At 36.8% G+C, this 72,089-nt stretch overlaps 4 protein-coding genes and 3 pseudogenes across 5 annotated transcripts in view; 3 read left to right on the forward strand and 4 right to left on the reverse strand.

The window, feature by feature from the left end:
* Positions 1 to 4,196, forward strand: part of LOC143577939 (E3 ubiquitin-protein ligase makorin-like) — an 8,869-nt gene extending 4,673 nt beyond the window's left edge. Inside the window, exons 4-8 of the mRNA XM_077061649.1 lie at positions 3,353 to 3,422; positions 3,518 to 3,606; positions 3,700 to 3,756; positions 3,831 to 3,902; positions 3,988 to 4,196. Coding sequence (XP_076917764.1) covers positions 3,353 to 3,422; positions 3,518 to 3,606; positions 3,700 to 3,736 — 196 coding nt within the window. The 3' untranslated portion in view covers positions 3,737 to 3,756; positions 3,831 to 3,902; positions 3,988 to 4,196. The remainder of the gene's footprint in view (positions 1 to 3,352; positions 3,423 to 3,517; positions 3,607 to 3,699; positions 3,757 to 3,830; positions 3,903 to 3,987) is intronic.
* Positions 4,197 to 9,349: 5,153 nt separating this feature from the next.
* LOC143577951 (coumaroyl-CoA:anthocyanidin 3-O-glucoside-6''-O-coumaroyltransferase 2-like) lies at positions 9,350 to 10,921 on the reverse strand (annotated as a pseudogene).
* Positions 10,922 to 19,373: 8,452 nt separating this feature from the next.
* Positions 19,374 to 22,233, reverse strand: LOC143577952 (myosin-2-like). The gene is made up of 6 exons (XM_077061660.1): positions 21,653 to 22,233; positions 21,276 to 21,405; positions 20,298 to 20,429; positions 20,105 to 20,211; positions 19,818 to 20,018; positions 19,374 to 19,709 (listed from the first exon to the last, which is right to left on the reverse strand). The coding sequence occupies exons 1-6, from the start codon at positions 21,914 to 21,916 to the stop codon at positions 19,386 to 19,388; spliced, it is 1,158 nt and encodes a 385-aa protein (XP_076917775.1). The 5' UTR covers positions 21,917 to 22,233; the 3' UTR covers positions 19,374 to 19,385.
* A 13,410-nt stretch (positions 22,234 to 35,643) lies between these two features.
* On the forward strand, positions 35,644 to 37,553 carry LOC143577946 (protein neprosin-like). The gene is made up of 7 exons (XM_077061655.1): positions 35,644 to 35,885; positions 35,980 to 36,066; positions 36,240 to 36,404; positions 36,483 to 36,656; positions 36,790 to 36,843; positions 36,942 to 37,091; positions 37,182 to 37,553. The coding sequence occupies exons 1-7, from the start codon at positions 35,727 to 35,729 to the stop codon at positions 37,551 to 37,553; spliced, it is 1,161 nt and encodes a 386-aa protein (XP_076917770.1). The 5' UTR covers positions 35,644 to 35,726.
* A 422-nt stretch (positions 37,554 to 37,975) lies between these two features.
* Positions 37,976 to 43,553, reverse strand: LOC143577940 (uncharacterized). Of its 2 annotated transcripts, XM_077061650.1 has the most exons (10): positions 43,446 to 43,553; positions 43,095 to 43,263; positions 41,564 to 41,664; positions 41,144 to 41,477; positions 39,871 to 40,437; positions 39,732 to 39,789; positions 39,584 to 39,645; positions 39,390 to 39,496; positions 38,612 to 38,699; positions 37,976 to 38,500 (listed from the first exon to the last, which is right to left on the reverse strand). In XM_077061650.1, the coding sequence occupies exons 2-10, from the start codon at positions 43,221 to 43,223 to the stop codon at positions 38,195 to 38,197; spliced, it is 1,752 nt and encodes a 583-aa protein (XP_076917765.1). In that variant the 5' UTR covers positions 43,224 to 43,263; positions 43,446 to 43,553; the 3' UTR covers positions 37,976 to 38,194. The 2 variants fall into 2 exon arrangements, with proteins under 2 accessions (XP_076917765.1, XP_076917766.1); XM_077061651.1 differs by lacking the exon at positions 43,446 to 43,553 and having other exon boundaries at positions 43,095 to 43,418.
* An 8,494-nt stretch (positions 43,554 to 52,047) lies between these two features.
* On the forward strand, positions 52,048 to 52,504 carry LOC143577954 (zinc finger A20 and AN1 domain-containing stress-associated protein 5 pseudogene; annotated as a pseudogene).
* Positions 52,505 to 68,476: 15,972 nt separating this feature from the next.
* LOC143577941 (uncharacterized) lies at positions 68,477 to 70,021 on the reverse strand (annotated as a pseudogene).
* Positions 70,022 to 72,089: the final 2,068 nt, after the last annotated feature.

Below are 72,089 nucleotides of genomic sequence, written 5' to 3' on the forward strand. Positions count from 1 at the left end.
GGTGGAGGTGATAAGACATAATGACAGGATTATGGTGTTGAAATTAGTACTAGGAGAGGAAGTAGTGGCAGTAGTCTCCGCCTACGCGCCTCATGTAGGCCTAGGGGATCAGGAAAAGAGAGAATTTTGGGATTGCCTAGACGCAGTGGTAGGGGGCATACCTAGGGGGGAGAGGATTTGCATAGGAGGTGATTTTAAAGGACACATTGGTAAGGCTAACGATAGTTTTCAAGCCGTACATTGGGGTTTCGGTTTTGGTGATAGGAATGAGACCGGAACAGATCTTCTAGAGTTTGCGGTGGCACATGACCTAGGTATTATAAATTCTTATTTTAGGAAACAAGATTCTCATTTAATCACTTTTAGCAGTGGCAGACGCGACACGCAAATTGACTACCTTTTGATGAGGCAAGGAGACCGACGTTGGTGGAAGGACTGCAAAGTCATACCTGGGGAGGCAGTTGTGACTCAACATCGACTACTAGTGACAGATATAGCCTTCAGAAATAAGCTGACTGTTCGAGAGAAGAAAGGTGCACCGAGAATTCGATGTGGAAATTTGAAGGACGAAAATCTCCTACTGTTCAAGGAAAAACTCATACTGCATACGCGGGCTCGACTAAATGGGGACTCAACTCATATATGGGAAGCTATGGAGACAAAGATCATCCAAGTAGTAAAGGAGACTCTCGGGGTCACAACAGGAAAGACAAGTGGGCATAAGGAGTCTTGGTGGTGGAATGACGCAGTGCAAGACAAGATAAGGGACAAACAAGGATGTTTTAGGGAGCTAATGAGGTGCACGAATGAGGAGGAGCAAGTGGAATTGAGGGACAACTACAAAACGGCCAAGATAGAGGTGAAGAAGGCAGTGGCGGAAGCAAAGAAGGCGGCCTTTAAACGGATGTATGAAAGTCTAGAAACAAAAGAGGGGGAACATGCTATGTTTAAGATTGCCAAAGCCAGGGAGCGTAGAAGGCAAGATCTAGGACCGGTGAGGTTCATAAAGGATACAGATGGGCATGTACTGGTCAAGGAGCAGGACATCAAGCTAAGATGGCAAACCTACTTCCACAATCTTTTTAACAACGGGAGAGCTTACCAAGAAGAACATGACAACACAAACTTTCAACGACAACAATCGAATAACTGCTACTGCCGACGGATCACACGAGAAGAGGTGAAGGATGCACTTAGGAGGATGGGAAGGTCTAAGGCGGTTGGCCCAGACAATATACCAATCGAGGTGTGGAAGTGTCTGGGGGAGGAAGGAGTCATGTGGTTAACTACTCTGTTCTATAGTATTCTCAAATCAGGTAAGATGCCAGACCAGTGGAGGAGCAGCGTTGTAGTCCCTATCTATAAGAACAAAGGAGACGCCCAATGTTGTGGTAACTACCGAGGAATCAAACTACTAAGTCATACTATGAAGCTATGGGAAAGAGTGATTGAGGTTAGACTTAGACGAGAAACTCAGGTTACGGTAAACCAATTTGGCTTCATGCCGGGGCGTTCCACCACAGAGGCAATACACCTTATAAGAAGATTGATAGAAAAGTATAGGGAGAAGAAGCGTGATCTACATATGGTGTTTATTGACCTAGAAAAGGCATACGACAGTGTGCCACGACAGGTGCTCTGGGAGTGCTTGGAGGGTAGAAGAGTGCCCAGGAAATACATAGAGATAATTATGGATATGTATACCAGGAGTGAAACAAGTGTCCGTGCGCCAGTGGGGGATACTGATTTCTTTCCTGTAGAGGTAGGTCTTCACCAGGGGTCAGCGTTGAGCCCGTTTCTTTTTGCAGTAGTCTTGGATGAGTTGTCAAAGTCGATTCAGGGGACTCTCCCGTGGTGCATGATGTTCGCAGACGATATTGTGTTGCTGAGAAAAAACAAGATCTAAACATGAGGCTTGAGGAGTGACGAACAACCTTAGAGACAAAAGGTTTAAAGATTAGCCGATCTAAGACGGAGTACCTCCACTGTGATTTTGGTGGGATAAACGACAATGAAGACGCACAAATCACAATTGAAGGGCAGGTGGTCCCGCAGGTAACGAAGTTCAAGTATTTAGGATCATTTGTACAGAGCGATGGGGAATTAGACAGTGATGTGACCCACCGAGTTCAGGTAGGATAGTGTAGATGGAAAGCAGCCACAGGTATATTGTGCGACAAGAGTTTCTCGACTAAACTAAAGGGAAAATTCTATAGGGTGGCAGTTAGACCTGCAATGCTATATGGAACAGATTGTTGGGCCATCAAGAAGGCACAAGTACGGAAGATGGAGGTAGCAAAAATGAGAATGCTCGTTGGATGTGTGGGCACACAAGGCTAGACCGAATAAGAAACGTTGTGTTTCGCGAGGGATTAGGGGTGGCGAACATAGCAGACAAGATAAGAGAGTGGAGATTGAGATGGTTTGGACATGTAAAGAGAAGACAGACGACGAATCCTGTTAGATCCGTAGAAAACATTACTATAGAGGGGAGGAGGGGTAGAGGACGACCGAAATTGACTTGGGATGAGAGGATTAAGCATGATTTGATAGACCTAAACCTCTCCGAGGACATGGTTGAGGATAGGAATTCGTGGAGAAGTAGAATTAAAGTTAAGGATTTTTAGAGAGATTTGAATACCTTAGGGCTTAGACTTATTTTATTTAGGTCACATACCATAATGGTATTTCCCTTACGTATATTATTATTATTATTATTATAAGTATTATTAGTTTTTATATAGCTGTTAAACTGTGATCTTATTATTAATATTATTATAATTAGTAGTAGTTTTTATATAACTGTTAAACTTTGATTTCCTTTATTTTGCTTCATACACATGTACTTAGAGCCGAGGGTCTCTCTGGAAGCCACCTCTTTATTCCTTTGGATAGAGGTACGGGGTGCCTACATCCCACCCTCCCCAGACCCTACTTATAGCTTTGCTGTCGGTGGGATTGTACTGGGCATGATTGATTGATTGATTTCTTTCATCTATGCTTGTTTGTTTACGTTCATGAACCGTTTGGTTATACAGTTAACAGGCATAAACGAACACGAAGATGTTCATTTTCTTAGTGAACACGAACAAGAAAACCCAGTTTGTTTAATTATTTGTGTTCGATTATTTGTTTGGTTAAAGTTTCAATTGTGTTCATTCGGTTAAAGTTTCGTTCGTGTTCGGTTAATGTTTTGCCTGTGTTGGTTAGGTTAAAGTTACGTTTGTGTTCATAAGGTTCATTTACAAGACTATTTGGAACTAATTTTGGATAACACTCTTGTACTTATTATTGTTGTCATTATCACTATTATGATTTACCAATTACCACTTAATAACGGCTCTTTTTTCAGGTCCATTGACTGCAGGCACTTTGACTTTGGAAACAGGACATGCCCATTTGGAACCAGTTGTTTTTACAAGGTAATTATAACTACTAAATGCTGATATACATATCATGTATTATGATAATTATTGGGAACATGCTATAAAGTGGTTTTGCATATTATTATTAACAGCATGCGTACCGTGACGGTCGTTTAGAAGAAGTTGTTTTGCGTCATCTCGGTGCTGAAGATGGACAGACCGTTGTCGCTAAAGATATTAGGTTTCACTAAACTCATTTTTACACAACTTTATATCTTATAATCTTATTTTCTGTTCAGCCTTATAAATAATATAATATTAATACCGTTTGCAGGCTGTCTGACTTCCTCAGCCGCATGCGCATAAGGTGAACAATACTGCATAACATCAGGTTAGCTCTCGTTTGACTCATATTGATCATTTTGACTTTGTGGTTTCCGAAAAGTGAAATTTAATTGTGTGCAGGATATATGGTGTGCCCCATTATAAAGCACTTTCTTCTTTAGATGTTAGTGTGGCTCTACAGAAATTTTCAAGGTGCTAAATTTAGTTTCCATTTTTTAAATCTATTTTCGTCTTTGAAGTTTATTTAATCATCTGTTTTCTTGTGATGGTGTCATAGATGGATGTAGAGCCGGAAATGGGGCATGCTTGAAAATGATATCTAAGAATAACTTGCACCTTATATATTTTTTGTGGATAAAGAAAAAGTGTATGTTGATTGAATTGAAACAATCTCAGTGATAAGTTATAAAAACTGTATGAAACATCAAGTGAAGGGAACGGGTTGGAAGTTGGTCTTGTGTTCCCGGGCGCCCTGCCCATTTTGTACCTTTTGGGGACTGTACATGGTTTTGGTTCTGGTTCTGATTCTGTTTTGTTTTGTTTTTAAGGTTATGTTAATAATGATGTTTTTGGGGTAACCTCACATACAAAAGTAACAGTTTTAATAGGGGTGAGCAGAAAACCGAATTAAACGAGAAAATCGCACAAAAAAAAATTGAACCGACTCATTAACCGACAGTTAACTTTTTGCTTTTTGAAAAACTGAATTTTCGGTTTTGATTCAGTTATCCATTTTTAAAAAATAGAACTGAACCGATTGATGATGATAAAGATTATCAAGATGATGAGGAATTGATTAAACTTTGAAGATAAATAAGATGATGAATAAAGATTATGGCTAAACTTTTAAGACCATGTGTAGTAGAGCTGCACAAATCGGGTACACCTTGAAAACCCGAACCGGTTCGGAACCGGTTTTTTTCAACCCGGGTAGAGAATGACACCGGTTCCAGTCAGGAACCGGTTCGGTTCCCGACCCGAACCGGTGCCCAGATATGCGAACTTTTAAGAACCGGGTAGGATATGAACCGGAACCGGTTTTTACGTAAAAACCGGTTCCACCGGTTTTTTTTGAAATTTAAAAATTAGAGCCGTTAGGAACCGGTTCCAACGGCTATATAGCCGTTTTTGACCGTTGGAACCGGTTTTTTAACTATAAATAGGGTATTTTCTTACTAAGAATAGCAAGTTTCAAAACTATCAAACACACTCCAATTCCAAAACCATAAAACACACTACAAACCACAATTAACCTTAAACCGACCACAAATGGCATCCAATGATGACGTTGTTATGGTGATCGAAACAACAAGATGCCCCGATGTTTGGGTCCATTACGATTTGTGTCTCATGACCGACTCACATGAGTTGGCACGTTGCAAATATTGCTCGAAGTTTCTTAAAGCAGGGTCCAACTCGACATTACGAAAACATACGAATAAGTATTGTCGAGAGAAAAGAAGATTGGAAGATAAAAAAAAGGAAGTGGGAGAGTCGTCCGGCTCTACAACCCAAAAATAAGTATTCCCGGATTAAAACGACGGACTTTGTTTTTTATGTTTTAGTTGTTATGTTTAGTATCGTTTATGTTTTAATAATGTTTGTAATAGTTAGTTTTTAAATAAATAAAATGTTCGTCGTTATTAAAAAAGTAACAAAAATTAATCGAACAAATTATAATAAAACATATAGTACAATTCTTCTTCGTCGAAACAAATAATTTTACCAAAACAAATAATTAGTCGAACAAGTTACAAATAATTTTACCAAAACAAATAATTACAACTCTTCTTCGTCTTCATTCTCTTCACCCTCGTCTTCGTTATCGGAAGAAACCCCGTCCTCCGCCTCCTCATCATGAATAGGACGCTCTATTGGTATTTCGTCTTCAAAGTTCGCCTTGTGTTGTACACGATCCACCGCATCCAAATGGTCCTTTAGGCAAATGCAAACCTCTAGAGACTCGGGAGTTAGTTTTGTTCTTCGCATAGATAACACCCTCCCACTAAGAGAAAAAACCGATTCGGAAGCAACCGTTGAGGCTTGTACGGCAAGCAAATCACGAGCCATGGCGGATAGAATGGGAAATTCGTTTTGTTTACCTTTCCACCAAGCCAATAAATCAATATTGCGAATTTCGTCTATCGTTGCGCCCTCAACATAGTTTGCTCCACTATATCGACCAAGTTCGCTACTTGGTGTGTTTCCTCTTTGCCTCTTAGATGCGGATTCACGAATCCCATTCATCAAGTTTATAAGTGGGTCATTGCACGGCCTACCACTTGTTGTTTTTTTCACAAAAGACGATCTCGTGCTTGGACCGTACATTTGAAAATAGTGGTCATAAAGGTCTTGAAGATTTTTGTTGAACTTGTCCTTCGCTTCCGTCGACAACTTCGGGTCAATCTCGTGCATACCTAAGTTGTCGAATATTTCCTCAATCGTTGTTTCAACCCCATTAACATTCCAATAGGGGTTTAATGCGGCGGCACAAGTAAAGACCGGCTGTATGATTTCAAAATATTTTATGAACTTTTCTTTCATCACCGCAACAATATTTTCGAAGAGTTTGTTCTTCTCCGCAAAGCTTTTAAAAACACAAGACATATAGTACAATTCTTGCAAAACCCAACAACTAGTAGGGTAATAGACTCCCGATAATTTTGTTGTTGACTTTTTGAACACGTCAAGATACTCCAACATATAACCGACTTGGACCCAAACACTTTCCGGAAACATATCGGCATCGCGTTGTTCAACAAGATTATTATGAAAAGCTTGTAAAGTTTGGCGTTGGGCAAAAGCACACTTTAACATATGACAAGTTGAGTTCCAACGGGTTGGAACGTCCCAATTCGGCCCCAAATACTTTCTTTCCACCGACTTGCAATAGTTCTTATATTCAAGATGTCTTCTTTTACCACTTTTGAAGACATCTTGTAACATAAGTCTAAAGTATTTTAAATCATCACAAATGTGTTCATTGTCAAGACCTACTTGAACAACCAAGTTGATGATATGTGCAACACATCGGACATGAAAAAAATCCCCGAAACAAGGTGGTGAATATTTAATGATAAATTTTTCAGCCGCCTTAGTATTGTTTGAAGCGTTGTCAAACGAAATCGAAAATATTTTATTTCTCAAGTTGTAAGTCGTTATAACTTCATCAAGTAATTCAAACAATTTTTCGGCGGTATGTGGGAACGGGAAGTTTTCAAAAGCGATGGTGCGTTTCATCAATTGCCATGTCACCGGATCAACCCAATGAGCGGTGACACATATGTATGATTCGGGCAACCCGTGTGGTGCCGACCAAACATCGGTAGTTAAACTAACCATGGCTTCTAAAGAATGAAAAGACTCGATTAACTCTTTTTTAGCACACTCCCACAACTTGACACAATGACGTCTTAAGGTAGTACGACTTACATGTGTGTATCTCGGTTGTAGAGTTTCGCGAATCAACGACGTCAACTCCGGGTCATCAAAGTGGTTAAACGGCAAACCTCGTTGAATAACGAACTTTGCCATTCTATCTTGAACTTGAGTCGTGTTGTAACGAAATAGTGTACCATCTTTACCCAAGTCAATTTGATCGGTCGTGCCAATCCCTTTCAACGCCTTGCACTATGGCTTCTCGATGTGCTTTCTCAAAGTAGAGTTGGAATCGTGCTTTAATATTGAACCACATAGTTTGCAACGAGCCTTTTGATAACCTTCGTCATCCACAATCAAATCCCAATTCTTCCATATGTCTTGGTTGCGGTTATGGTTGACTACCGTAACAACCCATGGGTCCTCCGTAACAGGAACGGGGGCAACAAAAACACCCTTCTTAGCCTTGTTGTTAGTTTTTTTGATGGGTGCCATAATAATATTTTGTTGGATGGTCGGGTAAAGGAACGGGTTTGCTAAAGGAGTAGTATTTTAGTTTGTTTTTGAGTTTGGTGGTGAAACAAGTAATGGAAACAAGTTATATATAGGTTTGGCCCAAAAACCGGTTCCAACGGCTATATTACCGTTGGAACCGGTTCCAACGGATATATTGCCTCAAAAACCGGTTCCAACGGCTATATTACCGTTGGAACCGGTTCCAACGGCTACTTGGTGTCTAAAAAACCGGTTCCAACGGCTATATTACCGTTGGAATCGGTTCCAACGGCTAGTTTGACTTTTTGTTTGACCCTTGAAAAAAAACCCGTCGGAACCGGTTTTTCCGGGTACGACACGAACCGGTTCCAAATAAGAACCGGGTAGGAACCGGGTTGGAACCGGTACTGAAATATATATAGTAGAACCGGTCCCGATTTTCGGGTACAAAAATACCCAAACCGGGTATTGTTCCAACCGGGTTGGAACTGGAACCGGTTCCGGTTCGGTTCCACCGGTTAGGTTCCGGAACCGGTTTTTTTGTGCACGTCTAATGTGTAGTCATAATGCCCCACCTCTGGGCTTTATGCGTCATGTAGCGTTCAGTCAGAGTTATGGTTTTTTACAAAAAGATGGTGTAGTAATAACTCTTCACCCCTGGGCGTTATGCGTCACGTGGCGCCAGTCACTTACATTTTTTTTTATTAAAAATGATCAAATAAAATTAATATTTTATTAATTAAATATTACTTTAAATAAACCAACAACAAGCATCATTTTTTTTTTATTAAAATGATCGAATAATAATATAAGATGGGTAATTCTATATTGTTTATAGAATTTTAAAAGCTATTGAATATAAAATAATAAATTGAAGATTAGTTGTGAAGCTTGCTTATTGAAAACTAAATTAAAAGAATTTATTTAGTGGAGCAATAAAATAAATTTTCTAAACCATGTGAAAAGCACTGTATCTACAAAATATTAGATTTTCTTATATACGAATCAAATTAAAAATATTAATTTAAGTAGATATGAAAATCAAAATTGTCAAACCACATGAAAACCGCTATACCTATTCACGTCATAGACAATTTGCTTTTGACACATTTGCACGACAGATGAGTGCATTCCTTTTAGATATATTATAAATTACGTACTAAAATATGAGATTGTTAATGTTATTTAATGCTTACTTTAAACAAAACCTAAAACCTAAATTTAATCAAATCTGAAAAAGAAAAACATAAGAGTCGATCGATCCTCAACTCCTCGAGTAAAAGACGTGTGAAATACGAACTCAACTTCTTAGTAGACTGAAAATACAGAGTCGAGCAGGCTAGACTTGTCTTGTCTTGTGTTTTCTTTAATAAACAGGTGTGCATAACTAGATATATCAACCATTAAATTAACAAATAACTATTCTCGTAAATCAAAACTTAAATTAACTAAGAAGAACAAGGTTACAAGGGCATTACGATATTTAAAAAACCTCACCATGTGGTTTTGGTAATGCTTTCAAATTCTTACAAGAAGAACAAGGAATTACAAGGATTATACATGGAAAAAAAAAGTTTTTAAATAAAAAAAAAACAAGCATTTCCTACAAAAGTACAATTTTGTTCAACATGTTAAAATTCATCACTCACTTGTACTATGTGGATCAATTACTTGTACTATGTGCATCAATTACTTGCCACTCGTGACATACAATCTGAATCAACATCTTTCCTGTACTGTCCTCATTCGTCATGCATCTTCTTCATCTTCTTCAATTCATGCAAGTTCCATTAAACCTCCATTAAAGACAGAACTAAATACACTCATTTTCTCCTTGGAAAGTACAACCCCTATCTCCATTCCACCTTTCATATCCCTACTTCCACTTAAAGACACCACATGTATAACCCTACCATTTTTATTATTCATACAATTATTATTATTATTATTATTATTATTATTATTATTATTATTATTATCACTTGATATCTTTTCAACCTTTTGAACTTTGCCCCACCCAAAAGAATCAACTTTTGGTGATCCAAGAACCCTAATATCCAATTCTTCCCAATCACTAATCCACCTATCAGCACCACCTAACACATCCCCATCAAGCCTCTTAATCTCCTTCCCCAACGATTTCGCAGCAAAAGCAATGGCATAATCACCCAATAACACACTCTTCATCACCATGCATCTCCCAAAAGCTATGCAATTCCCAAAATAACTCAATGGAATGTCACCTTACACCCTAATCTAGTAATCCCACCCGCATTAAACCCTAAATAAACCGGACCGTCTTTCGAATCTTGAACATTTTGTACTTTAAGCAAACATATCCAAATGTAAGCACATGCACTCACGTAGGGTGACAAATGAACCGGTGGATCTTCATTTATCATCTTGCATTGTTCAAGAATATGTTGTTTAATCTTGTTGATGTGTGAGGGTGTCACACGAAACGTCGATTGCACGACGTTATCCACGTAATAATGTTTTTGTGGGACTGGTGGGACCGATATTACTGATCGGTCCCACCAGTGTTTTAAAAAACTAGTTTTGAGAGAATTAGGGTTTGGGATTACCCTCCGGTCAAACGAGAGGGTAGTCCTGGTGGAAAATGCATCAAAAGAATCTTGTTTTTTCGACAAAGATACACAAACACAAGCCCAATGTTTAATAAACTTATCTAGCGTTCGTTCATCGGCTGTCACGTGTTGTGTTGTGAGTCCAATGGAGTACCCGAAATAGGAGAAAATGGTAATTTGGATAGAGAGAAGAGGAATGAGACGTGACATGGATATTAATGGGAGGTGAGGTAGAAGAGAGTGAAGATTATTAATGGGTTTTGGGTGGTCACTTAAGAGGTGGCTAATGGTGGTGTTAGACTCAGCAATCAGTGGCGGATCCAGGAATTTTTTTTAGGTGGTTCCCTCTTAATTTATAAGGTGGTTCCTACGCGTCTTCTATATATCCGTACACTATTATTTCGAAACTCGGGTGGTTCCGGGGAACCACCCGTTTGTATGCTGGATCCGCCAATGTCAGCAATGGTGAGTGAAATGGAGTCACCTTTGGTGTAAATAATATAAGGTTCAGCCGGAGGCGGTGGAGAGGCGAGGTTACCAGCGAGAGGGTGGAAGTGGTGGAGAGTGAGTGTTTAAGGAGGGTGGTGATGGTGGTTTAGGGAAGAAGAGTAGGGTTTGGTGTGGTGGGTAGAGAAGCCAAGGGATGTCTAAGAAAGTTAAGGGGAGTTTGATGGACGGAGGAGTGGTGGAATCCGGTGGTGGAGAGACGGTGCATTGTTCAATAATGTTGACTTGGAATGGTGGCGACATGGCCGGAGAATGGGTGGTGCACCCGGTTGAAATGGCAAAAATCCCACGTGTGGCTTTTTATATAATCTTAGACCAATTATTGTTGTAGGTAGAGATGATAATGTGGCTCTTTTGAGTTGTTTTTTATACCAAAAGAGGGTTGGAATTTTTTTATTTTATATATTTTATAAAATAGTTGTTTTTTTTGGAATAGAGGATGTGGTCCCTCTATTTAGATTAAGAAAACATCAATTTGGTAGAATACTAGGATTTTAATCATGTGCATTGCGACAAGAATTTGATTATTAGTACAGTATACTAGCTGAAAGAGAAATTGTAGAACCACATGGAAAAAAATTCAAGTGTAACCGTTGTATGTGTGAAAGTCAGTTGGTTTAAAAATGAAGTTACAAAAATTAACGTCAAAACACATAACAAAAACAAAAACAATAACGTGTATGGTAAAGTGAAAAATGAAAATAAAGGAAGTTGAAAACTTTAGTAAAATAAATGGGCTAAACATCTAAAATAAAAGTGTTAACTTTATTAAAGTTGAGGGCTAAAAATATTTAATAACAAATTTAAGTGTTAAATTGATAGAGAGTTTAGTAAAAAAATATTAAAGGCTACCAACTATCAAGTGACATCATATAACTATAGTATATTTTAGTGATTGTAGACATGTTTGTCTTTTAGTATATACCATACGTGTACACGCGCGATGCAGCAGGAAATAAAAACTTGGTAATCACGTAACAAGTTTATGGGTGTTCATTGTTTGGTTGGAAGCTGTAAAACTGTTGAAATCAGTCATAGGTATGATTTCACGGTTGCTTTTTTTCTTTAGCTATTGGCCAGCCGTTTTCAATTTTCAATGGTTCGGTTTCGGTTTACGATGACAAAAGTTGTTACTAAAAGTTCGGTTCACGGTAAAAAAAACTATAACAATATCATACTCAAATTAAAGAAAAAATATGCTCGTTTTTATGGTACAATTATATTTAAAAAAAATATTAACGTACGAAAAAGTTATTAACGTTTAAAAATCATGAGGGAAGTTGGGTTAAAAGTTAAAATATTATTAAACATTAGTAAAAGATTAAGGGTAATAATTATAACTATACATTAAATTTACAGAAAGTTGATTATACTTGAGGTGGAAAAGTTGTAATTATTTTAAAAAAGGTTAAAAACATATGAGTTTTGATGTTGTAATGACCTTTTTTTTCCTTATTTAAACTTATACTATGTGTTTCATTGCTTGTAAATTACTTAAAAGATGCGTCTTAATTTGCCCTCATGTGGTGTATTACATATGATAAACATATAATTTTAGTGGTAAGCTATTTATTCATTTAAAATGTAGGTGGTGAGTTCAAATCCTTACAAGTTTAAGGTTATTGGAATTTTAGTGAAAATAAACTTGTTGTTCAATATAAAAAAGAAAAAAGTACATATATAATTATTCAAAAATGCAATTTGGTATTTTAAATTAATATAGTTGAACTAATTTATTATCAATTTGTTCTAACAAAGTTATTTTTATAGTTACTAATAGTTTTCGTGTGACATTGCCCATTCCCACCTTGATGGGGTGGTAAGATGGTTAGGGTGTTAAATAGGAGGTTAGTGGTTCAAACCCCACATTATATAAAAATTTAGTCGTTCAAGGAAAAAAAAGTTTCCATGTGCAGAGAACTCCACAAACGTATCTTCAACCCACATATATCATATACTAAATACCTTAAGGGTGAGAATGGTCCTCTCAGGTATCACAATCTCCAACAATCTCACATTGTCATATTATTTACATAATCTACTATCCCAAAACCACTTAAATACGTGACACTCCTTTCACCTACTCACAAATCTTTTTTCTCTTCTTTAAATTAAAGTTAAACATGTATAATAAAAAGAATAGGAAAAAAAATACCATTCCATAAAAACTTCAAAATAAATATTCGTTAAGTGTCATGTATTCCTTAAGTGTCTTGACTATTTCCATTTTGGTTAACATTGATGAAGTGGGCATTTTGTCTTTTTGGAGTGGACTTGTTAATGTGAGGTTTTCATTGAGGTCTGACATACCCAGACTTGAGTAGTAGCTCCCGGTTTTGACAACCTTCTTCTTTTCTCGGAATTGCTACTTGTCTCTTCCCCCATTAATGAGACCAAGAACCATTTAGCATGTGCTCTTACAATCATCCACGCGTCAACGTGATTAAAACCATTCGCATGTTTTGTTTCGTTATAATCACTTAACACCTTCTTCATCACATCAAGATCAACACACCCGCTTTCACGTTAACGTTCCTATAAAGTTAAAAATATATATATTAAATTACAAAATATATATTAAAAAATATATAAATTTTATCACTTAGACACCAATATATGTTGAACAAAGTCATTTGATAGGCTCCCATCATGAACATTTTGATCGCCTCCACCCGTGAGTGACTAGTAATGGTTAAGGACATTGTTTCTTTAACTTCAACTTTGTTTTCTTGAACTTCCATTTCGACAATATCATCATCCAAATTAAATGGATCTTGCATTCCCGGCACATAATCTACATCGTCAGGGTCTTCATAAAGAGGAAGTCGGTGTTCCTCTAGCGGTCGAACTACGTTCTCTCGTGTTAGAGCCGGACACTCTCGTGTTCAAACCTACTCGGGATTTAGATGATTTTTTGGTTGCTTGTTAGCTAGAACAAAAAAGTTGTGCACTCATAAGAGAGTGGTGTATTCGTTAGCTAGAGATGCGTACTCATAAACTGGAGAACTAGTATAACAACTTGGAGCGGTATGTTCATTAGCCCGAGTGGCCTGGTCATGTATTTGTTCGATTGTAACAACTGAAATAAATGTGATCCTATTGGAATGGCCTATTAAGAACCACATGATTGGGGTAATAATCTTTAATTAATTGCGGCAAGGGGGTTGATATTTTCATAAATCGCAGGGTAAAGAGCCAACAGAATGTCGACATGAGTTAACGGGGTGTGATGTGCATGCGTTAGTATAGATTTTTTTTGACATCTTTACACAAGTTTATCAAAGTTTTAAGTTTATAAGAATGATTTTTATTTAGTCTAAACACACACACACCAGACAGAGAACCGGCCCGCCATAGCATAGTATAGCTTATGTAAGAACCAAATATCGAGCCCAAAGGACTAGACTCCCACTACTCAATACCCTCTATTGACCGATCAGTTTTATAAAATAGTGAGTGGTGGTTCGTTTTTTTTTTGGAACGGCGGTATTGCGTTAAAAGGAACCAACTAAAAAGCTACTAGTTGGGCAAAAGACAGAGAATTTACAGGACTATAAGAGGGTATTTTCAACCACTCTATCCGAGGAGGTTTACACACTAGAGTACCACAAAAACAAAAAATAAACATCATCAAAAAGGAGTTCTAACTTAAGCCTGTTCTTTGAGATAACCGTGTCATTTCAAAAGTTAAAGCATTTTAAGAAACCCATTGTAATAATTGAATTTTCTCATTTATCTTTAATAAATTATAATTAGTTATTGTTGTGGAAAACATTGGTGAACTACCCTTTAGAGTTCAGATGTGTAAAAAAAGTATAAGTGGATGCGTTTTTTGCAACCAGACGAGTCACTATAGCAAACTCTTGTAAATGCTAGAGTCCTCATTTGGGTGTCTTCAAACTCCTGGCCCGTAAGCCGAAATTCTCCTATTCAACTTGGCTTCGTTCCATGTACCAAAGTTGAGTAGTTCATTGGAAAGAATGAGGTATTGTATACAAATCCCAACCATCGCATATCTGCTCTTTTAAGCACAACTTGTCTTATCTATATTATTTACTAGTTTTTATCACCCGCATTACGGGGTTTGTTTTATATTATTTGTTTTTAATATTTATATATTTTTTGAATTTTAATATTATTTATTGTATGAAAGGTAATATTATGTTTATGGTTTGATGATAAAATGTTTCACAAATAAATAAGATTTATAACCTGATTTAAAAGCTATATGAGTTTGGTGAGATCCAAAACCCGTTTATTGTTTTACCATAAAATTGTTTTTTAATTATAATAATATCTTTTAAAAAAATCAGATATTAATTTTTAGTATATCTCAATTTTATAGGATTTTCACATCAAATATTCGGTGAGATTAATTTTTATTTAATGAGATGTTATAACCCATTTAAGAGCTATCTAGGTGAGACCCATACCCATGAATTCAGATCAAATGTATGAGAAACCTCTATTTACATATAAGACAATCTGATGGCTCAAGAAAATATAGGTAGTAACCAGTTTTTAAAGTTTTTATTTATATATATCTAGTATTATATAAATAAAAATATTGATTGAACCACAAACCTCTTAGTTGGTCTAATAGTTTGCCAAGTGGCACTCTCATGTATTAACATATAATTTCTAATTAAATTTATTAATTTAAAACTAAAATTTAATTAAGATTTAAAATATTCTTTATCTAGCCTTATCATTATCCTATCAATTCCTTATATAGCCTTATCATAAATTATAACTAAGAAAGTTTGATTCATATTATCAAGTCATGTTTATTGTATCACCCTTTTTATTGATTTTGATTGTCCGAATGACTTATTTACTCTTCTCACAAACCTGAATTATATTGACTCTTGGTTTATATTTTGTTCCAAGTTGCAGATTATTCTAGGTTATTTTGACCAAAAAACCTTATTTACAAGATCAAAAACATAAGCGGGTTGGGTAGAAGGTCAAAGTGACTAATTTCATGTGGAACGGTTGGAACCGGAACACTCTTTGTCCAGTATTTTGATTAGAAATATGGGTGTTACATTTGAATACAAAAGCCTTATTATTTTGAAATCGAGCTGAAATGAATTTAGCCTGTCTTTCTTTCATTTTTTTTCTCTCTCTTTCGATCTATTTGATTGATTATGAATGTACAAATCGACTTGAATGAATGAGAAAAGTGTTGGGTATTAAATCATGGTTAGTTTGTTTATTTTTTGTTGTGAATTGCAGGTAATAGTAGAAGCAATAATTGGGCATCATATGGCCTCATCAATGGTTAGGAAAACTAGCAATTAGTTCAAATAAAAAAATTGTATATGCTTTGTTGCTATGCAACGTATGGTTTGTTAACATTTCAGTAAAACTGTAGCAATTTATTTGTATATATAAAAATTGCAACTTATTTGTAATTTTAGTGATTTATGAACTTTTCATTTTTCATTATTATATGTAATATGTAAGCTTAATCATATAACGCATTTAAAAAGACTTATCAATTATACCGTTTTTATTGTTCAACCCGTGTAATACACAAGTTCCTAACCTAGTTATATATATATAATAAAATGGAATGAAGCTCTTGTTAAAGATACTTCTCCATCCCTTAGTTTACTTAACATACCGAAAGATTAGTTGGAGTATATAATATGTATTAATGAACGCGGTGAATCTAATCAAGTTCATCTTTCCTTATATGTATGTTTATATCTTTTATTATTATTTTTTTTTCTTTTTGTTTTATTATTTATTATGATAGAGCTCGTGTAATACATGGACAATTAGAAAATAAAATAAAAAAATAAATTTATTAATATACACAATAACATATCTTATGAATTCATAAGATATAAATAATTTTCTAAAATACATGGATTAGTAAGAATAATTTGTATTTATATTTTAAAAGAAAGTAAAATGGAAGGTTGAGAATCTATACAAGTTAAGAAAAGAGAATACTAGCATCAATTCATCCTAGTTGGGTTGGTAATACATAAACATTTAAAATACAAGGTATTGAGTTCGATTTTCACCAACAACATATTTTATTTTATCATTCATGAATGGGAAATTATAAAAATGAAAACTTGTACACTTGGCCTCCCTATAAAAGGGTCTAATTGAATGGCTTTGGGGGAGTGTACCGTACGTGTGGGACTTTTAAATTTTAAAAAGCCTGGAGATAAAGATAATGGATGAGATGTAATGACGTTTTTATTACATTTTTTTATATCCTAACGATAGAGTGGATGAAATGTGAGGGCTTTAAGTGGGGTTTATTGAACATACTAACATTATAGTTCAAATAACTAAAAGTTTTCATATATTAAATAAAATGAAAACTAATTCAATTACAATAGAGAGGTGGATAAGCAGGCAACAAACTGCGCCGTCACCTCCATTTAAATGGCAAACATGATCCTACTAAAAACAAAGTTACAGTTCTTTGGCGTCGATAAGTTACAAATAACCAATTTTCAATTAATTTAAAGGCAGTCTCATGACTTTTTTTATGGAATGTTGTGGATTTGGATCTTGTCTTAATCATTTTGTTCTAGGTTGAGCCACATAATATTCCTAGATATGGTTTTACTCACTGGTGAATAGGCTAAGTCGTTACGTTTTATTCTTTAGACGGAATAATGATCTAATTGTCAGGATGATTTCGGGTGTCGGACCTTTACATATATCTAAATATACATAACGCACTTCATATACAAATATCTTAATACAGCTATACAAGCAACTTAAATAATTTAATTGTATTGATATCTCATATATGTCCCTCCTCTCCTCTGTCACATGCACCTTAAATAATTTATCAGAAGCACAACAACATATGACGACAACATTGGTAGAATGTGTACGGTCAGCGTAGGTCCTGAATTCAGCAAAACCACAGAGTGAATTCTATAGTTATTGCTACCTAACCATTTGTTGTCCTTCTGAACAAAATCACACAGCAATTTTCTTTGAGAAAATTAATAAAATGTCCATTCCAAAACAAGAGATTCCATTTTATATATCTCATACCCGCAACTTTTACAACCTAGTATTCAATCTTGTTACTTTAGAAAAACGTTGTGGACTAACTTGGTAATTATGTCTAATAGTATGCATATTCATGGGCTTAATTCATATAATTTGAATTTTATTAAGTTATTCATATCCATGCTTCACGACACAATTATTTGGATACGAATTTTAACGAGCTATTCTTGTTGAGAAGTATTATCTTGAAGATTTTACCGAACATGAGAGGATTCAGTTATAATATTAATTGGAAATTTTTGATGTTGAAATAACAAAGAATACCAAGCTAAATGGTGTATCAACTATTTCTTATCTATGCAAAAGTCTTGTGGAAGCTTGGAAACGTGAGACATACTATTTGGTTGACAGAGTGGTTTGGCTAATCTTGACACTTACAGTTTCTACTGCAACAACAACGACATGATTTTCAGTAATAAAAATATTCTAGAATCGCTTTCGCAATAAGTTGCCAAATAAGTATCTCGTGAATAGCTTGGTGATTTACGTAGAAAAAGAAATTGCTGGAACGTTCAGACTTCAGAATCCATAATCGATGGATTCATGAAATCGACCAAGCCCAAAACGGTCACATTTAAAGTGGGTCGTAGCAAGCAGACGTCAATACCGGCTAGGAAACCCAAACCACAGTCACTGTTTGCGGGCCTTGAGGCCTCTTCATGACTTCATCAATGAATCCTTCGGGCTCGCTAAACCATCCAGGCCCAAGGATGAGTCGGATCTAAAGGAGCCCAAGCCTCCAGGCCCAAATCTCCATTTTTGCCAACAATGAAGAAACATGATAACATGCCAAAAGGCCCAAAACCGAAGCCTAAAAAGTGAAATTCTACAAGTGTTAAGGTACGTAATCTATTCTTGGTTCTTGAAGAAGATATGTCACTTTCTATTGAATATTGATCCTTCTACGGATATATATGATACAGATTTCGGGGTATGGGAAAGTCACAAAACTTATTTATGGGTCCGTGACTTTTAGCCTCTGCCTCACCTATATAAAAGTCAGATTTTCCACTGATCATAAGGCTATCAATACTGAACCAATCGGCCTTTGCTAAACTAATCCCATTTTCAATAGGATTTTTTTATATAAATAAAAATCACGTAATAATGACAAATTCGCACGTAAAATTCCCATCATAAAAGAACTAATATACACTTTAAACATCCGATGCACCTTTAAACATCATCTATAAACGTATTAAGGGGCTTTTTGGTCCGTTAAGAAAAGGACTTTTTGGTCGTTTCAAATTCTAAATTGTATACATAACAAGCATAATTTATTTTGTTGTTGTTATTATTATTATTAATTTTAAACCACGTGGCAATTCGGGCTCAACGAGATGTCTCTTCATAGCCTAATGTGTCCATACATAACACAAGCTTAATCAAGTAGGGTTTCTGTGCACGGTCCATTAAAAACACTAATAACCTCAGATAATTTTATGATGTATAATCGACAATAAGACTCCTTTTATTTTTGACCTATCACATCCTTTACAAAATGTCTCTATCGATGCTTTCAGAAAATCCTTAGAATTACAATTGTGTGTATTTCTCTATATACGTTGTGAGTGTGATTTTTTTAATTTTCATCCCCAATATATATATATATATATATATATATATATATATATATATATATAACATTTGATTAGCTGTGAAAGCAAGTTTTATGGACTCTTGCGGTTCTACCATCTTCAAATCTATCTAGTGTTTTCTTTGTGTCGTGTAACCGAGCTTTAAACTCTTTTATCCATGCCTTGAATCGACACTTCAACTTTCGAAGCTCTTGTCTATGAACTCTTCTTGAGTTCAACATTTCGTGCAAGTGAAAATCCGAATCATTTTCTTGAAGCTCAAGTATCTGTCTAATTGTAAGATTCGTTTCCATATAATTGTCTTGGCGTCGAGAAGGGTTTTGCGGAAAACGAGTGATTTCATTCGGCGTCATGTCTTTAGTCGATTCCAAGTTTGTCTAGAACAAAAATGTCATTTATTAAACAGTACTAGATAAGTAACTTACCTAGGTATGTGAAGATGTTGAAGATGAAGGATAACATGCAATGTGATGAGATGAACTTACTTGAATAGAAGTGAACTCATCTTGCCATATTTTCTCCTTTGAATGCATCTTAGCATTGTGCAACTCCCATTTCCTATCAATTTGTTGGATTTGGAGCTCCAAGTTAGAGTTTTCCTGTTCCTTGTGTCGCAAGGCAGCCTCGGACCTTAAAACTTGTCGTTCAAGGTTGCGAATATAGGATTTTGACACCGTCACATGTTCCTAAACAATGAAAAATCATTGAGTTAACTTGGTTCATTCAAGCTATATAGATTTTTGAACGAACGACTAATGCAAAAAACAAGTACCAGTGTTTCTAAATTCTCTTCATGTAATTCATCCGCTTCTTTTGTACTTTTGATGGTTGCAATTCCCGTGTAGCCAAGGTGCCTTCGACTTAACCAAGCCCGAACCACTAACAACGAAACAAAGATTAAGAACTTCTTGTATTCGTTCCAAAAGACGGATGATGGCACGCAAGGGTTCAATTAATGGTCTCACCTGATTGCAAATAGATGATCGTTGTCTCCTGATTCCTCAATGGTTTCCACACGAACTCCTGTTTAATGAATGTTTGTATGCGCGTTTTCGTTGAAATTTGGAACTCTTTTCTTGCTTTCTCACCACGAATAACTACAAGTACATATTAGATGCAACTTATTTAGATTTTTTAGAAAAATTCAATATAGATTAAATCTATAATACGTGTCTAATTGTTTAGAACGATCCAACTGGTTAAACATGTAGATCCTCAATTTAACAATTAAAAATATAGGGAATGTTGAATTGATTACTCTAATCTTTTGGACACGTTAACTCATGCATCCTCTAACTATACTCCTCAATTTACATCGTGCCATAAGATTAAAACAATCAACCACTTACGAATGAACATTGTTCTTACACCCGTAGTGAATAGAATAGTCTAACAACTAAACTTACGACTTAGGTACATGTTTAATCTATACCTAAATACATAATACGTAAGTAAATACTTGCATTGCGTACATTTCACAATTATGTGAACCTAAAATTTTGTTTCCGGTTTCCTAATTATTTCACCCATTAACATACTAACTTTTAAGTTATTTCAATTGTATCTTATCTCAAAATATTGTTTTATAAATCCTAAATATTAATTACTAACCATTTAATATAATTTTATTCAACTATCATAATATATGAGCTTCTAACTTAGCCACATAATATAAAACTACAAAACTACTTGTAAATTTTGTTTTAACTTTAATACACAAAATGATTATGTAACAGCCTACTTTTCCCATTCAATCAACAAAACAGTACTTACAATTTCATTATGAGATTCCCACACTTCTCCATTAAAAAAAGTTTTCTATTGACGAACGCACACTTAAAGCATGAAGTAATTATTAGCAAAATGCAACAAATAATTATCAAAAGTCATAAAAAAAACAAAAACAAAAAAGAAAGAAGAAAATGTTAAGAATGAATTATTACATGATTGAAGTGTAATAATCGCTTCTTTAAGCTTGTGATAATGAGAGCGTGCTTGGTACCCACGGAAACATTTTTGGATTCCGATTATGCCCTTCTCTTCTTTTTCATCTCCATCATCTTTCATTACATTCTTCATACAATATAATCAATTATATTAATCAAACATACATACATCATATTAACATTGTATCTTTGTATTAGACTTATATTTTTTGAACACAATATTTAAAATGTTATAAAATAAGAAGTTTTGTTAATCAAAGCATGTAATGTTTAAAAACTATTTACAAACTTACATACTTTGATCATCAATATAATAATTGTAATATAATGCATTGGCAAGATTATCCTAGAACAAAAGATTAAATTTATTTTACCTTACTAAAAGAAATGCCACCATTAACGAATTCAAATCCATCTCTCTTGCTCCGGCTATCTACAAACACTTCCTTCGACTTGCCACTAAACTCTTGCATGTGAAATGACAAAACTGCCCTTCGGGCTCGGTTGGTCGGTATCCGAGCCTTGGACACGGGTCGTTGAGGCAGCATGGGCATCTTTCCATGATCACCATAGTGATCAAGACTTTCTTGGCTTTGAAGGTCATGAAGCATGAGCTCAAGGGTGCTTAAAGCAGCCATAATTAGAGATTATACAAGTTTTGTGGTGAGAATTGAAATACATGTAGTGTATATGAGTGGATATTAGAAGGGAAATGATGGGGACTCTAGAAACTTAAAACTTGGCTCAAATTATGCTTCATGGGATTTGGACTTTTATTGGGAGTTGGTATGAGTATTAATGCAAGAGCCTTTTGTGGCTTTTTAAGCAATTCTTGAAAGATAATGCTATTAGTTTTGTGAATATAAATACTTTGTCTTTTGCTTTTATGTCATTCTTGTTTGCTTGTTTAAGGACATCCACCCATTTTTAATACATTGGTATATTATTATTTAATACCATTTATTTATTTAATGTGATGGGTATAGATACACACATATATAAAGAAAAACTGGTTTATTTTTAATACATAGTATTTTCTTTAAAGAAAAGCTTGTTTATTTTTCGGGTAATATAAATATAGTGTTTTAACGTACTTTAGTTTGTTTTATTTTGCTAAATGCATAGGAGTCTGTTGTTGGCAACAATAAATAAATCTAAAAGAAAAGGAAGAGGAGGATTAAAGATGAAGTATGGTCATTGGATGGGCGTGGAATGTGGATGAATGATGGTATTTAGAGGTTACACCTAAAAGTACAAGTAGGTTCTTGAAGACAAATTATAGGGATCAAAAACTAGGCTCAAATACCAACTACGTAATATATTATGTTATTCTTTTTCTTTCTTTTTTTTTGTTTTGTTTTGATATAAAAAATTTAATTTAAGTAAATGATTAGCGATTTTAATATATTTTATCACTTGGATTTATTCCTTATATTATTTTTTTATTATTTATTTTCCTTATGTTTGTTTTCTATTTTATTATTAATCTGAATGTCAAAAAACTTTTACGACCAACTAATTTTGTATTATATATATATAAACAAGGCACAAAGCATACATGAATAGTACAAGTGTATAACCACCCTTACACGAAGACTAACACGCTACATTATGTGTTTACAAGTTAAAACCTTGTCACTCCTTCCATGATAGACTTTGAGTAGATCTTGATCCAAAAAAACCCAAAGTGTTAATTTAATGTCACCCGCCAATTTGTTTATTTGAATCATCGGCTTGTGATAAAAAAAAAACCATCTTGTTACTCTCTTTCAATAAACACCTTAATGTAACAAGGCAAATGGCATGGAATATTTTGGCTTTTCTCTTTTTGAACCTAGAGAACTTATTGAATGCTAAAAGCGTAATCGGAAGGGATCTTACACCAAAGTGATATTGCTTGCCAAGCGGCTTGGGCCAAACCACATTACACAAATAAGTGTTTCACCAATTCCTCTTATTCACCATACGATGGATACATCATCGACCCCATGTTAAGAATCCTACGAGCCAACGCAATCAATGAAGGATGACACTTTTATCTCCACTCTCCAAGCCAAGATGCCAACCTTTTATGGCACCCAATTATTCCACACAAAAGAACACTTTGGTATCGAGTAAGTTCATATATCTTACCTTTTAAACTTAGTATCCAAGAATGTGTCCGACCTTTTCAAGTCCCAACACAATCAATCTCTTCTCAACCCAAGTCTAACTTCTTCAAACAAGGTTAGCAACCGTCTAAACTCGCTACCTAAACAGGTGTGAACGTTGTCTCGCCTAGTGTTACACCCCACAAATTACTCCATGGTACATCAATAACCGGTTGGACCCACAACAAAACTCCGGGAATTAAATGAAGAAAGAGAAAAATGAAAGAGAGTGAGTGGTGATGTGACGTAGCAAACACAAATGAAAGAATTTTAATGTTGTATCGGTAATGGTCTATTAAAAATAAAAGAGTGGACGGCTAAACACATCAAGCCACAAACCCATTAGGTCAAACCAGACCCAACCCCTTTTGCTCTATGAGTTCGACGCAAATAGGCCAAAACTCATTTAGACTAAAAACTCGAACACGTAAGTTTTGTGTTAGGCTCGTGCCATATTTTTGTGCACAGTAACTCTTGAATTCACGCTTAGATGCACAAATATGTATTAAGCATCAAGTGTTGATGTAACTATGTAAGAATAGAGGAGCCAACAGGCATGTGGTGTATTTAAACAATTACCGACAAAGACAAGGTGGTGGTTATAATCATGAACAATATGTGTGTTCTATTTCCATTGTTTGATACTCGCTAGTCTCTTCCTCGCCATTATTGTTAGTAAATTGAAAATATAACTATATAGTAACAATAAAAAACTTTATTTAACATATCAAGTTTTGGAATAATTTATATAAATCAATCCATATGGGATGATACTTATTCGGCCTAGGACAAAAAAACAAACAAAAGAAATAAAGTACAAATTGTTCCATAAATACTTTTATAGGTAGCGATCCCTAACATGATAACTAACTCACATGAACGAATCTACTTAATCCACTCTAGTTTTTAATATACTTATTTTATTTGGAAGCTAAAAAATGGCACACGTTACGTACCAATCACTGTTTACCATTCACTTTCGTTATAGCAACACAATATCACCTATTCACCTCCACCACTCAAACCATCTTATACTAATTCCCCATTCACTCTTTTTTACAAAAAGTAGAACTATGAATGTACATGTACAAAGAAATTTAACACAAATGGTGCGTGAAGAACAGAGTGTGACCACGCTCGCATGGCCAAAACATGTATATTTGTATAATTGATGTCTATATTACTAAAAGTTAAAGTTAGTTAATTTTATTGATTCTTTTAAACTTCAAGACTTTACTACAAAGTAAGTGACATGTCTAAATCTTTGTTGGTGGTGGGATGAGTACCATTTTGCTTGCGTTTCTTGTTTGTAGTTATTATTATGCATTGTTAATTTTATGTTTAACTATTTCCTAAATGCATACAATAGAAACACCATGTAGAATGCCCCTTCATCTCGCAATAGCTAGATGCACACCCATTACCCACATGTTAATGCATCAGTCATACATGACCAAACGGCATACCTCTACACGGCTGTATACCATACAATACAAGGTCGTATACTTGTAACATAGTTGTCCTATTCGAACGTAAATAAAAGAAAAAGACACATTCTCTACAACCATATGACATAAAATCAAGTGGAGCTTGATTAACAAGTGATGTGTATAGGCGGCCACTCCCATTTCAAGATGTCTTTAAATACATGAAGAACCCAAATACAACTTAAAAAATTATTCAATAAACGGGACTTAAGCAAGTTAAATCTTTGGGTACACAAGACCAATTTTGCTCATCAAAAACCAAACCATGGAGATATTAAAAGCTCAAGTGACGAAAATTTTCCTAAAACTTTCACAAATTTACCAAATTCTAATAAAAAAACAACACAAAAAAGATTCTCAGACTTAATACCATGAAATCTACAACAACTTCAAACAATCCTCGAGTAAAACGCTTGAAAATACAAAAATTTAGATGAAACTCAAGCCTGAAAATATAACTAACCTTGGCGCATACGCTTAATTCGTTCAAGCGCCCCAAGCCGGCTTCCACCGTCTCCGTTTTCACCCTCCTTTTCCTTCGCTTCTTCTTCATCCCTTTTCCTAATCAGCCCTCCAAACACAGCTTCGGGCACATCTTTCTGTTTAATTTCAATTTTACCATCATCTTCATCTTCTTCATCACTTCCACTTCCTTCAGGTAGCTCAATCTCTTCCCTGTTCTGAATCAATCCTGACTCCTTTTCTGACAATTGTACACCGCCATGCACAAATCTGGCAGTGTTGGCGTCGTTGGCGGCAATATTATTAATGGCGGCAGGCGCCACTTTTCTTTCTAAAGCAGCCATTTCATCTTCTTCAGTTTTCTTTGACCCGGTTTCATCACCATTAGCCTTCTGCATTAAGTACTCTGGTAGCATCGCGTGTGTCTGCGAGAATCAGTTAAAACAGTTAATATTTATTACCATGTATAAATAATTGCACGTTTGATCACTATTGTTTACTTAACTGCAACACAAATGATCCTTAAAGTGGATGGGTGTTAGCCTTTCAGCTTTTAGTAATTGACCAAAATACCCCTCATACAAAATCAATATATTCGAACATTTATATCAATTTTTGTCTTTTCTTTAATAGCAGGCTCCACTGTTTTAAAGATTTTCCATTTTAGTATCAAGGGTATTTTTGTCATTTCTTTAAAATTTAACTAAAAAAATTAAACAGATCTGGGTCAGTTTTGGGCTCAAACCAACCAAAAACATGGCTTTTAAGTTTTAAAAACGGTGTTGTTTTGATTTCTCAGTTTAGGTTCGATCCAGTTTCCGGTTTTTTGTTTTTACCACATGGGCTTGAATTGTTTTAGCCGAAAATAATGAATTTAAGCCTAGATCTTTTTGTTAAGTTAATTAAATGATCATTATACCTTTGGGCTAAAATATATGAATTACACTATTTATTAAAATCTTATAAATTACTTGGGCTAAAATAATGCCGGCGGGAGAAGGCGGCCTCCACAGCCGATCCAGTGCTCCTATCTGACACTGAGTCAGATAGTGAAGAGGTGGCGGGGAACCCCGGTGGTGAGAAGACCACTGTTCCGGAGGCTACGACTGTTACCTCCGGAGAACCAATGACGACGACGGTGACCGGCATCAAGAGACCGGCTCCATCGGGTTCGTCCCCGCCCGTCCGTACGTTCAAGCTCAAGAAAACCCGTAAGTACAACTCTCTTAGATTTTATCTTCGTAGTTTAATCCGTCTTTTAACACTTTTCTTCTTTACGCATGCGTGGATGTTGGCGCATTCCAGGGTCAGGGGCCGAGTATTACCTCTCCGCCAATGACGGTAGGCTTGGTCAGCCTACCTGAGGCGTCGACCCAGGCGCCTGCGCCTGCTTCCCCTGGTTCAGTTGCTCACTCCTTTGAGCCGACTGTTCCAGCCGAGATGACGTCGCCGCCGGTGGTAAGTGCAATTTTTACAGCATCTTTCACCGAGCCGGCGGTTACGATTGCCGCAGATTCTGCGGCGGCGACCGCGACGGCGACCACGGCGGCCGCTACTATGCCTCCGCCACCGGCAACGACGGCCGGCCCATCAGGTACGCGTGGGGCTTCTCGCATCTCTCCGCCACCTTCCCATCTGCCTGACCTCTTGGATGGATTTCCATTGGGTTCAGGTTATGGGTTCGGCGGCTATCGGCCTGTAATTGACCCTACAGGTGCGTAGGGTTCTTTTGGCCCATTTTTCTACATATATTTTTTATCATCTTTTCCTAACTGCTTTTTGTTTTCTGCAGTGTCGGATTCCAATGAAGTGTATGTTCCGCGATGGAACATACGCCGAGGAACAACCCTTCGTACCCCTGTGGAGTGCGTGGAATGGGCTCGCCACGCTGCTCCCCATGGTGCGTTGGGGGAAGCCATGGCTAGCTACCAGGAGGGTAGGCTAACCAACGAGCTTCGGGTTCTCCAAGCCCGGATGCAGCCGCGCGTCGAGCTGCTTTGTCGTGAAAACGACAAGTTGAAAGCAGCTCGCGCCAAGGAAGTATCTCAAGCGCGGGCTCTTCGGGAGGAGAACCAAAAGCTGTCCGCAGCTGCTGCGGAGAAGGAGAAGGCCTTCAAGGCCCTCGAGGTTGAGGTTCAAGCGCGACTCGAGGCCCGCTCCAAGGCTGCCCAAGCTGTTAACGAACAGCTTTGGCTGGCTAAGGAGACTGCGAGGAACGCAACCGAGAGGGCCACCAAGGCTGAAGCCGTTGCTGAGCCTTTACGCGTGGAGAATGAGGAGCTCAAGGCCAAATTAGAGGCTCTCCAACGTGCTCATGATGCCTTGGCGATGGAAGATGCCAAGAAGCTCCAGGAGATCTTGGACCAGAGGGGCGTGCTTGACCATACCGAGCGGAAGCTTAAGGGCGTCGAAGAGGCTGCCGCAAAGGAAGTTCTACTTGCCAACCTTAACAAAAGCGAAGCCGAACGCACCTGCACCCAAGCTCAAGCCGCCCTTCAAGAAGCTCTGGTTGCCAAGGAATGGCTTCTTCGAGAAGCGTTGTCTCAGGTAAGTCTATCTTCATGTCTTCACGCTTTTCTTTGTAAATAGGGTGTTGACACTTGAATATTTTCTTATGTAGGTTGTGCATCGGGTCTTCTCAGAGACATCTTACGACGATGCAATGAGCGCAGCCCTCAACGCTTCTCACGAGGATGGGGAACGGGTCGGCTTCCTGCTTGGTCTAGGGTTTGTTGAGAAAGGCGTCCCGCCATCCAACTTCCCTTTGTACAATGTAGATACTGAAGCCATATATGACCAAGCAGTAAATCAATACGCCGCCTTCCCGCATCCGGTGGTGGAGAAGGTGAATGAAATTGCTGCTGCTGATGATGGGCTGCCTATCCTTAAGGCTTTCCTTGAACAGCCACGCTCTACTGACGGCGCTGGTCCAAGTGGAAGTGGCCCTGAAGCCTGATCCTGAAGATCCCTTCCCGCTGCTAGGATAGATTTAGTTTGTATAGATTTACTTTCTTGTAGGCGGGTAGTTACCCGGCCATTCTTGTAACGAATATTTATGAAATGTAAATCTTTGTGCGGCTAAGACCGCTTGATTCATTGGATTCCTTGCTTTATAAACGTTATATGACTTACATACTTTAGTTTAAATTAGCAATTTTCCAAGTGTTTAGAATAAGTTAACCTTTGAACGTGGTAGATAGGTGTGAAGTTTTGCTTCCTCTTCCGTGATTGTGCGGGTACGACCGTCACTTGCACGTAGTAGGATGGCTAAACTTTACCATCTGACCTGCGTGTAGGTTTACCTTATCTTTGAGGATAAGTTAACCTTTGAACGTGGTAAATAATAGGTGTGAAGTTTTGCTTCCTCTTTCGTGATTGTGCGGGTATGACCGTCACTTACACTTAGTAGGATGGCTAAACTTTACCCATATCTGACCTGCGTGTAGGTTTTCCTTATCATTTTTTTTTTTTTTTTTTTTTTTTTTTTTTTTTTTTTTTTTAGGATAACCTTTGAACGTGGTAGATGATAGGTTGAAGTTTTGCTTCCTTGTTCGTGATTGTGCGGGTAAGACCGTCACTTGCACTTACAAGGATGGCTAAACTTTACTTACATCTGACCTGCGTGTAGGTTTCCCCTATTTTTAACGTTGTGTTTATGCGGGTTTTGCCGCCTTCCACACGTAACGACTTACTTCTTCCCGTTTATGCGGTAAATACCGGCACCAGTGGGAAGTTCATAAGTATAAAGGTAAACACATTATGAAAGGAGAATCATTTCCATTAGAAGTGGCTCTAGGCCTTTTCTTTACAAGTTTTGGAATTGATCTACATATAACATTTGCGTAATTGAGCTCCATTCCATGTTCTTGGGATGGGAGTGCCATCGAGCCTTTCGAGCCGGTATGCGCCCTTTCCCAGGACTTCTTTGATAATGTATGGCCCTTCCCAGACCGGGGCCAGCTTTCCCGGGCGCTCTTGGTTTGAAGCCTCGTTGTTACGCAGTATGTAGTCTCCTATATTGAAGTTGCAGAGTTTTACCCGCGTGTTGTAGTACTTTTGCATTTGTCGTTTTTAGTTCTCTTCACGCACTGCGGCTAAGTCTCTGCGTTCCTCGGTTAGCATAAGATCCAACCGTCTTTCCGCATCATTGTCTTCTGGCTGACTCAAGACCCTTGGTGAGGGTAGACCAATTTCGACCGGGACCATGGCTTCAGTGCCATAAGTGAGGCTGAACGGGGTTTCTCCCGTACTGGCCTTCTTCAGCGTTCTGTTTGCCCAAAGGACGTGCGGAAGCTCGTCCACCCAGCCGGATCTGTGTTCCGATAGTCTCTTCTTGATGCCTTCGACAATGCTCTTATTTGCTCTTTCCACCTCACCATTACCTTGCGGGTGTGCCACTGAGGTAAAGGTGTGGGTGATTTGAAGTTCTTTTAGCCACTGTTGTAGCTTCTTGTCAGCAAAGTTGGTGCCGTTATCGCTCACCAAATTCTGTGGAAGTCCAAAACGACAAATAATAAATTCCCAAATAAATTTTTTGATATGTTTCGCGGTTGTTTGGGCTAAAGGTTTTGCTTATATCCACTTGGTGAAGTAGTCGATGGCTACCACTAGGAACTGAACATTTCCTGCTGCTGTAGGAAATGGGCCTGTCACATCGATGGCCCACTTCTGAAATGGCCATGAAGAAGTGACTGGAACCAGTTCATTCTTCGGGCGGTGCGTGTTGGGTGCGTAAAGCTGGCAAGACCTGCATTTTCTGATGTATGCCAGTGCATCCGTATGCATCCCCGGCCAAAAGTATCCCGCGTTGTTTAGCTTGGCTACAACAGCGCGGGGACCTGCGTGTACTCCACAGATGCCTTCGTGTACTTCCCTTAGGAGGTAGTCAGCATCTTGGTTGTCCACGCATCTTAAGAGTGGGCCAAGAAAGTTACGTCTGTAAAGGATGTCATTGACGAGTTGATAATTCAGTGCTTTACAGCGTAGTTTTCTTGCCTGTGTTTTTGACTCTGGTAGTGTTCCTGCTGCAAGGTAATTTATTATTGGTGTCATCCACGTTTCTGTACCGGTTTGGATGACACAAATTTCCTTGTGCGGGACTGATGGTGCTTCGAGGAGTTCAATGCGGATGTCCTTTCCCAAGTGGGTGAAGGCTAGCGATGCAAGCTTGCTTAACGCATCCGCAGATTTGTTTTCGCTGCGTTTGACGTGTATGACTTTACAATCATTAAAATCACGCATAAGGGTTTTTGCCTGGGCGAGGTACAGGGCCATTGTGTCGTTCACAGCCGTGTACGTCCCATTTATTTGGTTGGCCACCAGCATGGAATCCACGTGGGCTTCCAAGTTTTTCACTCCCATCTTACGCGCAATTCTCAATCCGGCCAAGAATGCTTCATATTCGGCTTCGTTATTCGTACTTGGAAAATCCAACCGAATAGCGTAAGTATATTCTTGGCCTGCTGGGTTGGTTAATTTTAACCCTGCGCCTGAACCCTCGTTACTGGCTGCTCCATCAGTGTAGAGTCGCCAGACATCATTGATGTCCTGTGCTGGGGAGGGTTGAGCCTCCTCCTGGCACTCTTTCTCCCGTGAAACGGGGACTTCTGCAATAAAATCGGCCAGGACCTGGCCTTTTATGGCTGGTCTTGGCTTGTACTTAATTGCATATTCTCCCAATTCAATTGCCCATTTGGCTAGACGTCCCGATAATTCGGGTTTGCCTAGAACGTTTGAGAGTTTGAAGTTGGTGAGAATGGTGATTGGGTGACCCTGGAAATATCGTCTTAACCTGCGTGAAGCGTGTATAAGTGCTAAGACCAATTTTTCGAGGGTAGAGTAACGGGTTTCTACGTCTGTTAGTACACGGCTAACATAATAGATTGGCATCTGGATGCCTTTTCGTTCTATTAGCAGGACTGCCCCGGTTGCTCTTTCTGTTGCGGAAAGTTATAGGATTAACTCCTCTCCCGCTTGTGGTGCTGTAAGTGTTGGGAGTTCGATCAGGCGTGACCGAATCTCCTGAAAAGCTGCTTCCGCTTCTGGTGTCCAGCGGAAGTGCGTTTTCTTTAAGCAGTTCCTCAATGTTGACACGAAAGGAAACGACTTATCCGCATGGTTTGCCAAAAAGCGATTAAGTGCGACTAGTCGTCCATTCAGTGTCTGAGCCTGTTTGATGGTGGTAGGTGATTCCATTTTAACAATGGCTTCGACCTTTTCAGGGTTCGCTCTGAAGCCATCTTTAGTAACAATGACTCCCAAGAACTTCCCTTCTTCCATCCCAAATGAACACTTGCTCGGGTTGAGCTTCATGTTTATCTTTCTGAGCGTGTTGAAAGTTTCTTCAATGTCTTTCAACATCGCTTCTGGCTCGGGGCTTTTGATGACCAAATCATCCATATAGACTTCCAAGTTTCTCCCGATTTGGGCATGAAACTCTTTGTCCATTAGTCGTTGGTACGTGGACCCTGCATTCTTAAGTCCGAATGGCATCATTTTATAACAAAATGTACCATCGGGCGTCCGAAATGCGGTTTTGTCCTGGTCATCTACGGCCATGTGGATTTGATGTACCCCTTATACGCATCCAAGAAGCATTTAAGGCGAAATGGTGCCAACGAATCCACCTTAAGATCAATTTCTGGTAACGGATAACAATCTTTGGGGCATGCTTTGTTCAAATCTTTGAAATCTATGCACATGCGCCATTGTTTGTCATTCTTCGGTACCATTACGGGATTTGCAACCCATGTTTGATATCTACTAACGCGTACGATGCCTGCGTCAAGGAGTTCCTTGACTTGGGTTCTACACGCGTTAGTTTGTTCAGGCCCCATTACTCTGCGCTTTTGTACGACTGGCGTAACAGCCGGATCACACTTGAGCTTATGCTCCGCCGTACTTCGGGGTACACCAGTCATGTCAGCTGGTGCCCACGCAAAGATGTCAGCGTTTTTTTGCAGTAAGCGTTTGAGTAGGGTGCGGGTGGGATCAACGATTGTTGGTCCAATGGTAACGGCCTGGTCGGGGTATTTGCCATTGAAGGCCCATTTTTCCGGTTCGGTGATGGTTGGTTTAGCCATTTTCGGTTTGGGTTTAGATGAGACAGATGCGATGCATACCTGGGGAATGCCAGTGATCATCGCTACACCCTCATCTGTTGGCCATCCCATCATGCCGTGGACTGAAGATACCACGGCGTTGAATCTTGCCATCCCGTCTCTTCCGAATAGGATGTCGTACGTGTGGTGTGGCTTTTTCATCACGACAAAATCCACGTCTTCTGTGCGTGAATGATTCCCATCGGTAAGAGTAACAGGGAAAGATAGGATACCCAGGGGGGTTTCTGTACTGCCGTCAAACCCTTCCATTGAAGCGTAGACCGTTTCCAAGCGTTCTTTGTCTTCATCATCCAGCTTATCAAAGAACTGCCTGTACATCACTGTCGACGAAGCGCCGTTGTCAGCAAGAGTGCGGGAAGTGATGTAATGCCCCAACTGGCTTCTGATGACGATGGGGCCTTCTTTGCTGGGGCCTCCTGGCACTCGCGGGAAGCGCACCTCAGCTTCCTTCCACGCGCATGGTTCTGTCACTCGTCTTTTTCTTCCTCTGACCTTGCCATGAACCATGTTGATGCTGATGTCGACGGGCTTTCGTCCGTTACCTCTGTACCGGTTGTCATTCCTTCCTCCCTTATTGATTGATGCCACGAGATGTGTAAGTCTTCCATCCTTGACAAATGTCTCAACAATATCCTTCAAGGATGTGCACTCTTCAGTACCATGACCCTTTGTCCCGTGGAAATCACAGGATCTGCTTTGATCCGCATTAGGTTTCTGCCGGATCAATGGGGCTTTTGGCCATGGCAATTTTTCCGTGGCAAATATCTCCGTGACGCTCTTGGTGAGTGGCGTCCACCGGTGTTTTCGGTTTGAAGGGTGTGTGTTGTCCCTTCCGCCAACAAGAGGGCGAGAGCTGGATGAGGTGTCAAAGTTTACCCTTGACTGCCAAATACCTAGCCGCCTCTTTTTGTTCTGCCGGGCGGTCCTAACGTTGTTCTCTCTTGTCCTCTGCGTGTAGAGGTGTGTACTCTGGGGAAGATCCCTTCCCAGTTGCTTTTCCGTCTCGGCAAAGCGCTTTGCCGCCGTCATGATGGCATCCCATGTTGATGGCATGCCATCCTTACCCGTCAATGTGCGGATAAGTTCTGGGTATTCGGCGCCTTGGATGAAAGCGGCGCGAACCAGATCCTCACTTATGTTGCCGAGACTTAGCTTTTTGGAGTTGAAGCGGGTGATGAAGTCTAGTAAAGATTCATCCTCCTCTCTCACGCAGTTGAGGATCGTCCACTGCTCTTCAGTGTACTTCCTCTGTTGGCTGAAGTGCTGGCTGAACTTGTTCTGAAAGTCCGCCCAGTCATATATGTGGTGGATCGGTAAACGATCGAACCATGCCCTGGCCGCTCCGACCAGAGTCATCTGGAACATGTAGCACCACGTGGGTTCCGTCCAGTTGCTGACGGTAGCCCCCGCAATGAACCTGTTCAAATGGTCGTCTGGGTCGGATAGACCATCATAAGTGCCAATGTTGGACATCTGTTTGGCACTTCTCGGGGCGATTGCTTCCGCAATGTCCCTTGCGAATTTTGACTTTCCTGCATTTGTAGCAGTTGGTCTAAAGGTTTTAGAGAAGTCACGCGGGTTTCTCTCCGCAGTTGGTTTAAAAGCTTCCCCAAAATTCCTTTTTTGTTGGACGTCCGTCTCCTTACGCTTCCCTTTCGCCTTATGGCGAGGGTTTGCGTCGGTATCGGACTCCCTCTCGTCGTCTGAGTACTCGCACTCACTGCTCATATTGAGGTGTTGGCGAGTACTGCCGAATTCGTCAGCCTGTTGGGCTGAACGCAAGCGTTCATCCAATTCGGCTTGGAATTCTCTTTGACGTGCCTCGGCCCACGCCTTCAATTGATCTAGTGTTTGGCGAGGGGCCCTTCGTTTTTCCAACTGGGTGTCAGTGAACCCCAGTGGAATATTTACTGCACTTGCCCCGGCTTGGGTAGTCGGGGTAGTGTTCGTAAGATTTGTGTAACCGCCGGTGTTCCCCCCAGTTGCTGGGGTTGTGGTTACCGGGGTTTCTTGGTCGGTTACTGGCCTTTGGACCGGAGTAACGTTAACCATTTCTTCAGAAATTTTGAAAAAACTAAAATAGTTCTAGCTTTTATGCACGGATGGCGCCAATGAAGAAACACTAAGTGAACCCTGGACAGATTATAGATAATCTGGGGGTTAAGTAATGTTTCGCACGGATGAGATCTAGCTGAGAAGGTTGTTCTTCAGGAGACCTGCAAAACAGACACCGTAAGCTCGTCACTGAGAAGGGGGGGTTCCTCCTTGTGACCACCCTCCGGCGTGAGAATCAGACTAGGTTGCTCTGAATATAAGAGTATATTAAGAGATTGCTAGATAAGATTGAGATATCAGATGCCCTTACCATTCCAAGATGTTGGAGTATTTATAGCCGAAGGTAGGTTTCCTAGAAGGTACAGCCGGCTGAATAGTATTCCTGTTCTACCAACAGTGGACTATGCACAGGCCATACTGGTTGGTGGATAGATTACGGCCAACAGTAACAAAGTCGGCTGCACTATTCCACCAACTGTAGATTATGCACGTCCCACCTACTATGGATTATACGCAGGCCATGCTGGTTGGTGAATAGGTTACGGCCAACAGTAACACTATTCTACCAACTGTAGGCTGCGCATGCCCCTCAGTAAGAGTTGGTGAGTAGGCAGCGGCTAATAGTGACAAACAGTACTAGAGGGTGCTCCTCCTCGTACTGTTGTCGGTGAGCTGTCACCCTGTGATTGGCTCATGGGCTGTTCTGGTCAGATTGTCTGTCCTATCCATACCTTGGTAGGTATAGTACAAAAGATCTTTCAGAATCATACGGACTGGCTCATTTTGGCGGGATTGTTCCCGCCTTGCTCATTCCTTCATGTGACTACTGAAGTAGCTATTGTCTTGTGCGTGTAGCCCTGCTGTCTGCGGGTAGCCTTCCCTGATGGCTTGTATCCGCAACTGCGGGAACAGGCGGGGTACTTCACCATTGGGAGGCTTTCCCTGCGTGTACAGCTTGCGTACTGCGCGTAAGGTTCTCTGAGCATGGTGGGTCCTGCGGGAGCAGATGGCCTTTGCGCAGACGTCCCTGTTCAAGGTGAGTCTTGCGGGACCAACTGGGCTCTACTGGGACCTACCTCTTCACCATCCTATATAAATAGAATATGAATGAACCTTTTAGTTATACCATCAACCACACACTTCCATAGCAACGTACCACCATAGACACACACAATGTATCTACGTACTTTCGGTTTCGTGGTGGTCTTGTACCTCTTCGCGGTAGTGTCTGTCTGTTACGCTGGCAAAAGTAGTTTTCCCGGTGCAGCGGAGAAAGTTGAAATTATGAAGTATTTGAAACGTGTTAATAAACCCGCGGTTAAATCTATTAAGGTATATAATTATTCTTCTTCATAATTTACTTTCCTAGTTTCATTATATTTTTTTGTTGCATGTTAGCTGACATGATTTATAAATTCTTTGACAGAGTCCGGATGGTGATATTATAGTCTGTGTCAATATTTATGATCAACCGGCTTTAGATCATCCGTCTCTCAAAAACCATACCATTAAGGTTTGTTTCCTTTTTACCTAGCTACGAGTTTATACATATTCTATATAACAAGCAAAGCAAAAACAAACCAATAATAATAATAATAAATTGTGTTTATAGATGAAGCCAGATTTTCATCCAAATTGGATCAACAATGACAAAGACTAAAATAACATCCATGATGAATGGTTCAGAAGCCAGAGCAGTACCAATTGCACAATTGTGGCATACAAAAGGTAAATGCCCAAAAGATGGCGGATATACTGAGAGCGGGTTCCCTCAGAAATTACCAGCGCAAGAGGACCGGTTTTCTTACTGCTCACCCAGATGAGGTTGGCCCTGATGGCTTCACTCATGAGGTAATTTAGCCACATTTTGTATATACTTCACAATTTTTTTTCATAATTTTCCGGTATTGAATTGGTATTTTTTTTTAGTATGCAACATTACATGCACCAGCTACAGCTACTACCGGGCCGATGCGTGGAACAAAAGTAACAATGAATGTTTGGAACCCAAGGGTTGAAGGTGGTTCAGAATTTAGTTTGAGTCAGCTATGGGTAGTAGCGGATTCTCAATCGAATTTGAATACCATTGAAGCTGGTTGGCACGTAAGTTCTTTCTTTATTTATATATATCTACCTAGTAGGGGTACGTGTGTAAGAAAACCGAACTGTGCACACCACTACTACTACGAGTATTACAAAATAAAATTACTTAATTCTTGTAACCTGTTTATAACAGGTCAATCCACCTCTTTACCAGGACTCCAGGACCAGTTTATTCATCTTCTCGACTGTAAGTTTATATAAATTTGTAGTGGTTCAAGTATAAGGTTAAATTTATATAAATTTGATGTTGTATATAACATTTTCATGAAATTATATATTTGACAGACTGATGGATATCACGACGTAAATTGTTACAATCTTGCATGCAGCAAGGGGTTTGTTCAAACGGACCACAAAACGGCAATTGGCGGTAGCATAAGTCCAGTTTCACAAATGGATGGTACTCAATATGATATGACCATATCTGCTGCTGTGGTATGTATATATTGTCCAAAATCCTATTTTCAAATAAAGTTTCATTTGTATAATTAACTATTAATATTCAAAATGCAATGTTCATCATAGGCACCTGATGGGAACTGGTGGTTGCAACATAATGGTGACTTTATAGGATACTGGCCACACTCATGGTTTACATCATTAAACGAAGGTGCATCCGAGGTAAGTTGGGGCGGGGAGACGGTCAACGAACGCTTAAATCAGCATCATTCAACTACTGAAATGGGTAGCGGGTGTTTTCCAATAAATCAGCTAGGGGAAGCAAGTTATTTCAAAAATATTCAAGTACGTGATGCATACGACAAGGTTGTGGCTCCTCAATATATCCAAACCTCAACTACGAACCCCGCTTGCTATGATATCATTACCAACTTCGATAAGAAGTCGGGGAGATACTTTTACTTTGGTGGTCCTGCTTATAATGCCAACTGCCCCTGAATTCGGACAACTGGTTTATTAGCATTTCTTTATCTGTACTGTTTTAGTTGTTTTCTTTTTATGTTCTTAGATATTAAGTTTGTTTGAATTTTTGCTTGTCATATTATTTACTTTGTCTATTTATCAATTTATGCCATATTTTACTTTGTCTACTGTATATTCTATATTAAGTTTGGTGGCATACATGATTATACAATGAGAGAACATTGTGATCATACATTAAAAGTATGGCAACTAAGCCAGAACATAAACAATATCAGCTAACAACCATCATTAGCCAAAGTTTGGTTCTGAAAGCTTAACTAGTAACCTTCTTTATTTAACAAACCATTGAGTCCATTGACAAAAAGATTATATACATAAACAAAACACGAATCAAGTAACAAGATACTACATAATGAATATTTGGTTCAATAGTTCTTTCTTCATATTTCCAACTTTTTGTTACCATGGCTTTTGAAAGGAGTTGAAGCACAAATATGGGCTAGCTAGCATGAATCTATCTTATTACATCAACTCATCTTATATTTATATAAACCATAAAAACCAATTGGACCCAAAAAGAATATCACCCTAAGATCTCATCACTAACCCTTCTCTTCAAATACAAAATTAGTTATTACCCGCAAACGATTGAACCTTCAAGCAGCATTTTTTGACTTGGCGGCCTCAGTTCTGACATAAGTGAGACTACGGGCGGTGGTCGGAGACGGGATGGCAGTAGGAATCGAAATGCTATCTGATGACGGATTTTGAGCATCACGTTTCCACTGGAAGCTTCTAACACCGCCTTTAAACGGGAGGCGAGACCTGTATACACTCGGGATCCCGCCTCTCGGGAATGAACCTCTACCAAATCTAGATGCCGCATATGGTGAACCCCGGGCCCCACGGGCCCACGCATTGACCGGTGCCACAAGTTGTTGATCCGAGTTTTTCTTTACTACCTGTAATACAAAGAAAAAAATCCCAACTTATTAACATATAGATATTAGTCACGTGCAATATGAAACCGTCACGTGTCACAAATCATAGTAATGTTGCATTTCATAATGTACCTTAAGAATACGGGACATAAACGATGTGCTATCTAAAGATAAAGCATTTTCGGCAGCCTCCTTTTTCATGAACTCCACATAAGCTGACCTGGCATAAAGAACCAGGTTTAAAACATAATAAAACAAACAACTAATCAAATGTAAATCACAGCTTATACATCGTTTTTGTATATACCCAATTGCAGGTTGGGTCCTTAATTTTTATTAATTACACCAGACAACCTTAAAGCAAGTGTTTTGTAACAAATTAGTCAGTTGCACGAATTGGCGTTAGAATTTTCAGTTAACACTATGTTAAACGACCATTGCGCCCTTACCTAATATGATATATATATTTATAAGTTATAACACACATAATAATACATTATATTAGCCTATCAGGTAAGGGCAATACGCCCTTACCAAATATTATATATTATATAAAGAATATAATGGTCATTTAACATGAATTTAACTGAAATTTGTAGCGCTAATTAGTGTAGCTGACTAATTCGTTACAGACCGCTTACTTGAAGGATGCCAAGTGTAGTTAACAAAAGTTAAGGACCCAACCTGTAATTGGCTATGTACATAGAGGATGAAATCTGTAATTTACTCAAAAATCAAACGTATATTGGATTTGTTACATATTAAGAAAAATGACTTCTTTAGATATCAATGAAAGAAATAACACTGGTTATCAGCTCAGGATGCCATATGGTAAGGTGCCCTGAATTTCTTTTTTGTCTTTACTTAAATTAATTTATTAAATCAAAATAAAGAAAAAATAATGACAAACCCTATTGGCTGCCCGGTTGCGGGTTCGGTTAATACAACCACTTTCAATATGTCCCCAAACTTGTTAAAGTGTAGAGTAAGACTATCCTTAGTAGCAGCAAAATGAACCTGTAAAAACGTATAATACATTATTAAATTAAAAACAAAAAAACTTCTAATATAATTGATAGCATTATATAAAAATATCGCCATTACATTGCTAACGAAAATGATGCGTGAATCCTCGTCTTCGGTAGATTTACCAGTAGGATTGACACCTGGAAGAAAAAATATATAAATATGCAGATAAATAACAATTGCACATTTACACCAAAAAATAATTCATTAAAAAAATTAAACTCACCAATTGAAGAAAGTGTCTTCTGGTCCACCTCTGATTGAACATGTGTAATAGGTACACCCTACACAAATGTGACGTATAATAATCTTATCCAAAGTTTGTTATAAAATTAAACAAAATAATAAGTTGAATACAATCTTACATTTCCGTTACTAACGGTCACAGGATTGCTGTTGTTGCCGGCATCAAGTTTCTGATTGTCCAACTCTGAAACACCCCTCGGTTTGTTTAAATTTGAATAAATATTTGCGACGTCAGAAACTGTAATATTCTCAACTCTATGTGGTTTATTAGAACTTAACCCCACATCATGTTCCATCATAGAAACATCTTCCACATATTGCCCAGAATAAGCTGGAACATCAGCTTCGTGTTTTCCATTATCTGTGACTCGGTTAATGGTGTCGGATGCGTCTGAAGTATGGCCGAGGCGGTCAAACACATTTCCTGAAGGTTTGACTTTTACGACATCGTGAGCAGCATCTGCTACAGCTTTAATGGCAACCGCCATAGCTTTAGAACGGATTTTTGGAGGGCGGTGTTCAAGTGATGAGTCGTGGGTAGGTGTAGAAACTGCAGACCGTAAACGTTTAAATGATGGCTCGGAAGTCAAACTGGATGACCGGGAAGTACCAACCGCGTCTCGGACGGCAAATTGTAGTAGCCTTCGTGTAGCGCCACCTGGAGTTGGTTTAGACACTGTTTCTCTCTGAAAGTAAACAAACTATCATGTGGTGAGATATATATTCATATGTTGACGTAAATTACATTTATACCCCTAGAAAACATATGAAATATCATATAAATCTAATGCAAATTTATAATATCTTATATGCTCTTAAAACTAGTAAACATATCAAATTTAGCCATTTGATGAAAATTATGCAAAAAAACGAACATTTTATCCTTATTTTTCTAAAACATTAAAATTTTGGTATTTACCTGTGTTTACCCACTAGGCATTAACAATACTTTTCTCAATATGAGATTTACTCATTTCACACAAGGGAAAAAGAAAAGCCATCATTAACCTTCTCATTTTCTTTTATAACTTTTTAATTTTTTTAAATTATAATTTTTAAAACTGCCACGTTTTTTCTCAAGCAAACTTAAACTTTTAGAAGGTTAAAACCGACACTGTAAAAAATATACAATGATCAGAAGGTTAAACAGACTTGTTTTCAATGAAATTGGTAAATCTCATATTTTGAGAAAATGTATTGTTGAAGAATATATATATAATTTGTAAGTTAGAAATAGGTAAAATTTAATTCTTAAGTTTTAAAAAAATAAAGGTAAATTGATCCTTTTCTGAATTATTTAAATGAAAAATGGGTATATACGGTATTTCACAAGTTTGTAGAGGTATATACGAAATTCTCCCTATAATATGAGGAAATAGAGGAAGTTCAAACCTTGACTTGTGAACTTTCATTGGGGTGATCAGTTTGACCGTTGCGGCCTCTTTTTCTTTGAATAGGTGGTTGGGATGAAGATGAACGGTTCAGATTATTATTATCATCATCTGAATGGATGTTGGCAATGACAGCACTGCGAAGTGGAGGTGGTCCAGCTGGTTCTGTTATAACCCCTTTCCGATCTTTGACTCTTCGGCTTTTGGATATAGTATCAGATTTTATAACCGCAGATTCAGACACTGGTTTCTGTTTGGGCACGTGTTCATCAGTAACACGAGATTCTTTTGATTGTGTGTATAGATTTAAGTTTGATTGCAAATGATCCCACAGCCTGCACAAAGAAGAACAATTAACATAATGGGTGTGCTGAGTAACGGGTCAAAATGAGTTTGACTAAAAAGAGTACAAATGTATTACCAAGACACAAAAGAGTCACTGTCATCACCCAAAAACACATTCAGCTCATTCCTTGCTTCTTCTTTGCGCCGACCGTTTTTAAGCAAGACGATCACATATTCCTACAAAAGCAAATTACTTGATTAAGTAAATCAATGGATCAGAAATGTGATTAATTTTCTAAATAAAAATGGTTCTAAATAGTTTTCCTGATCATCTATAATCATCTTTGTCAGCATGTTACAGGCTTACACCCGAGTCTATAATCAATAGACTGTTCAGAACAATCATAAGCCAGATGTAATTGTAAAATGCAGAAGGATACAAAAAATGAATTGTGAAACTTTCTAACCAATCTAGCCTTTTATCTGATAGACCCTGATTCAGCCAATGACTACTAGAGTACTAGTCGTAAGAAACAGGTCAACCGACGAACGAAACGGGCCCAATAAACACGAAGAAGGGTGAGTGGGTGACGGTGGGTCAGAAAATTCCCACGTCCAGCACCACCAGTAGTTTTAATTTTACTTTTATGTCTTGCAATTTTAATTTCTGTTTCTAATTAACTGTATTTTCGATTTGTAGGTTTTTTAATCAGTGTTATCTCCATTGCTAATCCAAGTTTGGCCACTTGAATGGTGCTCTTTGAAACCCTATTTGTGACTCGTGAGCTAGGTGCTATTTCTGTATCCTACTCATCTTAGGTTACCCAATCGATTCAATTAAGTGGTGATTATGTATCTCAATTGAACCGTTTGAATCAATTTCAAATTTCCATCCATTTTCCCTAACCTAATTGCTATCATTATCATTTCATAACAAATCATAAACCCTTTATAATCAAATTAAAAAATAAAAAAATACCCTTAAACAAACATAAATATATTATAGCAGGGGTACATATCGACTATCAACACTTGAAATAGGCGCACACTTATGCTAATTTCTAATCCAATCTTCATGACCAGTTTCAAGACACAAGCATGACTTCATATGTGTAGTGTAACACTTTTCAAAAATACTGTGCTTATGTTCTCAACAACTATGGCCAAAAAAACATAATATAAATGCTTCATGTGCTCAGTTTCTATACATATTTACTTGTTTTAGTATGCACAGAATACAAGAGCACCTTCCACCTTGTAAGACACAAAAGACTTATTATTTTCATGAAAACAACAGTTCCAACAACTATAGATCATAGCATCATGATAAACAGACATAAGATTTAGCAAGCTTAAAATGGTAAAAACTAAAAAGTCAGTGCAGACTACAGACTATCTTTACAAATAATTCCTAAATAAGGAAAGGCAAATAATGATGATAGCATAAGAGGTAATACAGGTTACAGAGTTAAGAGCAATGATGATAGCATAAGAGGTAATACAGATAAGATTCAGCAGGGTTAAAGTAGTAAAAACTAAAAAGTCAGTGCACGCTATATTTACATACAACTCCTAAATAAGTAAAAAGCAAGTACTAATGTTACAGAGTTACAATAGTCACATACAAACATATAAATAATATATATAAAACAACATTTTGGTCATACCACAAGAGTGTCATCAGTGTAATCCCCCATAAACTCCTTCAACTTGTCCTTGACCCGATCGCGCAACCGAGCCGCTCCATCTCCGGAAAAAATAATCTTAAAAGTCAAATCATCAGCAGCACTTCCCATCAAAATGATGCTAGCTAAATTTCCAATCCAATCCTATCAGCTAGTTAACATGAATTGAAAGTAATCAGAAGAATCAATAGACACATTCATTAACAGAAAATGAAGATAAAAAGCCCTAAGTTGTACAATTAAACACTATATGGCATAATAATTAAATTAATTGAAGAAGAAACCCTAGGTAGGTTATGGAATTAAATGACTGGCCGGAGAGATGATACGAACCTCCGATGAAGCAACGAATCAGGTGGTGTACTCGCCTTTCGACTGTGTGTTGATACTGGGCTTCGAGTTTGGATCTGGTAACGTTTGTTTGTACGGGCTGGCTGGATATGTTACCTTCATTTTATTGTTGAAGTTAATTTTTTTTTTTTTGTAAACAGATAATTGGAGGAGCTAAAACCAAAACTTCGGTTTTCAGAGTTTTTGAAACCGTTTTGTTTTGATTTTTTTGAGTTTTCTTTTCGGTTTTTGCTATTTGACCTTGAAAATTTTAAGCCGAAAGAAAAAGTTGGCAAAAAATAATTAATTTTGGTATAAATAAATTTTATTAATTGTAAAATAATAGACTAATATACATTCGACTTAAAATATTTGAGTTTCATGCTCAACAAAAAATATAAAAAAACACAAAAAATTTAGAAATCTGGTTCCTTTTTTTTTCGGAATTTAATTACACGCAAGACCAAAACCGAACCGTTAAATTGGTTTTTACAAAAACATAAAACCAAATCGTTAGTTTTTGTTTCAGTTCATTTTTTTCGTTTTGAATTTTTCAGTTTCGGATCAGGTTTTTCGGTTTCTTACACACCCTGGATAATTTATGTTTAATCATTCTTGTATGTCGGGCTTGAACCCAATACCTCTTACTCCTAAACTCAGTTGTTTTAAGTCTGTGTTTGCCAATGAACCACCACTCTAGTGATGAGCTCGCGATGGTACCGGTAAGTTGGTAACGATCTCGAAAATATACAATATTCGGTATCCGTACCGGCCGGTACCGATCCCGAAAATTCAAAATATTTGTTACCCGTATTTCATGCAAAATTCAGGAAATACAGTACCGTACCGATATTAAAAACTAAAAAATTGATAGCAACAGTACCAAATCGGTACCGAATTCAATACCGGTGCCAAAAATGCTCATCCCTACACCACCCCATTATTTATTGTTGAAATTAAATAGTAAATGACTTCATATTTACCGACTTTAAAAAGTATCATATTTACTCTTTTGATTAATACATTAATTTGGCTAATCCGGCCAAAACAACCAACCCATTTAATTCAGTAAATAATAAAATTATAAAATCTTTACGTGCAGATTAGATTCGATTTACTATTTACCGTACTAATTTGTACGGTTCAGATTATCTATCAAAACTTTAGGTGCTAGAACATGATCACCCTTAGGGGGTGTTTGGTACAGAGAAAAAAAATGAGAAGAAATGGAAATGAAAATAGGAGAGAAATGGAATTGGAAAGAAATGGAAATAGGTGGAGAATTGAAAATCATTTCCTTTGTTTGGTAGAATAGAGAAAAGAAGTGAAAATCATTCTCCTTCTCTCAACCTAACTCTTCCAGCTGCCACCAACTCCACCTTCTCCTCTCTCTCTCCGGCGACCGTTCTTCCTCCTCTATCTTCTTCTAATCCACCACGGCCACCAACCACTAAAACCACAGCTGCCGCCAACCACTCCGCCGCGATTTAGGGTTGCTAGTTGCGAACGGACGGACGCCGGTCGGAGTAGGACGCGACGGAGTAGGGTTCCGCCAGTCGGAGTAGGACACGAACGGATGTTTTTGCCTACATCATCGCCGGAGTTGCTAGTTGCAACGCGACGGAGTAGGGTTCCGCCGTGCCGGACATCATCGCCGGTCGGAGCAATGGAAATAATACCATACACACTTTTTGCCTACACCGAGAAGACAGATGAGTAGAGCAGAGAAGCGATGGTGGCTCACAGAGAATTCCATTTCTCTTCAAAATGGAGAGAATTGGATTTCTCAATTTTTTGCCTACACCCAATTCCCAGAGAAATCCAATTCTCCCCTCAATTCTCTACCTAATTCTCCCAAACAATGGAAATCCAATTCTCCACCCTCTTTTCTCTCTACCAAACACCCCCTTAATGTTTATCCTCAATGATTACCCAACATTTCATTGTTGGCCTTTAATACGCTTTATAGTGTTTATGGTCCATAAGAAACTCAAACTATGTGGTGACTTGTCTTAGAAGGTAATTAAATGTAACATCCGGTTTCCAGAATATAAATAGGTATTCCATATTTGTATTAGTATTATTAAGCGAGTTTTAAGATAAATGGTTATTAGCTAGCATGAATAGATGTTCACTCGGTTAACTTATATAATATATATATTATATAATAATAATAATAATATCGTTAAATAAATTGGTTACATATTACGTATAAAAGAAAATATACTATAATAAGAATATATAGATGGGTGGAGATAAATATGGCTTAAAAAGCCTTTGGAAAGTAGTTTTGCCTGACACCTGTAGAATTAGTCATCATGAATTAAGAATATATACTCCCTGCCATCTCAATTGTTTTACAAAACTAAAATAAAATAATTCAAGAGATATAGGTGGTGAGGTTCTCTGAAAAGCAGAAGACTACGTTCATATAGGGTGGGGCGACCGCATAATACATAATTATGGGTTAGTCACAGACCTTGCATCGTAATAAATATTCGGGATTCAAATGAGTGTTTCAAGTCATCAGCGTCAAGAGGTAAAACACTACTACACCTGAATATATTTGGGATTTTTGCTAGCATAAAAATAGCAATATTATACCCGACATGATGATTTGAAATTATTGGAGTTATATATATATATATGATTAAGTTTCTCGTAGGCGTTGGTTATTAAATTTAATATATAATATTGGTTATAGGAGATAAAAAAGAAGTTCATAAGGGGTTCACCTGAGAGGTTCTCTAGACGTCCAGGTGAGTTCATACGACTCTCTATATAGTTTATATAATTTGGTCATAAGTTTATTTGGATGATAGAACTTGTGTAAACATGATTTATTTGAATAAGTAATGATAAGTGATCTTATTATAATATATTGGAAAGTATAATTATTGTCACGGGTGTAACGTGGTGGGAGTTAAATCACCATAGTGTGATAATTATTGTCACGGATGTAACTTGGTGGGGGTTAAATCACGATAGTGTGATAAATGATTGCCACAGGTGGAATGTGGTGGGAGTAAAAATTATTGTTACGAGTGTAACGTAGTGGGGGAAATAATCACAATTATGTTATAAGAGTAAATTCATGGTTTAAATACTAAATTGCCATGATGAGAATATGGTGGTGGACTATTGGTTATAATTGTGATGAGAAAAACATTATTGTATTTCGATAAATGAACTCACTTAGCTTTGCTAATGTTATCGTAAATAATGTTTTTCAGGTAAATCACCGGTGCACAAATAGAAAAGTTTGGTCGAGCCTCGGTATGTTGAAAGATCGAACACTATGTTTATAACCCATGTTTGGATGTATAAATTATGGGTTAATTAAATAAGTTTGATGGTGTAACTTACTCAACTTATCGGATTTATATATAATGTGAATTTTGAATATAGTTGTTTTGTCACATTATTTCATTATAACGCTTCCGTTGTTTAGAAAAAAAAATGAGACCGCTTTTGAATATATTATTAAAATAATAATATAAAAAGACGTTTCAAAATAGATGTTACATTAAAGTTCAAATGAACACAATTAGAACATTGATGCGTGGTTGTGCGCATACTGCATATCGGCTAACCTTGTATACGTTTTTGGTGTTGCGTGCTTCGATGACCACTTGGGTTTGGTTTTACTTTTGAAGTGGTCTCTTACATTCTTCAATGATTTACAGAATAATTATCTTAAGCACTACTCAATGATAGATCGGAGTCAAAATTATGTACATGTTTTAGGAGTTGGCGGCTGCTTTTTTTCTTTTTCTTTTTTGCAAAATGAAAATAAACTTATTCACAATTTATAAAGACATATATAATACTAGAATTCTAGAAATGGGTTGTAGCAATCGTATGTGCGTTTTGACAATTGGACTTTGGCGGTACCATGGTGTAGGATTTCTTTCTTTATTTGTTTGCTATTTATTTATTTTGAATGGCATGGTGTAGCTACATATATGCTTCTTATCCCATCCGATATTTTAATGTCACCTTCATGCTGTTATATTCTTGTTGATAGAATTATGATATTATAAATCACATGTCTAGTTATCTCGTCTTTACTATTTTTATAATCAATTAGATACCATAATATTTTAATTAGATTATAATAAATTATTTTGCTCGTTAACTTGTACCATCGCTAATAGTCATTTTTAGAGGGAATTTTTTAAGAGAGTTGGTTAAAGGTGGATGAGATTGGCTAGTTATTGGTCAATGCTGGCTATAAGAGGAAACATATAGAGAAGTAGGGGTGTGCAGAATTAGGGTCGGCCCGAAAAAACCCGAAACCAGACCGACCCTAATTATACACAAATAATTTTGGTCCTTGAAATTCACTCTAAATCGGTCTCGGGTCGGGTCGGTCTTTGGCCTTGAAAACATACTAGAAAACCGAAGACCGAAATAAGTTAAAAAAAAATAACATCGTTGGCCATGACCTGATATAACATGGATGTGTGCTCCGTTTATAACCAAACACTTATATAACTAATTAAATTATCGATCAGCTACTTGCCTATTACAACCTTTGATCAAACTGCTGCTACTGCTATTCAAAACAACAATAACTAGTTTAATTCATGCTTGCATATTCAAAACTATTACAGACATGTCACAAACTGTTAATCAAATATTAAGCAAAACAACAATAACCAAACATATGTTCATTGAGACATTTCATCAAACAGTCGGTGCGCATACCGAATAAAACAATAAACTAAGCTTAGACTGATCAATTTAAGCACCAAAACTGAGAAATCATATTGTAGTAATCAAATAAAAGGAAGAATCATACACTACATTCAACATATATTTCAAAAATTGGGGGAAAAATTGATAATCTAACTGAACAAAATTACCTGTTGAACAGTTGCAATCATCTGTTAATTGATTGGAATTTGTAATTGGAATTGTATTCAGAGACTCTTTCCTTGATTCCACTATAATCGATTCAATTTGAAGGTGTAATAATCCATTTCGGTCCTACGTGAAAAGCACCGAGGGACCGACCAGATTTAAGACTGATGCCAGATCATCACCATCGGTCATTCTTCGGTCTTACATATTCAGTGTAATCCTCGGGTCGGGCTGGTCTTTTCTCGGGTCGGGTCGGGTTTTGTATTATGAACACCCCTAGAGAGAAGGCACTTTTAGGTCTAGTAGAGTAGTTTGTAGGTTTTTTCTTAACGAGAGTTTACTAAGCATGTTTTTGTCATCTTCTTAGGCTATGTGTAGTGGAAGGGCTACAAAATATGGCGAATTACGACATGTGTCACCCAGTCAGCAAAAGATAAGTTTTTGCTTTAAGGTTGTAATGATGATATAGCCCCATATATATATATATATATATATATATATATATATCACACACACAACATATATAATAATACAGACACAAGCAGGCGGCAAGTTCTCCCCCCCCCCTTTATCGGCCATTTTGTCGCCCCGAAGGCGGTGTTCGCGCCCCTTATCGCCCTTGTCGTCCACTACAGGTGGCCTTACTAGAGAAGCCGTTATTAGCAACTAGCATTAATAGAGTCAATAAAACCAATTTTAACTAGCGTAATGTACATGAACACTTATACTTAGTACTTGATATATAATCGTATACAATATAAGATAGAAAACGAGATAATTAAAAAGTAAACAAATGCATCTCATTGAAAAGTTAAAATGGCATATAAAGGTTTACATAGGTTCTCTTTCTCCTTATAAATTTATTTGTGTTAAACACCCTTATATTCTAATATATATATAAAATGGGCATGTGCATTTAAAAATAATGAGAAAGACAAGGGGATGTAGTTACATAACTTTCTTGCATATCACAATTATAGCAGTATGTACTAATAAATCAAGTGATTCTTAACATATTATTTGTTGTTTAGACACATCTCCACAATGTGTTGAGAATCGTAAAACATCATACAATGCACTTGTACGTAATGCAAAAGATAGAAGTAGTGCAAGAGAAAACATATATGGTTAATAAATTTTTGTAACACCAAATAGGATTTTATTAATAAGGAAATGTACTTCTAGCAAGGAGCTAGATTACAAGTTACATTATATATGTTTAAACATTAAACACAAAAATTAAAATTATAACAAATCCCTTTTATAAGGGGTGTTTGGGATTCCTTATTTTACCTCCTTATACCTTATTTAAGGCATAAGGTATAAGTTACAATGTTGTAACTTATACCTTATACACTCATAAAATCCAACTTTCTCATACACCTTATAACTTATAACCCATAAGTTATAAGGCTGAGGGGTGTGGGGCTTCAACGGGGGCGCTAGAGCCCCTCCGCTCGCGCCCCCAGGCGCTAACACCACACCACCGGGGCGCGACCCGGGGCGCTAGCACGAAAAATGAGGCAGGCGTGATGGAGTTAGCGGCAAAAGAGAGAGGCTGAGGGCATAGGGGAGTGTGCAAAGAGACGTTGGATGATATAAAGAGCCGTTGGGCTCTTATTTAATTAAAAAAAAACGTTTTTTTTTCCTATATAAAACCCCATTTCACCCATATCAATCACCACAACTTCAAACATTAACCCAAAATAAACTCATCTTCCCAACATTTTTTTAAAAAAATGGTTGGAAATTGGTACCCCAACCTTGATTCAGATTATATTAACGACGATTTATGGTCGTCACCGCACCAACCGATGTTTTATTCGGAGCTGCAAGAATCATCCGGCTTTCAACCATCCAACGCACAACCGTCTCCTAACTTTGTTGTTCCGGAGACACAAGAATCACACGGTGAAGCTACGGGACCAAGAAGACGCGTCCACCGGAAAAAACAAGTTGCAACGGACGGGTCGGGACCGGCTTCGACTCCGAGGACGAAACGGAAAACCACTTCGTGGTCATCGGATGAGAAGGAAGCCTTGTGTCGGGCTTGGATAGTCATTTCTGAGGATCGGCGTTGCGGTAATTGTTTTAACGTTTTTAAAAATGATTTTTAATAAAAAGTTAAATAAAAAAGTTAAATGGAAATCTAATTTATTTATTCATTTTGCAGCCGACTACCAAAAGAGCAAGATTTTTTGGACAAATGTTAGGGAGACGTTCTATACGCTCGTTGGGAGTACAGAGCGGAACGCCGACATGATTTCGGGTCGGTGGTCCGAAATTAGAAAATTTGTCGGCTTGTTTACTAATCTTTTCAACAGGAACAGCGGTCGTATGAGACCAAGTGGCAGTGATGATTTGGCGGTTTACAATTTCACGGTCGAAGAGTGGAAGCAGGAGTGTTTGCGGAGGTATGGGACGGTGAAGAGGTGGGACGATTTAAAGTTGTGGGAGAGGTTGAAAAGGTGTTCCAAGTGGGTTGAGCTGGTGGCGCCGGACGTTGATTCGGAAGTACGGCCGAAACGGACTAAAACTAGTTCGTCTGGAGCGTATAGCACTTCAATCGGGTCGGATTGCCACGTTGGATTCGACCTAAACATTGCGGAGGAGGAAACGTCTTCACCGCCGAGGAGGCGGCCATTGGGAAAGGACGCCAAGGGGAAAAACCGGCTGAGGGGGAAGCCGTAAACAACGCCAATCTTGTTGAATCCCTCAATAAATTCAACAAAACCATGGAGGTGGTCTCTAATGACAAAAAGGAAAAAAGTCGAATGAGAGATTTGGACTTCCTTACTAGAGACTTCAGTAACCTAAATCCGGTCGATCAAATGCTAATGGAAAAGCAAAAGGAACGTATCCGAAAGAGGTTGATCGAAGAAGACCAAGCCAAAGAATAAGAATAATGTTTTTTTTAGTACTTTAATTTTTATTTTATTTTTAGATATTAATGTGTTTTTTTTATTAATGTGTGTTTTTTTAATAATTTATGAGTTTTTTTAATAATATGTTGTTTGAATATATTTATAAAAAAATAAAAAAAAAATTCGCTGGAGCCCCTCCACACCAGGGCCAGGGGCTCCAACGGGGGCTCCAACACCCCCCTTATCCAGTTTCTCTCTCTGCCACACGTCATAATATTATTGGCTGGAGCTCCCACTAAAGCCCCCATTAGAGCCCCCCACACCCCTCAGCCTAAGCTATAAGGAGCAAAAATAAGAAATCCCAAACAGCCCCTAAAAGTACATCACACATCATTTACTTGTGACTTAATGATACGAGGTTTGGATTCTCTAATGTAGATCGAAGTATGGTTTGTCGGGGGAACGCCCAAACCAAACTTTAAAGGCCAGTGCAGGTTAAGTTAAAAAAACATAGTCTGATCAAAGTTGAACGACAAGTCTTTACAGATTAAAATGTGTGGTATCATAACACACAAAAAGTTGTTTTTATTAAAAAAGGAAAAAAAAGACTTTTATCACATCATCACGGGTGCAAATGAAATGAAATCGACCCGGACGAGTAACACACACGTCAGCCGTACTAATCACACTTGTTAAAAAAAAAAGGCCAAACCCGTCATTTCCACCTCACCATTTGCATGATGAGAACGCGTCTCTTTGCAACACCCATTAGCCTCCATCTTTTCCCTTAATAATAAACCAAACCCCCTCTTCACCAATTTCATTTTCACACAAACAAACCCTTAATAATTCAACCAACTTTCACAGCAATCAAATTCAGTTATTCATATGGCTCAAAGAACAGAGAAAGAAGACACAGAGTTCAAATCCGTACCGGAAGCCTTGACTCTCTGCGTCAACAACTGCGGTGTGGTTGGAAATCCGGCCACGACTAACATGTGTCAGAACTGCTTTAACTCGCAACGTAGATCTGGATCCTTGAGGTCTCCGGCAAGGTTAACGGTACGTGATGAATCATCGGTTGTAGATCGGACGGCTGTGGTGGTAGATGAGATAAACCAGAAGCCGACGGCGAGAGTGGTGAATCGGTGCTCCGGCTGCCGGAAACGAGTCGGATATACCGGATTCCGGTGCCGGTGCGGCGAGCTGTTCTGCGCGGAGCACCGGTACTCCGATCGGCATGAGTGTAGTTATGATTATAAAGCTGCTGGTCGTGAGGCGATTGCGAGGGAGAATCCGGTGGTCAAAGCTGCGAAGATTGTTAGGTTTTGAAGGTTGTACGGTGTTTGATTGAAGAAATTGAAATTCGAAGAGATCAACACTCGAGATCTTGTTATTATTATTATTATGATTATGATTATCATCATGATCTCTGTGTTCATGTTCATGAATTAAATTATCTGGAAGAGATTGATCAAGCGGTGATTGAAGAATATTGAAAATTGTTAGGTTTTTTATTATTGTATGATTTTTTACTCGGTGTTTAAAACTAATTAGTGTATAATAATAATATAATAACATGAAATGAAAGATATATATTTTGTATTCGGAATTAGAGATCATGTTCCATACCCACAAACAATACTTTTGAAAGGAGTATGGATGGTTTAATGACGGAAGACGATCTATGTGATCTCCTGTTTGAGGGGGTGTCTGAGTTTTACTGTAGTGGGTATTCGGGCGGTGAATTTTTTCTGAAACTAAACTGAAGATGACTGAGAGGCGCGGCTCCATACAGCTGAGTAGCGCTAGTTGACGGTGGTCTTTCGTCATTGGATCACCTGATACAAAGTAGTTAAGCAACTCTTTGTCTGTTAGACGTTAAAAAAACCAAAAACAAAAAACAAAACTCAACCAGCACACAGGGTTTTAGGTGGTAGGCTGGTGCTGTTTGTGGTGCATCTTGAGCACACCGGTTCGTAGGGTGTCATTGTTTGTAGTTGGGAATAGTGGGACCGCTGGCTTTATGTCATGTGTTTTGTCGTATATGGTAGGCTGATCGTGTAATAATGATATTAAGAAATAGAAAAGTAACGTTGGCAATATGGCATCGGTGGTCTGGATAAGTTAAATCAAACCCAAGGAACCTTTCAAGTCGAAAATGATTGATCGGTTTAACATTTAAACTCGTCAGTTTGTGAATTGGTTTTGACGATTTCACAATTCTAATGTTGAATTCGGTTTAATTTGAAATTAGTGTTGACGTATGTCTGATCAAGATCCGAATCCAATTGATTCACTAATGAATTCGTTATATGTTAACGGATGTTGGGATCCGGGTTCAGCTGTCGCATGCCTAGATTCCGAACAACCTCAAAGTACATGATGCGTTAGCAAATGGACCAATCATATATATAATATCAAGAATCCGGAGCCTACAGCTCCAGACTCGTCATCGTTTTAATTAGCATAATTCGGATTCTAGCTATTTGAGCATTGTGGCACACCGAGTCTGGCACAAGTTATCTTTCCAATTAAGCGTTACCCAAACAAGACCCCGAGAAAAGAATATTGTTTAAGAAAGTAAAAAGCGCCCAACATCGAAATAGATCGTGAACAATTTTTTGCATTAAACGTCATTGATAACCTTTTGGGCACTATAAACACGACCTAAATAACCAGAGTAACGACGTTAAATACACTTAGTTTTTTACATTCAACACACAACGTCACTTATAATCCATTCACTTATAATTCATTCGTCTATGAATCTCAGTTTTCTTAAATGATGCTTTACGTTGTTACGGATGTTTTACGATACCCATTTCAACAGTTTGTAAACTGACACGGTTGGTTAACACTTATGATTTATTAGTTATACATTTTTCGTTTCTAATACATAGCTTTATTTATCTATAATATATATAAACGAAGACATAAAAATCATATGTGTCGCGATGTGGTCGCTCCCCCTTTTTTTTGAGTCACCAGATTTGATTGATTTTTAAATGAAGGTTTCTCATGCATTTGACCCGAATTCATGGGTATGGGTCTTACCAAACCCAGATATTTCTTAAACGAGTTATAACATCTCATTAAATTAAAAATTATTCTCACCAAATTATTGATGTAAAAATCCTATAAAATATGATATAATAAAAATTAATATCTTATTTATTTTAAAAAAGATATATATATTACTTAGATTAAAAAACCAATTTTATAGTAAGAAAAATAAACGGGTATTGGGTCTCATCAAACCATAAGTATATTATTAACTTTCATAAATATTATTTATAATTAAAAAGCCAATTTTATAGTAAAAAAAAACGGGTCTTGGGTCTCATCAAACCATAAGTATATTATTAACTTTCATAAATATTATTTATAATTAAAAACCAATTTTATAGTAAAAAAATAAACGGGTCTTGGGTCTCATCAAAACCATATATCTTATAAACCGGGTTATAACATCTCATTTATTTGTGAAACAATTTATCATTAAACCATAAGTATACAATAAAAAAATATAAATTCAAAAAATAAATAAATATTAGAACAAATAATATAAAACAATCCTAACCCTCATAATACGAAGAATAAAAACTAGTGTACTTTAATCATGAATCGATTTTATCATTATGTAAAACTTATTAAAACTAACAGTTTGGAAAGAAAACTAAAATATCGGTTTAAATAGTCAAAACCGATGAAACCGTGAGTATTCTTGTTAGACTGGGTCGTGTTGACCCACTTTCTTTTTCTTTATTTTTCTAAAATCATATTAATACAATAATCATTGTACTTTAACAAAATGGCAAAGGGAAATGAATAGATGTGATGAACTGTGTGGACTGGGGACATGGGTCGTTTGAGAGTGACATTTTATTTGTTTAACAATTTTAAAGTTTTAGAAGGAAAGTTTCTTAATTTTAAGAAAATAACTATATTTGACTTGTGTTTTAAGCGTTTCTCTTTTACAATTTTACCATTATTCCTTATCTAAAGGTTCATTGTTTATTGTGTATACTTTCCAATATTTTTTTCTAAGTTTATCTATAACGAGATTTCAACTGTCTCTGATTATTTGATGCTTCTTGTCAGACTTAAAAACTCCTGTAGGCAGAAACCCTAACAACCGGGTAAACCACACCCCCTCCTCTTCCCAAAAAAGGCGATAAAGCTCGTACTGCCGACCTCTCCTAGGAGAAGCAATTGGCTCCCATTAAGCCTTAAGGCCCGTGATTATACTCGAGGATAATTAAGTGTAGAAATCATCTAAGGAATAAAGAGTGTTTAGAACCAAAAAACAAAAAAGAAGGATGTCATGTATTAATTGGCTCTTATTTGTTGCGTCATATATCACAAATAGTACATTTGTAGTTGTGACTAGTTTGCTAATCACTCACTTAAGGCCTTAAATAACCGTCAAGTGATCCTAAAATGTAAGCAAATCGGGCCAGTTGGCTTGCTAAATATACATGATTTGGATGCATTAGATCTATAGTTTCAGGTTATGGTTAATCTTAGCATATTTATCGAAACCATAAATCATAATACCATTTTTTAGCCATTTTAAGCGTTCCGGTTTTTACATGTTTAATTTGTTTTGATCAGTCCATTTTTGCACCACTAGCGAAATAATTTGGACCTGCCATTGACTAGTATGCTTGTTGAAAGGGCCTTTGTCTATGTTCTTGTTAACCATGTCACATATTTTCTATCATCTAAGGGTCATTTGGAGCAATTGAGACTAGAGGACCTGTTACTATATATCAATTGGAAAGTGCCGCTTTTTGTCTTGTCGATAAACTTTTATTCTTGTCCGTAATGAAGTCGATAGAATATGGGGAGTGGAAGTGGAGAACTCTATTTTACATGAATATTTAGGGTTTTAGAGCATTCACCCTCGATCGTCTTCTCTATAATTTCCCATCTTTATCTCTACAATATGTTTTTTTTTCCTTTTTTTATCTAACACTTAACTAATATGCTTATGTGTCGTTATCTAATTAGTTACTTGAGTCTTTAAATTTAGAGAATCATTTTAGTTTATCTTTTTTTATTTAAATCATGGGAATGAGATGAAATAATGATTTTAGATGTTCTTTTTTAATTCTTAGCCTCCTAGGTTACATAAGTGGGCCTCTCTTGCTCAACCTTAAGCCTCTTATCAAGAACAAAGTTGGTTTCCAGCCTATCTCCAGATCATTTCATTGTTACCCAAAATCCTTCTCTGAGATTACTAACCAGGCCAGATCACCAACATTACGTGTTGTTATGTACACCAGTGGTTAATATTGTATGCATTGTTATCAAATTGTATTCTAAAATGCATTAGACATTTAATATAGAACTGTTTGGTAGAGAATTTAATATTTAATGCATGTAACTTTAAAATAATTTAAAGTATCTGACATGACAAAACATTATTAAATACTCCCCCCGTCCCATTTTAAATGCCCATTTTTCCACTTTTGTTTGTCCCAATTTAAATTTCGTTTCTATACATATAAATTTAATTTCCAATTGTACCCTTACTATTACATATACTAGATGTTTCATTTTACAAAACAATTATTACATTAAAGGACATTATTGTCATTTTACAGCTCATAAAATAAAATGATCAACCATTTCTTAATTTGTGTGTTTCTCATGACATTTAAAATGGGACGGAGGGAGTAAGAGAGAAGATTAAATAACATATCTAAAGTCTAAACCTATAGGTGTAAAACTAATTTCGTAATTACAGTTGAGTTGAGAGAATCCTTAAATCAATAAAATTTTAAAGAAAAATTCAAATCATGTATTTTGGACATGTTTGAAAGCTATCTTGCATTGTGGTGGAAACGTGATGACAAATGTGTCCTAATACCTTAATTTGTTAGCGTAAGAAGGGTGTCAAACCATGAAGACTTTGTGGTAGTCTAAATGTCAACCAAAACCGGCCTTCCTCCTCAAGTAAATAGGCCGTCCCATTTATCTTCTAAGTTCTAAATATCAAAGCCAAAACTTGGCCCAAAACGCCTTCACAAAATTAATTGGTTATACTAATGTTACTGTAAATACTGACTAAAGCCGAAAAATTCCAAAACTGAAAACATGAAAATATATGCAGCGATACCGATGATGTTTGTACAGCATCAGTTTGGTATTTGCTATTTAGTAAAAAATGATAGCCCTAATATGAGGATATCGTTCTCTATAAACTAGTGTTCTTGTGAGTTGTTTAATATGACCAAAAATATTTATATACCACTTTGGGTCCTTACACATTTCAATTTTAAATTTACAAAACAATAATTTAAATACACAAATATATCCAAAAACGTTATAAATTGTTTCAAGTGCACCATAAGCCTAAATGAGGTACCCTAAGCTTACGATAGTCTTAATGACTTTAAATGACAGTTCACGGTGAAACTACAATTCTCTATGCTAAAGGGTTGTGGTTTTATACACTGCCTTTTGGAAATCATACACCATTTTGCGACGGTAAACGGTTGTTTACCAAAGGTAATTAAGTTATGTGTCTACTGTCTAGTAAACATACACAGAAATAGAGGTGGTGCATGAAAACTAGATCCCTTACTATAAATTTGAGCTGAATCTACTATAATCCTGGACATCCGTAACACTTTGAATAAAACTTTTATTTCCTAGTTCGTTAGCTTCTTATGTAGTTCATCCAACACATTATGTTGAATTTACTTAATGTGAATTTTTATGTGCAGTTGCTAATCCAAACTTATCCAAACAAATAATCCAAAACATGAAATCCAAATCTTGTGTGATTGAAAAATACGTTATAATATGCAAGTACTTAGTTACTTACCAAACAACCTTCAATCCTTCATCACTCTTCATGCACGTATAAAATCAATATATACGTTTAGAATTAATGCCGGGTAATATCGGCCCAATGCTAATTGGGCTGATATGGGTAATTAATCAGTTTGGGCCTCACTCGCTTTTCAAATCTCTTGTGTGAAAGGGACAGAGTGTCAGACTGGGCTCTTGCTTTCGGCCCAAATTATGAAAAGTTGCAAACGATTTCAGGGATAGAGGTGGCATAAAACCCGGTTCCGGATTGGCCCGAAACCAGACCGGTGGTAACAAACCAGGTTTCAGTTTTTTCAAGGAAACCTTACGCGGACCCGGAACCGGTTTCATCTATACCGGGCAAAACCCGAACCTAACCCGGTCAAAACCTAGCAAAAACCCGATAAAATCCCGGAAGAACCATTCAAAAACCAGAACATAACAGAAAAACAATTCCTAGAAAATACCAAATTTGCTCACCACTAGTCTAGGAGAATAAAAATACAGCAAAAATAGCCCCTGAAGTGACATAAATTTGGATAGTTAACACTATAACTAGAACAATCGTACTCAGTAAATCTCTCAAATAACGAAAGTTATTGGCAAAGTCTGAAGAGGATATGATATAGACAAACATTACCTCTATATTGAGGTGTGGATAGTGAACACTAAAGTTCAACCTACTATAACTATAACCCCAAACTATTGGGTATTTACACTTTAGTCCCTCTACTACATAACACCTAAAAGTATTGGTGTTACCTCAGTAAAGTCTGGACTTCAAGTCTCAAAAAAGACAAAATATAAAGAATAAAAAAGTTGGCAGTTAAAAAAAAATATTAAACAAATAAAATATATTGAAAAGTATTACATATATAAAATAAATAACCAATATGTACCAGCAAGGAAAGTAAACAAAAGGTTGTCACCGATCCCTACCATAAAATATATGCAGCGATACCGATGATGTTTGTACAGTATCGGTTTGGTATTCAATAAAAAATGATATCCCTAAGAGCATTCTTAACCCATTCCCTACCATATCTATCTATTCTAATAAATAACTATCTATTTTTGCCACCTGTCACTCTCAAAATCATCTTCACCCTTTTTTAACATTTCAACATATGATCCCTATATTGTAAGTTATTTCAATATATTGTGTATTTTTATTAAATGTAAATCATATTCGATTCATTCATTAACATTAATGGTGAAAGATAAGAATACAAGGAAATATTAAAATTGAAGTTACAGATCTATTAGAATAAATTTTAAAAATCATAGGTAATTAAAATCATAGTAAGCTATAATTTGTTTTTTAAACTGGGATTGGAGCAGTTGTACACAATTTTTTACATAAGATTAGTTTCAAATTTGGATTTAAAATTTTCTTATATGTATTTGAACTCAAGAAAATATGTATTTTCTTAATTTCTTCAAACATTTTATATAAATATTACAAACATGAAGAATACATATTATATATATCTTCATGCTTAACATTAAATTATTGAAGTTGAATATTATAATTATAATCCATATGAATAATGATTTACTATATGAACTATCTATCATTTATTTTTATAACTTTTTTGTGTACTATAAATGGTTAGTAACAAGAATATCAATATTAAGTTTTCAATATTTTGCTTTCATAACTCAGACAAAAATGTTCTAAAAACATATAATTTTTGATTTAATTTATACTTTTTATACATTCAAATATATTTAATTTAATAAGCCTTATAAGACAAACTACCTAATTAAAAGCATTCAAATTTTTAAAACCAAAAATATGCTTCAATCCCTTTCCACTATTTTCTCTTTTCAAAAATCATTTAGGATATGGAAATCTAGAATATCATTTTTATCAGTTATTTACATCATTTTAATATTATATTAGCTTAGTAATTTTATTTTTATACAAATACAATGATTTGAGGTTATGTTAGTGTTACATGTTGGGTAATACATAATTAAAATGTCTATTAAAGTTTATATACAAAATAATAAAGCTATACATAATTTATTTTTTTTAAAAAGTTACTGTTATTTGAATATGACTTTAAGGTTATTATGTCTTTGTCATTTTTCATTCATATGAAATGAAATAAATCATTTTGTTATATTTAAATTTTGGGTTTTATATGTTTCTAGATTATACAATTGTTAATTTTAATATATAAAATTAATTAAAATTTGTCATATGCAGTATATTAATTACCCGTGTAACACACGGGCCACAAACTATTATCCATATATATCATATAATTACACTAAAAATCACTGTAATTTCTCTTCCCTGTTTAATTAAATAATAATTTTTATACCTTTATCATTATCTTTTTTCCTCTTTCACTCACAACCACTTTTAGAAAATATTAAAATATTATACGGTATGAACAGTGAAACCCCAAATTTAACTTTCTCATATAACATTTTCTCTTTCCTCTACTCATAACTATACCATATAATTTACAAAACCCTCTCATACAAATATAGGGAATAGGCTGAGAATGCTCTAATGTGAGGATATCATTCTCTATAACTAGTGTTCTCGTGAGTTGTTTAATATGACCAAACAAATTTATATACCACTTTGGGTCCCCAAACGCCTGCCTGACCTGAGGGACCCCCAAAGTGAGCTCCTTTTGTTGCGCTCGTGCATGGGGGTTGCTAAGTTAGTGTTTGGGCTCCGGACCTGTCAACTTGAACATGTCAAAGAGGCTGTGTCCATCTTTGATGCGGGTCTGCAGGGGGCAATTGAAGATATTGTTGTGTGTGGAGGACCGCATTTTGGGGACCTCCAGTGGAGGTTGGCTTCCTTCCCTATGCGTTGCGGAGGCTTAGGAATTTTCTCGGCTGAGGATGTCTCCGCATATGCCTTTGTGGCTTCCAGGTCCCAGTCGTGGAAATTGCAGGACCACATCCTGCGAAACGCTGGTGTTTTGGGGGTAGATCCTGACTACTCTTATGCACTTGGTAATATTGGAACAACTCTCCCGGACCTTGATCTAGGCGGTTTTACTGATAAGGAGACCGCCCCAAAGAAACCTCAACAAACCTTAGCGAGTGCTCTTTATGGTAAACACGTTCATGATTTGGAGGAGCGATTCGATATGACCCCGAGACAAAAGGCAGTTTTAGCTTGTCTCAAGGGGGCTCATGCCCAGGATTTTTTGACTGCCGTGCCCATTGAAGGTATTGGGCAACGGATGTCGGCAGTTGAATACAGAGCCATCCTTAAATACCGGCTTATGATTCCTCTTTTCCCTCCAGATGAATCATGCCCCATTTGTAAAAAAACTTGTTTGGATAGATTTGGTGAGCATGCCCTCCACTGTAAGGAATTGCCGGGATTCAAGTATCGTCATGACTGGGTTAGAGATGTCTTATGGGATGTGCTTAGGCATGCCGGGATCTCAGCCAAGAAAGAGGCACCTGTTAACTTTCTGTCGGATCCGCGAGAGGGAAGATCTACCTTGCGTCCTGCGGACGTTCTTGTGTTTGGCTGGGCAGGGGGTAAGCATGCGTGTGTTGATCTCACCGGGGTGCCCCGTTGGTGGGGATGAGAGACAGTGGTTTCGTACCGGGAAAGCCGGTTTTGAGAGCGGAATCTAGGAAGGTTGCTAAGCATGAGGCAGCGTGTTTGGAGAATCAGCACGTGTTCATTCCCTTTGCATTTGACACATTTGGATCCCTAGATCCCGAGGCGGTTCGCTTCTTGGAGCGAGTGCAGAAGGTGGTCCACAGTGACTCGCAGAGCCCGAGGAACCAAGGATTTATATTTAGTAGGATAGGCTTTGCGATTCAAAAGGGGATAGCGGCGCAGCTTGTTGCTCGCTTACCCATTATCCAGATGTAGCTCGCTTTGTGTTATATAAAATATTAGAACAAAAAAAAATTTTAAATTTACAAAACAATAATTTAAATGCACAAATATATCCAAACGTTATAAATTGTTTCAAGTGCACTGTCACACCCCGACCAAAGGCGGCGGAACATGCCGGGGTGCAACGATTGCTCATAAGCGCATGACACTATTTAAAGCGACAATATTTAACAAACTCATTTCATTTCACAACATCGAAAATGTCACATAACCAAATATTCATAACTCAAATACAACAAAATATAACAAAATATAGCAAATCAAATATTGTTCATTTTTGCTAATATCCTAACGGTATTTGTGACGTTTTCTTCACCGAACTCCATAATCAACCTAGATGCAAACCTGTAACATTTCATAAAATAAAGTTTATCAACACAAAGGTCGGTGAGCAATTCATAAGTTTGAACAATAGATATATAGTATGAAAAGCCACAAAACTAGTATACAAAACCATAAATAATAGCTATAAACTTGGATAAATAGTTATCGCTAACAAGTTAGAGACACCCAACTATAAGGGGTTGCCAAATAGTTTAGGATTTTATAGTTATCGTTAATTGCATTACGTTAACGACACCTTGCCATGAGGGGTTGCCAAATGGTCTAGGATTTATAGTTCCACCATCCAAAAGCGATAAACACATAGTCAAATAAGCATAGAACACCAAATCGAGCAATTATTCAAGTAAGGTATACAACAACGTTTGTGGTTTAAGACCCAAGTATAAAACATTTAGTTTAGATAAGTTGAAATGTCACCCCCAAAATAAAAGATAGAAAACGGGGTATGAAGTTACTCACGTTCAAGTAATAAACTTGAAAGATTGATTATTTGAAGATTTGCCGGAACGACGAGTTTAACGTATGAAGCCTAAATAAAAGAAAGTCTTGGATTTAGAAAGGTTGTCTTGAAGGTCTTTAAATAAAATAATTGTTGCAAAAACTAATCGATTAAAGTTCAAGGTTTAAAATGTAACTATTTAAGAATTTATAATAATAACCCTTTTAAAAAATGTAAGTTTGCTCAAAACCGGGTTAAAGTATCTAACCTTAATATTTACTTAACCAATGTTAAGTAATAAGGTGGAGAAAATGCTAAAATGCAAGTTCCATTAGGCTAAAGATACTAAAACGGGTTTTTAACGAGTGTCCGGGTTGTCGGTTCGGGTCTTGACAAATGGTCAAACCCAAAGTCAACTTTCCAAAATATTAATTGTTATGAGATAACTCATTAAAACATACTAACACTTAACCAAGTATGTAGATCTATTGTTTAGAACTAACAACGCACGTTAAGCGAGTGTTCGGTTTTGTCGGTCCAAACTATGTTATGAGATCAATTTGGATCCAACTATTCCAAGTACTTAAGAAAATAATTAAAATCAGTTTGTAAACTATTTTTTTAAAGAAATATACAAGTCTTGATAGCTAAAAACACACTTGTGTGTCTTAAGCGAGTAAAAGTCGGTATAGTTCGGTTTGGTTCGGTCTCCATCTCACAAATAGTTCATAGATGGTTTCTACATGCCCAAATATCATAGAACTTGTATATTGGTTTATAAATGAAGAAAACTTAAATTTTACAACAAAAAAAAAGTCAACTACAAGTCTTTTAAGCAAAAGTTTCGGTTTAGTTCGGTTTCCATCTCCCAACGAGTTCATAGATGGATTCCATATGCTTAATATCAAAAAACTTGTAAAAATGATTTTTGAAACTCAAATCTAGCAATAAACATGTTTAAACAACTATTTTAACATAACTAGTAAACAAAAGTTCGGTTTCCGGTTTGGACTAGTTTCGGTTAAACCGAGGTTAGTCTTATACAAACCCACACCATGGAACTTGTAAATAAGATGAACAAACTAAAGGGTTAGGAGTTAGTCATAAGTGATATGTATAATAAGTTATGTGTGTGTAAATATATATCAAGAACACGAAGTCCTCCATGAAGCCTTGCCTTATGACATTCGAAACTTAACCAACCAAAGTCGATGAAGTAACAAATAAAGAAAACAAGGGGTGTGTATTATATATATGTTGTACCACCATATTCAAGAGTTAGTAATGTTAGATGAACAAGTTAGAATAAAAGACTATAGTTAGTTTGACTTGAGAAGTCAAAACTTCAAGAATACATAAGAAATAACAACCTTGAATCTATGGAGTTTTGAGAGAGTTTTTGGAGATGTAGCAAGAGTAAAATGAAGAAGATGGGTGTGTATATATAGGGAAGGAGTGAAGGGTTGGGTATAAAGATTCTTTTATGGTTTGCATAAAAATGGGTATGTTTAAATGGTCAAACAATGCATAATATAAAAAAAAACCCAATATTTTATATATTTTATATATTTTAAATGACAAGATCCAATATTTTATATATTTGAAATGTTCGGGTTACAAATGGGTCGGGTTTACATAACAAAAGTGACCCGAAATTGACGAATGTCACATGCACCATAAGCCTAAGCTTACGATAGTCTTAATGACTTTAAATGATAGTTCACGGTGAAACTACAATTCTCTATGCTAAAGGGTTGTGGTTTTATACACTGCCTTTTGGAAATCATACATCATTTTTCGACGGTAAACGGTGTCTAGTAAACAGACATAGAAATAGAGTTGGTGTGTGAAAACTAGATCCCTTACTCTAAATTTGAGCTGAATCTGCTACAATCCTGGATATCCGTAACACTTTGAATAAAACTTTTATTTCCTAGTTCGTTAGCTTCTTATGTAGTTCATTCAACACATAACGTTGAATTTACTTAATGTGCATTTTTATGTGCAATTGCTAATCCTAAATTATTCAAAAAAATAATCCAACATATGAAATCCAAATCTTGTGTGGTTGAAAAATACGTTATAATTTGCAAGTACTTATTAAACAACCTTCTTGCACGTATACAATCAATATATACGTTTAGAATTAATGCCGGTCAATCTTGGCTCAATGCTAATTGGGTTCATATGGGTAATTAATCAGGTTGGGCCTCACTTGCTTTTCAAATCTCTTTTAAGGGACAGAGTGTCAGACTGGGCTCTTGCTTTCGGCCCAAATTTTGAAAAGTTGCAAATGATGTCACGGATAGAGGTGGCATGACCCGGAACCAGACCCGGTATACCTGAACAATGGTTACAAACCAGGTTTCAGTTTCTCAGAGAAACCTTACGCGAACCCAGAACCGTTTCCATCTCTACCGACCAAAACCCAACAAAAACCCGATAAAACCCTGGAAAAACCATTCAAAAATCCGACCATACCCAAAAAACCAATTCCTAGAAAATTCCAAGTTTGCTCACCTCTAGCCTATGAGAATAAAAATACAACACAAATAGCCCCTGAAGTGACATAAATTTGGATAGTTATCACTACAACTAGAACAATCATACTCTGTAAATCTCACAAATAACAAAAGTTATTTACAAAGTCTGAAGAGGATATGATACAGGCAAGCTTACCTCTACCTTGAGGTTTGGATAGTGAACACTAAAGTTCATTTATTTGTGGCTTGATCTTCAATATGACATATATTGACACTTTGATCCTACTATTCAGAAATCCAAAAGAAAACTAGAGTGGGAAAAAAAGAGGGGCTAAAGAAATAAAGTAGCCTTATGGTTTTACTTTTCATTTTAATATATAAGTTAATTAATCCTTTAAACTACTTTGATCAATACTCTTACTCACGGTTTTAACATAATTGTGAACGCTAATTGAACATGCACTTTTGTCCGTAGATAATAATAGTAACAATGTAGTTAATAACACATCATTAGCCCACCCCTTGTGATTTGGTGATAAAGGTGTTGGTGTTACCCTAGTAAAGGCCGGAGTTCGAGTCTCACAAAAGGCAAAATAAGGAGAATAAAAAAGTTACCAGTTAAAAAAAAAGGTTATTAAACACATCAAATATAAGTTGGAAAGTATTAAATATATATAAACAAAATAACCGGATATATACCAGCAAGGAAAGTAAACAAAAGGCCGTGAGCGATCGGGTGGGTTTCCTCGTGATGGTTGAATATAGATAATCGGGTAGGGTCAATGGTATATGAGTGATTTAAATAGCTGTTAAATAAATAAATAAAACAAAAAGGGCGTGGTATTATTCTTGATTTTTAAATAAAAAGTTTCTGTTTATGAGTTAATTATTAATGTTAGCAATTATACTCTCTGTTTATACAAAAAATTGATTATAATAAATACTCAGCACCAAGCCACCAACAATGCTAGCCTTCGTTGGTATTTATTTACCGAGTCAATATTAAATATCCATGACATTATTAACCAAATTTGGAGTGATGCCTATTAATCTAAAAACACTAAAAATCTGTCAAACTCAAATACAGATAGATAAAACAATCACAATTATGTACATATTCACATGGGAACATGGAATGGTCTCCAACCCAACCATGGAATTTATATGCTTTAACTATGTTCTTAAACCAATACTCTATTTATTCAATAACAACAAAGATAGTACTAATACCAAAAGCACACACATGGGTCAAATTCAAAGTCCAGCCATATTCTTTGATTAAATACGAAGAGGGCTGTATTGGGATTTAAAAAAAAAAAATTTCCGAGGTGGGGGGGGGGGGGGGTGATGAACTTTCAAGTGCTCATATATTTCTTTGAGTTAAAGACGTCATTAATCATAACTCATATAAATATAAAAGATGTATCATGAGCATGACCTGCACCATTTATCCAAACACGTCGAAGAGAAACAAGTCAATCAAAATATATTACGTGGTTGTAATTAAGATGTAAATGGGGTGTAAATGATGCACACATATTTCTCTCGTTAATTGTAGTACAACTAACTATATTTAAAAAATAAATCAAATATGTCAATTCATACACAACGTACTTATTAACCAAGTTAACTTTGCCGACCGAAAATTTGGATTAGTTTTATTAGGTTTGTGTTTTTTTAATTATATAATGAACTTTAACCCTTAATAACACTAAACATATTCGTCCAGTCGCTAGTATCTTGATAGTCAGTGTTTATTATAATCCAAATCGTAGTTCAAAAAATAAATATAATAAATCACCAAACATGCTAATATTATTGTTGCTTTTCAAAAACATATTCGTGCAACTTCTTGATAGAGAGTATGTTTCGCTAACACTTATAATCATTTTATTTGACGAAGAGTGTCGCTATTTTGTTGATAATTTTAGAAAGCATCCAACGTGTTTTAATCAATGTTGAAGTGAAGTCGAAATACTAAACCACCCCAGCATGCAGATTTGAAAGTAGCGTGCAACTTATATAATCAACATCAGTCAAGTTGCATCTTTTGTCAACTTGGACATAATTTGAAATTATAATCATCTCTTGTAAGGTTTTTGCGATAAACATACAAACTAATTAATATCTTTTTTCACAGATAAAGCTCAATGCTGGAGATTTATACCCAAAACAACTCGTATTCAATGTTTATATATTTAATTGTCTTCTTAGTCAAATGATCCTAAAGGCTAAAGCTAGATCTATATCTCAATGGTTTAATTGTCTAGTTTTTCTTTTATGCTTGGTATGTAACTATACCTTTCGACATTCCCACTTTCGTGGGGTGCCAGGGTGGTAAAAGGGCCAGGATATAAAATATGATGTTAGGAGTTCATTAATTCCTATGAAGTGTAAACTTTAACTGATTAGAAAAATATATATCTTTAATTCAAACAAAGATGCATCAATCAATTCGACCTCTAACCACATGCACGTTCAAGAACACATAAAAAATGGGTGAAAAGCTTTATATCTTCTTCTTTCTTAAGACTAGTTGCACCAAATCCTTAACGACAGCATATTACTTTTGTGAATGCCACTTTAGTAAGATCCCACTCATCAAAAGGTCATGAAATAGTTAAATATTAATTTTTTAACAGAAAGAAAATAATGATTACTTTTATTTTGGAAGGCAAAATTCATTAGAGAACCTAGCAAGGCACTAGAACAAAACAATGAACAGAAAATTACACAAATCATACCATTGAATGACCTTAAAAGAGGAACGATCCTAGATCCATAGAAACCCACTTTATGCTTTCTATCATTTTGAATAAGCAAGCCGTTTAATTTGAAAAAATAAGCTCATTATTTGTCTTCCATCTTGTGACGTTCTAAAATTACTCGTTTCAAGACATTCTAAAACTACTCGTTTCATGACATTCCAAATTACTTGCTTCGTGAATTTTTAATAGTTCGGTCACCGAGAATACATATATGCAGGGATGGATCTTTATAAGGGCCATACCTAGCCATGACCCACCAGGTTTTTCGCTCAGTAGTGCAATTTAAAAAAGAAATCACTTATATGTATTGAGTCTGATCAATCTAAATTATTTATTCAAAATTCTCTAATCCACTTAAGTTATCTGTTAAGAGCCACACCACTACATATCCGGGGATCATGATTTACTTTTTTTTAACAACCAATTAAATAACGCCGGATACTCTGTACGCGGCTCTCATTGACTAAAGATAGTCCGAGCTGATCACGAGTCTGAATAGACAGAGCCTCTAACAGTCTACCTATCGAGAAATGGTGATTTACTTAATCATGTAAAAAACATAGATCATGAGATGCTCAAAATAAATAAAAGTAAATTCCATATTCCATTCAATAAAAAAGAACTTATCACGTGCATCATGACACATATTAACAAATCTCCACACTTCGAACAAATGTTTTTCTTTTAATAACTTATTTAAAAAGTAAAAGAAAACTAAAAACAATGTGCGCACCCTTGTACTACTTACTTCACGTAACCTATTGGTCTAGTGGTACACTGTATACACAGTTAAGTAACGGTAATAACATAACACTGCACATCGTTGTGGTACTAGCAAACGCGCATTAACGGCGACCCACACAAACAATCATTATTAGTAAACGATGACGCTTCAAGGTGATCGAACGGAAACCCGGTCGGAATGGTCCCACACAAATGGTTATTACTAATATCCAAATGCCCGATATACTTCGCCGACGACAACGATTTTGGGGAGCGCGCCTTTCAACTTATTAAACGATAAATCAAGCACCGAAAAATACGTCCGCGGAGTAAAAACATCCGGCAAGTAACCGTCAAGCGAGTTCCGGCTCAAGTTAACAATATTCAAACCGGAGTTACTCAACAAACTCACCGGAACCTCGCCGGAGATTTGATTACTGTCTAAATTGAGTGTAGACAATACCGGCATTGACCCGAATTGATTCGGGATTGACCCGGATAATTTGTTCATTGAAAGATCCAAATCCGCTAGCCGGTATATTCCGGCGATGGACGCCGGAATATTTCCGGTGAGCTGGTTTTTGTTAATTAAAGCTCTACTCATCATCGTTAGCTTACCCATATCAGTGGGTAACTCACCGGTGATCTGGTTATTGCTTAAATCAAGATGCATTAACCGGCCGAGGTTTACGATGGACGCCGGAATCTCGCCGGAGATTTTATTATCTGCGAAGTTAAGAACGGTGAGCTTTGATAGCTTTCCGATGTCTGCCGGAATGTTGCCGGTGACTTGGTTTCCGACGAGGTCGAGTATACGGAGGTGAGGTAAGGTGGTGATACACGCCGGAATCTCGCCGGAGATTGCTTTCCAGTCGGCGACTATTAGTGTGGCGAGCCGGTCTAGTGAACAGAGTGAAGGTGAAAGTGAACCGGTCATGTACCCTGACCGGCCGGTTTTTTGGAGGATTTTATCTTCTGACTCGCCACGTAGGATGATGTCGTTGACCCGACTGTCAGTCAGGTCACAACTGACACCGTACCAGTTTGTGCAGCAGTCGGTCCCGGTCCACGTGTCGAATATGCCTAAATACGGCTCGGTTAATGCGGACTTGAACGCGAGTAATGCGTCCCGGTCTGACGCCGGGCATGAGTTTACGACGACAGTGGCGGTCAGGAGGACCAGAACAACGACAGTGGTGGTGGTGAAGTTATTCATATTTTATTTTTTCTGTTAAGTTTGTTATCGTGGGGTGCGTTTTGGTTAATATGATTATGGGAAAATATATACATGGGGTGTAGGAAAATGACCCTGGAAGTTTGGTTAATTACGAAAAGAGGACTATGGGGGGCAGTTGGTTTGTGATTATTATGGTGGGGTGTAACAGGCATGTTCATGTTCAACTACACAAACGTCTTTGTGTTCCTAGCTGGAGTGAAGTCATTAAAAATTTAAGATAAGAATTAAGAAACTATTAATAATAATCATATTTGCATAATAGGGATTAGGGCATGTGAAATGATAATCTAATAAGACAATGTTGATAATTTAAGTTTATGGTTATGGTATTTGATTATGTTAAGAATTCAGTTTCAATCAATACAAATAACTGCTGAAAAAACACAAGCATGTATAGATTTTTGTGGTTTTTTTACACTGTTACAGTGAGTGCTTTATTTCACGAGCTCTTTGCTTCTTACTCTCGTGACTCGTGAGGCACTACACGTACAAGAATGGTTATACATAGAGATACATCTATGGTTTATTCTTTAGTGAACTAGAAAACTAAAAGGTTCAAACTAAAGATTTTAAGGGTCGGCTAGCTAGCTTTCCTTGTCTTTGATCTTTATCAAATCCGGTAACCGGTTTTCCTGTCTTCATTAAACCGAGCCCAACCCAAGAATGAGTCTCCACAAACCCAACAGATTATTCATTACACACAATACACTATGGGCATGTTTGGCTAAGCTTATGGAGAGCGGATCCATAAGTCATAAGAAGCTCTCCATAAGCTTAGCCAAACAATGCCCTATGTATGCTTATTGATTTGTTAAATGTTATTGGTTATGATTCTTAAATATACTATTTACCGTTTTAATTTTCACTTTGTCACTCAAATATGTTATGAGAGAGAAAAAATGTTAGTGTTTAACGGGAGATTTAAAAATTGAAAAAACAATTTAACTTGAATTAAATATGGGTACGGTAACCCTTACGTGGGTACATAATTAGTGTGGCTTTAATTTAATTTCTCAATAAGTAGTGTAAAAATCAGTCATGAAATTAAAAAGAAAAGTACGTACTAAAGAAAAGTACGTACTAAATTAAATTTGAAATAGTTACATATTGTTCGGGAGTAAAAGAATGTATCGAGAGATCTTGAAGGAAGTCTATTGCGTCACGTGTATGCCAATTTAGATATGTATTTAATAAGGCTACAATTTTAAACTTTTTCACATATTGTTCGAATTATATGAAAAAAGGAAAAAGTGTTTATATTTGCCATCATCTCTATGAATATAATCTTTAAATGAATGCAATCATAAATAAACCATGAGTTTGTTTAAAAGGTTTTTTTCTTAAATTTTGATAATATGCTATTATTTGTGACATATTATAGTTTATTTATAATATTGAATTGAAGCGATAGTTTACTCATGGCTCGTAATTTAGTCTTAATTAGCTTAGTAACTTTTTTTATAATATAACTTAATTAAGTTGATTTGACTCGAACTGTTTGGCTGGCTGGCAAACGATTTAAGCCGAATTCAAGATGTTAGCATATTAATGTTATTTGAGACTTGACATTTTTTATTATGGTGTATTTTAAGGCTTTATAAAAACAGACAAAAACAATAAAATTGGAAAAGACAAGCTATACCGAGTTACAAGTTTTCTCAAGTTGAATATGAGCTAAATACAAGTTCAAATTTCAATTTGGATTAAAGATTAGAGTCGAGCCAACTTGGCTAATATTATTGCGAACTTGAGTTAATGTCGATTTAACTTTAAGGTTAACTCAAAATAGATTAAATTTTAAGTTCTAATTAGGTAACTACAATAAGATTTGGACATATTCTATCATTTTGCCAGCCTGATTTGGTTTTCATGCATTTCTGCCTTAAAAAAAACTTACTTTAAGGTGCATATGAAATAAAGGATGGAATGGTTTATGGGCAAACAGAAGTTACTTGATTCAGTCAAAAGTAAAAGTAACTCACATGACATGTTGCATATATTTTACTTTTAAATCTTTATTTTAGAGAAAGGCTTATCTAATATATAGTTTGTATCCTTACAAAAATAAAAAAATCGGATTTAACTACACTTTTCCACCTTTAGTACATAAGAAACTGTACCTTTCATTCTTAATCTTTATGAATTATACGAATCAACCTCTATGTTTAGTGTTTGCCACGGTGTTCGTCATATTAGTAGATG

This window comes from Bidens hawaiensis, unplaced genomic scaffold, assembly GCF_021521415.1.
Source record: "Bidens hawaiensis isolate Kalapana, Puna unplaced genomic scaffold, B.hawaiensis_p1.1 tig00028978_1, whole genome shotgun sequence".
NCBI classification, from domain to species: Eukaryota; Viridiplantae; Streptophyta; class Magnoliopsida; order Asterales; family Asteraceae; genus Bidens; species Bidens hawaiensis.

Coding starts and splice junctions, on each gene's coding strand:
- LOC143577952 (XM_077061660.1), bottom strand. CDS start 21,916: ATGGCTGCTTTAAGCACCCTTGAGCTCATGCTTCATGACCTTCAAAGC. Junction 20,212..20,297: donor GATCATCTATTTGCAATCAG/GTGAGACCATTA, acceptor TTTCGTTGTTAG/TGGTTCGGGCTTGGTTAAGT. Junction 19,710..19,817: donor ATGAGTTCACTTCTATTCAA/GTAAGTTCATCT, acceptor TTTTTGTTCTAG/ACAAACTTGGAATCGACTAA.
- LOC143577946 (XM_077061655.1), top strand. CDS start 35,727: ATGTATCTACGTACTTTCGGTTTCGTGGTGGTCTTGTACCTCTTCGCG. Junction 35,886..35,979: donor CCGCGGTTAAATCTATTAAG/GTATATAATTAT, acceptor ATTCTTTGACAG/AGTCCGGATGGTGATATTAT. Junction 37,092..37,181: donor TGACCATATCTGCTGCTGTG/GTATGTATATAT, acceptor TGTTCATCATAG/GCACCTGATGGGAACTGGTG.
- LOC143577940 (XM_077061650.1), bottom strand. CDS start 43,223: ATGGGAAGTGCTGCTGATGATTTGACTTTTAAGATTATTTTTTCCGGA. Junction 41,665..43,094: donor ACACTGATGACACTCTTGTG/GTATGACCAAAA, acceptor TTGCTTTTGTAG/GAATATGTGATCGTCTTGCT. Junction 38,501..38,611: donor TTATGTCCCGTATTCTTAAG/GTACATTATGAA, acceptor TTTGTATTACAG/GTAGTAAAGAAAAACTCGGA.